The following is a 72,089-nucleotide window of genomic DNA, read 5'->3' on the forward strand; positions in this document are numbered from 1 at the left end:
TGTGATCATTGCTTGTACAGCCCTCTCGCAGTGTCCGGAGCAAGTATGGTGGGTCTGACACACCGGTGTCAATGTGTTCTTTTTTCCATTTCTAGGAGTGTAGTCGCGAGCGCTGAAGAGGGGCTGCAGCTGATGTCTTGATTCCTGTGGTTATTTCGCGCGACGTTGCCTGTCTGTTAGCACTGACATCTGTACGCAAACGCCGCTGCTCTCGTACGTTAAGTCAAGGCCGTCGGCCACTGCATTGCCCGTGGAGAGAGATAATACCTGGAATTTGCTATTCACGACACACTCTTGTCAGTTTTCGTAATATTGACTCCATAAACTACATTACTAGCCATTGAAATTGCCACACCAAGAAGAAATGCAGATGATAAACGGCTATTCATTGGATAAATATATTATACTAGAACTGACAAGTGAATACATTTTCTCGTAATTTGGATGCATAGATCCTCAGAAATCATTACTCACAACAATCACCTCTGGCCTTAATACGCCTGGGCATTGAGTCAAACAGAGCTTGAATGGCGTGTACAGGTACAGCTGCCCTTGCAGCTTCAATACGATACTGCAGTTCATCAAGAGTAGTGACTGGCGTATTGTGACGAGCCAGTTGCTCGGCCACCATTGACCAGACGTGAGAGATCTGGAGAATGAGCTGGCCAGGGCAGCAGTCTAACATTATCCAGAAAGGCCCATACAGGACCTGCGACATGCGGTCGTGCATTATCCTGCTGAAATGTAGGGTTTTCTGAGGGATCTAATGAAGGGTAGAGCCACGGGTCGTAACACATCTGAAATGTAACGTCCACTGTTCAAAGTGCCGTCAATGCGAACAAGAGGTGACCAAGACGTGTAAGCAATGGCACCCCATACCACCACGCCGGCTGATACGACAGTATGGCGATGACGAATAAGCGATTCTTATGTGCGTTCACCGCCATGTGCCAATCACGGATGCGACCATCATGATGCTGTGAACAGAACCTGGATTCATCTAAAAAAATGACGTTTTGCCATTCGTGCACTCAGGTTCGTCGTTGAGTAGTCCGTCACAGGCATTCCTATCTGGGAAGTAGCGTCAAGGGTAACCGCAGCCATGGTCTCCAAGCTGATAGTCCATGCTGCTGCAAACGTCGTCGAACTGTTCGTGCAGATGGTGGTTGTCTTGCAAACGTCCCCATCTGTTGACTCAAGGATCGAGACATGGCTGCACGATCCGTTACAGCCGTGCGGATAAGATGCCTGTCATCTCGACTCCTAGTGATACGATGCCGTTGGGATCCAGCACAGCGTTCCGTATTACCCTCCTGAACCCACCGACTCCATATTCTGCTAACAGTCATTGGTACTCGATCAACGGGAGCAGCAATGTCACGATACGATAAACCGCAATCGTGATAGGCTACAATCAGACCTTTATCAAAGTCGGAAACGTGATGGTACGCATTTCTCCTCCACACACGAGGCATCGCAACAACGTTTCATCAGCTAACGCCGGTCAACTGCTGTCGGTTGGAGACTTTCGTCATGTCAGCATGTTGCAGGTGTTGCTACCGGCGCCAACCTTGTGTGAATGCTCTGAAAAGCTAATCATTTGTATATCACAGCATCTTCTTCCTGTCGGTTAAATTGCGCGTCTGTAGCACGTCATCTTTGTGGCGTAGCAATTTTAATGGCAAGTAGTGTAATTTAAAAGCCTTAAGAAATATTTTCTCACTAACATCCCCCACAAAATAACAAAAAGAAAATAATGTTATTGCCCACTATACATTCATTGTTCGTGCACTAAAATATCAGCATCAAGCATGTCGTTTTAATTTTTACTAATTCTACTCGGAAGAAAATTTTCGGAGAGTATCCATACTGTATGCACCCACACAGTTATACCACTGTGCTACACATAGTCCTGAAGATATGATGCCATAAGTGTTGAGATGCGCGATAAGCCAGCTTATCATTAAACGGTGCTATTTCATACATGGCAGTTCGAGTCTTTAAAGAAAGTGAGGAGGTGGGATGGTCTTTCCGATACTCACCTAGGGAATCATACCTCCGGTTGATGCTCGAGCAGTGATGGTGAAAATTGTGTATCCCCCACCTTTCGATCGGCCTATTTACGGTATGGGAATAAAGGTTTTCTGGACAAATTTCTCAGACGAAATTTTTTGAAATTTGTGGTAAGATCCTACGGGACCAAACTGCTTAGGTCATCGGTCCCTAAGCATACTCCGTCTTCAGGCCGAAAAATGGCAACAGCGAATGGCGGCCTGGATGGTCACCCATCCAAGGGCCTACCATGCCCGACAGTACTTAACTTCGGTGATCTCAAAGGGAGGGGTATATCCACTGCGGCAAGGCCGTTGCCCCCTAAGCTTACACACTACTTCACGTTAATCTAACTTACGCTAAGGACAAAACACACACACACACACACACACACACACACACTAGGACTAGAAGATCCGACGGGGGAAGCCGCGCGGACCGTGACAAGAGCCGTCAGACCGCTCGGCTACCCCGCACTGCAGGGTTTGTGAGCCGAGTAACAGTGTCGTCCTGAGGTAACGTTTGAAGAAATTTCCAATCCGGTTTCGTCAGAAGTGTCAGACAACTGTGGGGCGTGATTATTTGTAGCTATTGTACTGAAGCCGGGCACGCGACTACCTCACTCGAAGTTCTTTCGACCATATCCGAACACTGCACCACGCAAGCTGCTCGTAGTCAAATTGTGTGCTTATGGAATATCGTCTCCGTTATGTGACTGGATTTGTCGTTTCCTGTCAGAGAGGTCACAGTTTGTAGTAACTGACGGAAAGCCATCGAGTAAAACATAAGTGATTTCTGGCGTTCCGCAAGGTAGTGTTATAGGGATCTTGCTGTTCCTTATCTTCGGTTGTTTGCAGATGACGCTGTCGTTTATCGACTAATAAAGTCATCATAAAATCAAAACAAACTGCAAAACGATTTAGAAAAAATATCGGAATGGTGCGAAAAGGGGCAGTTGACCCTAAATAACGACAAGTGTTAGGTCATCCACGTGAGTGCTAAAAGGAACTTGTTAAATTTCGGTTACACGATAAATCAGTCTAATCTAAAAGCCGTAAATTCAACTAAATACCTAGGTATTACAATTACGAACAACTTAAATTGGAAGAAACACACAGAAAATGTTGTGGGGAAGGCTAACCAAAAACAGCGTTTTATTGGCATGACACTTAGAAAATGTAACAGACCTACTAAGGAGACTGCCTACACTACGCTTGTCCGTCCTCTTTTAGAATACTGCTGCGCGATGTGGGATCCTTACCATATAGGAATGATGGAGTACATCGAAAAAGTTCAAAGAAAGGCAGTACGTTTTGTATTATTGCGAAATATTGCGCAGAAATGATACAGGATTTGGGGCTGGAAATAATTAAAAGAAAGGCGTTTTTCGTTGCGACGGAATCTTCTCACGAAATTCCAGTCACCAACTTTCTCCTCCGAATGCGAAAATATTTTGGTGACACCGACTTACATGGGGAGGCGCTACAGTCTGGAGCCGAGCGACAGCTACGGTCGCAAATTGGAATCCTGCCTCGGGCATGGATGTTTGTTATGTCGTTAGGTTAGTTAGGTTTAAGTAGTTCCAAGTTCTAGGCGACTGATGACCTCAGAAGTGAAGTCGCATAGTGCTCAGAGCCATTTGAACCATTTTTGAACCAAGATAAAATAAGGGGAAGCAGAGCTCGTACGGAAAGATATAGGTGTTCATTCTTTCTGCGCGTTATAGGAGATTGGAATAATGGAGAACTGCGAAGGTGGTTCGATGAACCCTCCGGCAGGCACTCAAATGTGATTCGCACAGTATCCATGTAAATGTGGATGAACCTGACACTTTGCCTGAAGACAGCGAGTGCGAAACTCACTGAAACGTTGCTTCAATACAAGACAGACGCTCGGCTGATAACCAGAGAGATTTCTTTGTACTTCGGCGTCTGGCGCTGCAAACAACGGAAAAGGAGGCGAGACACCAAGTTACAGTGCGGGAGCCAATGAACTACTGGAAGATATTTCGAGCGCACTATTTCGACAGACTGTTCGTGTCCTGCGCGAAGACTGTTCTGCTGACAACAGCGGTTAGTGTGTGCGCTGCTCTAGTGGAGGCAGAGTATTGTGACGCCTCCGGTGCGCGCTGGTCTGGAAACGTCTCGAGCAGTGCCGTGGACCCTCGCAGGACATGGGGCGAGGGGAGGTGTCTGTGTGTGGGAGAGAGAGGACAGCGGGGGAGGGGACGACGTCTCGGCCACGCCTCGCGATAAATAACCACCTAGCGGGGCGGTTCTTTGTCTCTGCGCTGCCCGATCGAGATAAGGGGTGGCGCCGGCCCAGAGGCGCCGCGGCGCGGGGGTGCGTCCTCCAGCATCGGGGGCGGTCACCCCTCCCCCGCAGCGAGCACTGCCGTGGGCGGACCGCGTCAACTTCTGTTCCTCATCCACGTCCAGTGGCTAATCCTTTGCGGTGTAATACCAAGTCTTTACGAAACAATAAAACAACCATAATGCTTGAAATGTGTATTCTTATAGGACGACTATCCAACGAGTTCCACCCAATAATACGAGGGCTATCCACAAAGTACATTACGTTTTGGAATTAAAAATAAATAAAGTATTGGAACTTTTTGAATTATATACAGATGAAAGCCACACTTACATCTTACTTTTCTACATAGTTGCCATTTAAATTAAGGCACTTATCGTACGATGGACGAGCTTGGAAATTCCTTCGTCGTAAAATTCGGCCGCCTGCGTCTTCAACCACGTGGTTACCTCTTCTTGAAGCTGTGCGTCGTCATCAAAACGCTGCATAGTCAACCACTTCTTCATTGCTGGGAATAAGTGGAAGTCGCTCGGTGCCAGGTCGGGACTGTACGGCGGATGAGGGAACAACTCCCACTTAAAAGATTCGAGAACTGCACGAGTGGCATTTGCCGTGTGGGCCCGGGCGTTGTCGCGAATCAGCAAGATCTTTGAGCCCAACTTTCCCCTCCGCTTGTTTTGTATTGCTCTTCTGAGGTTGTGCAGAGTTTGGTAATACCTTTGAGAGTTTATTGTAGTGCCTCCTTCCAGGATATCCACAAAAAGCACACCTTTTCTGTCCCAAAAGAGGTAACCACGTGGTTGAAGGCGCAGACGGCAGAATTTTACGACGAAGGAATTTCCAAGCTTGTCCATCGCTACGATAAGTTCCTTAATTTAAATGGCAACTATGTAGAAAAGTAGTATTTAAGTGTGGCTTTCATCTGTATATAATAAAAATAATTTCCAATACTTTATTTATTTTTAATTCCAAAACGAAATGTACTTTGTGGATAGCTGTCGTATATACTGTACAAAACCGCCCTTCTTAGGCAGACTTTACCTAACACATCGACTGCCAAATGTACCATACATGAACGTAACTGCGGGCAGGACTCCAGTCGAGCAAATAAATTAGTACCAACAAATATCGTAACGAGCCACACACACAGCAAAAAGTTCCAACAACGCCGTCCCACATCAGAAAAATTCAGATTTCCACTGGAGCTTCCAGTGGAAAATCTGGAGAGCCAACCGGGCCCACACCCTAACCTGGCAAACGACTCCAAAATTCAGCAAATAGTTGTCTCCGGGACCCCACCGTACCTCCACATCAGACACGTAGGAAGAACAATTACGCCGACTCCAATTAATCACCACCGCATGGCCAACACAGCGGCGAGTCGCCTCCGCCCCAGACCACTCTGCTCATATTGCGAGGCACAACAACCTTAGCACTAGTCGCCAGCAGGTCAGGCAGAGCGAACTTCACGTTCCGTGCAATACCTGGAAAACCAACTACCCTCTCGCTTTCCGCCGGCCACCGCAAACACACGGCAGCGACGTCATAGCAAATCGCCACTGGAGTGCCACCCGCACCAGGACAGCGAACTATAATCAATTACAGTGCAGTGCGTGCTCTGAACAAGACCACAGGTTAGCGGCGAGCGCCATATCAATGCTGTTTCGCCCATCTTTGCTGCGATCCTCTTCAGGGCGCTGAACTGTTTAGTTGCGCAGAAGAAGATACCTGCAGAAAAGTTTGAAACGTCGGCAGTATAGTTCATTTACTGTTTCATGTTGATGTGGTTTGTCGCCAAAAGAATATTATCCAAACTGACGCAGGCCATGGATCGCTACGCAGTAACATCGTCTGATAAAAAATGAAAGAAAAAACGTCCGCACAAACACTCTCTGACGTTTCCAGAAGGAGATTTTCACTTTGCAGCGGAATGTGGTCTGATATGAAACTTCCTAGCAGATTAAAACTGTTTGCCGGACCCAGACTCGAACTCGGGACCTTTGCCTTTCGCGGGCAGATGCTCTACCATCTGAGCTACCCGTCCTCACAGCTTTACTTCTACCAGTACTTCGTCTCCTACCTTCCAAACTTTACAGAAGCTCTCCTGCGAACCTTGCATAACTAGCACTCCTGGAAGAAAGGATATTGCGGTGACTTGGCTTAGCCACAGCCTGGGGGATGTTCCAGAATGAGATTTTCACTCTGCAGCGGAGTGTGCGCTGATATGAAACTATAGAGGACAAACCCGCAAAAGGCAAGGGTCTCGAGTTCCAGTCTCGGTCCGGCATACAGTTTTAATGTGCTAGGAAGTTTCACTCTCTGACGTTTTCTACAGGTAGATATATGAGAGTCAGCTGGGAATCCCTGGTATTATACCAACGCTTACCACAAGAAACACACTCCCTCGTCCTCGCCCCCCCCCCCCCCCCACCTCGCCCAAAAGAAGAGTATATTAATTCCAATACACAATTATGAGAATGTTCGATGCGAATGTTTACAAAACACACAGATAGCTCGACTTCCTCCGACGGAAGCGACTTTTCTGAGACAGTCTTCCTTTTTTCCATGGGCTTGTTCTGTGTCTTCACGGGGTTGGCCTGTTGTTTTGGATTTGGCGATGCTATCCGTAGATGGTGGCAGGATGACCTTCCTGTTCCCATTCCTGCCCGCCTCCATCCTTTCCCCACCCTGCGACGGAATTTGTGTAGCCCAGCCGTCTGCTTCTGGTGTTTTCCAGTATGGAAGTGTGAGGACATCTTCGAAAAATCTGTGAATCGTGTAACTGAGCCGGGACGTGGATACCAGCAGATATTAACATAACTGGATATGGGAAACCGCCTAGAAACCACATCCAGGCTAGCTCCTAATGCATCGAACGGATTTTATCCAGGGCCAGCGTGCTTCACCGTATCGTGGAAGCGGCTATACGGGCTTTCCGCAAATTTTTTGAGAATAATGAAATTGAAAAAAGTAACATACAATACATTAGCTAAACGGAAAGGACAGCGGCACTTTGACTGACAGAGCATGAACGTAGTTGGTGGCTACACAAGTCAGGTTCCACTTTTACTGAAGATGTGCTGAATGGAGGCCAAAGTCAAGGCATAAGTGCTACATATTGTCAAGAAAGGAGAAAAGGTGAAAGAACTTAAGCAGTTAGAAGCACTTGAGATAAATCAGAATTTAGCACAATCCCCCACCTGGTTCAAAATGACAACTTGCAGCTGAGCACATTCCCACTCTTGATCTTTACATGACCATCAACACAGCCATACACTCGCAGACCTCAATCTCAGTACCACATTCATATACGCAAACTTGTTCCGCAACTTAATTGCCACCATACCTTACTTTTTATTTATTTAGTATTACTAATATACTTCAACGTGTCTTTGTTATGTACAGCATTTGATACTATTCATCTCGTAAATCGTAATTTAACACGTCTGGAGCATAACGCAATTAATTACAGCGCTATTTGACGTTTTCCACGTAATTTCATGACCAAAGATTCTGTGTATGTTGACAATATGTTTCCTTGAAACGTTTGCTTCGTATACACAAGTTTCTCTTGTGGACCTTAGTCATTTATTTCCTGCTGTTGGCATAATAAGCCCAAAACCAGTCTCAAAATAAGTACATATTAGTAGAACAGAAACCCAGTGAGCATGTTATTGAGCTGTAAATATGAAATTGTTCTCCCAAGAAGTTAGAGATGCACCCACAGATATTATTAGTGGATAATTTACTACAGTGTGGCTCATCTGTCAACACATATGAAGGGAGCCGTTATTTACAGTACCAGTCAGGTGTTTCTGTATCAGAACCACCAAGAAACAGTACTGAAGTATGGATCCAGGAGCATGCCGGGACTGTGGGAAATATGGATAACAAACTTGCAAAGAAAGCAACAGACAGTGCAATGTTGAAGAAATACATTCTAACGGCTAATCTGAAATTTAAGCACAGCTGCTACCAACAACATATCCATAGAATTCTCATCGTCTCATCGTCATACTGCTACTGTAGCGAGTTTCAGGATGTCAGCCGTATGTACTTTGGCTGCCCTAGACACAGAAAGCAACCGAATTGCCGACTTTCGAGGCTGGTCAAAGTTAAATCAAAACTTCACTCCACTGTGTTGAAACTTCTAAAACAATAGCTATAATTACATTAAAAGAGACTAAAACATCTCCAGCTCTTCGAGTAGGTTGAGCCTGTGATCTTTCTTTTTCTAATTTTTCTTCAACATTTTTTGGTTTATGACCAGAAATTAACAAATGATCACCAAAAAGGGAATTATTCTACTTTAGTGCCTCTTTTTCATAACAAATGGTTCTTACATCTGACACTGAAAGATCTTCCAGTTTGTCCTGCATAATAAACAGGACACGTATCACAAGTGATTTTATAAACTCCTGATCTATGTACAGGAGCTACCCAAGCTTGGGTAACTCAGTTGATTGAGCACTTGCCCGTGAAAGGCAAGGGTCCCGAGTTCGAGTCTCGGTCCGGCAGACAGTTTTAATCTGCCAGGAAGTTTCATAGGTTTAAGTAGTTCTAAGTCTAGGGGACTGAGGACCTCAGATGTTGTACCATAGTGCTGAGAGCCATTTGAATCCTGTAGATGTAGATATATTGGATATCAGTATGGTACATGTACGGTCAAGGTGTCCATGGTATATCAATTTCCTCTACGGTCTGGTTATATTTATAGCGCGCGCACGGTCATATTGCATACAAAAAGGTAAACCCAATTTCATCAAGAAATTCCTTTAGTCGAGCTGCAGGTCGCTCTGGCAGTCCAGACAGTACAGACTCATCCGTAGGCGTGTACCTGTAGAGCGAAGAGCGTGCCCCCGCTGTGCAGGCGCGTCGGTCACATGTAGGCCCGAAGTATACCAGGACAGCCGACCGGGCGGGCCTCGCGTTCACCGGCCAGACAATCGGCAGTATATCGTACGGCGACCTGCCTGTGTCGTGACTCCCATTGTCAGCTCGGCGCGTCTCCATTACGTCGCGGGCGTCTTCGGCGCCGCGTTAATAACGTGGCCGGTTGGCTGCTGTCTGCTGTAGGCGGAGCGAGGGGTACACCCTCATCCCTGCCAGATGACTCAGTGCTGCATCGTGGGCTGGAACCCCTGAGAGAGGCGACTTCTACAGATGGGTAGTTCGCGAACGAACAGGGGCAAAGGCACGGTTCACCTAGATGAACGAAAGGACCGAGGAACTAATTCCAAGGAACTATCGGTTCATAGTTCACTTCGGTCACGGCGGTCTACTTTTAGTTCCGGGTAACGAGGAAAGGTCGATTCATAGTTCACTAGTTCACTTCGGTAGCGGCGGTCACTTCGACAGTCCTCGTTCCAGCCTCGGTCTCCCTCGGCCGCACTCGTCGTTCTTCGCATGACCACCTGTCTCAGTTCCACTGCCGACTGCTCCTAGTTAGTTCAGTATCCAGTTGCTCGTTTCTGTCACTGCGCTCGTCTATTTTACACGTGTTCCAAACTGTTCTTGCACTTGGGTCTAGCTATTCAGCGCCCATGACCGGTAATCAAAAGGTATTTTATAGTTACGTAAAATATATAAAAATACGTTGTATGTAACACGTATGTCTTTTCAGGTAACAACAGGGCGTATCGGCTCACTTCATTATATCGATGAACAGCAGAAGACATACTTGTAACAAGCCAAGTTTTTTTGTTATTCATATATTTTTTGGTTTCGTCGACTTGATTTAGCAGCTAACTTTCAATAATTTGTTTAATTTTTAGTGTAAGAAAACCCATATAAAACGATTTTCGCGTATCTTTCATTGGTTGTTCCCAACTTGCATTACCTGTTAGTATGGTTTCTTTGAAAAAAAAATGGGTGTGGGTCATTTTGGCTCAGTAGGAAAAGAGGTGCCTCTCCATTTGAAAAGACATAGATTGCCATAAAATCGTATTTTCGTATTAACTTCTTATGTCAAAAACATTTCTTCAGTAGGAGCTTTCAAACCAATAACTTTATTACTGCGAACTTAATATTATTATTGCTGCATTAACTTTAATAATGCAACGTAAAAACATAATTTTTGACTAAGCGTGTATGAGAAAATCACATTTTATTTTATGCTTCCATAAAGTCTCTACTTCGCCTACGAACTCAGAGACAACGTGAAGTATATATAGGGTGTAAACGATTATTGTTTACAACGGAGCTATGTAGTGGAAGTCGAAACGAAGAATTTTATACAAGACACTTGTGGTCTATTAAGTTGGGAAACAGCCACCAACAGGTTTATAGGAGTACATGAGCCATAGCCCATGCGCGTCGCGTGAGATTTTCATCTTCTCTTCTCCAGCTCTCTACACATCGTCATCGATTGTTTCGCATTTGTTGCTTGCATTCGCTTGTTATTTCTTCACTGCCTAATTATTACATGTTTGTCTGTTGTATCTGCTCGTAACGGGTAACACATCGTCCGTAATTGGGGGGAGCACATAACGCTATGGCTGGCTAAACGAGAGGTTCTGCAGAATCACAGAAATTGCTTCTAAAAGTGTGTAAGAATTCTGTAATGAATAAAAACTCTATACCCCAGGGGGGAGGCAAGTGCCCCCTCTTGGTGCCCTCCATCCTTCAGTCACCTACACTACTAGTTTTAAGTTTTTCATAAGAACCATATACAAAGCACAAATGAACGGTGAACGAGTAAAAATGAACGGTTCCCAAAAAAGAACGATCAGCAGTGAACTAGTACCCAAGGATGAACGAGTTTTCCCATCTCTAGCGCCTTCAGCATGCCTCAGGACATGCCGACGTCTCAGTTTAGATGGCACATCTTGTCAGGAAAAGGCTTAAACCGTGGTCGCCTTCTAAGTCTGCACAAACGGCCACACCATTGCCCAGGTGATATTTTATACTGTCAAATGCAGGACTTAGGCAAGTCTGGCGTGGAGAAGCAACTGAAAGAGTTGAAATAATACGCCAGCTCCGGATTAGATCCCATTACCGTTTAACAAAGAATACTCTTCTCACTTAGCCCACATATACCTCGAATCTCTCGCCCAGCGCCTAGTCCCAAACTATTGGAAAAAACTGCTTTCGTCTCCTGCGTATAAGAAAGGTAAAAGAATGTACCTGTAAAACTGCATACCTATATCCTTAACAACGGTCCGCCGCAAGATTCTTGAGCATATTCTAGTTTCGAATGCAATAAATTTCCTTGAAACAAAGAAATGGAAGTCCATGTTTCTAGATTTCCGAAAATGATTTGACTCGGTGGCCCATTCTCTCTCTGTTTCCAAGCATTAATACCGACTTGCGGGGTCTGCTGTTTTACGACACCTCCTCCATTTCTCCCTGTCGTCGACATCTTCTGCTCTTAAGCCAACAACGTGTATGTCTCCCCTGACTCCCCCTCCTCACGGTCTCTCTGGTGGCCCACTGCAGACTGATGCCAATCCTGAGCGGTCTATTCGGCATGTTATTGGGCCCATCTGTACCGCGTTGATTGCCAAATATGGACCTCGCCGTGGACGTCGGGAGTGAAGTTGCGCATCATGCAGCCTACTGCGCACAGTTTCAATCGTAACACGATATGCTGTGGCTGCACGAAAAGTACTATTGAACGTAGTGGCTTTGCTGTCAGGGTTCCTCCGAACCATAATCATTAGGTATGGGTTATTCAATGCAGTAGCAGCCCTTGGGCAGTCTGAGCGAGGCATGTCATCGACGGTTCCTGTCTCCCTGTATCTCCTCCATGTCCGAACAACATCCCTTTGGTTCACTCCGAGACGGCTAGACACTTCCCTTGTTGAGAGCCCTTCCTGGAACAAAGCAATAATGCGGACGCCATCGAGCCGCGGTATTGAGCGGCTAGGCATGGTTGAACTACAGACAATGTGGCTCCTTCCTGGTGGAATGACTGGAACTGATCGGCTGTCGGACCCCCTCCCTCTAATAGGCGCTGCTCACCCATGGTGGCCGGCCGGAGTGGCCGTGCGGTTCTAGGCGCTACAGTCTGGAACCGACCGACCGCTACGGTTGCAGGTTCGAATCCTGACTCGGGCTTGGATGTGTGTGATGTCCATAGGTTACTTAGATTTAATTAGTTCTAAGCTCTAGGCGACTGATAACCTCAGAAGTTAAGTCGCATAGTGCTCAGAGCCATTTGAACCATGCATGGTTTAGTGACATCTCTAAACAGTCAGAGAGACTGAGTGTGTGATACAATATTCACAGCCAACGTCTATCTTCAGGAGTTCTGAGAACTCGGTTGATGCAAAACTTTTTTGATGTCTGTACAATGATTTGAAGAACCCATCGAACATGCAGATCCAGTCGGTACTGGACGACGGGCGAGAACTGGTGGATGAAGAAACTGAGGCCATAGCCACATTTTGAAAAGGAAGAGTTAACATTTAAAATGGAAGATCGTGTCTGAGAATAACTCATTTGTTGCACACTGTCCACAAAGGAATCCGAAAACGAACGACTTCGCTTTCTATCGTAGCTGGTAAATCCACCAGTAAGGACCATTAATGAGAGTGGTAGGCGTATCCTCCCACAATTAAATGTAACTATGTATATCAGAAGCGAGAGGTTCTGATGTTTGATTCGGACGGTGTGATCCATCCGCCAGTCGTGATACATTTGTAATGCTAACATGCCAGCTCAAATACTGTACTTATACTATCTGAAGAAACGTGCTGATCAAAATTTTGCCGCAAGCCGAAAACCTTTAAGCAACGTATGTAGTCCCTTGTAACTAGGGGGCAAGCTTAATGAAATTACAGAGATCTTAGCAGCCAGTTGTGTTAATAATGTAAGGGGACGAGATGGCAACGTTTTGCAAGAAAACTACAGTCTCGAGTTGTTTTTTCAGCAGAAACAGCTTGCGTGTCGCCTTGCAAGGGGGGGCAGGTTCTCTGTCGATGGAAAGCAACACGCCTCTGCAAGCAAGTTCCAGCAACGACGAGGTGTTTTTTTCTTCGAGGGTCCGTTATGGAACGTGCATCGCTCTGAATCCCCGCTCCCCCCCACCCCCCCCCCCCCCCCTCTCCAAAAAAAATGTCCCAGAAAGGAAGGATATTTTGAACGAACAGAGAAACCATGGGAACAGACTGGTGTGAAATAGAGAATCTGAAGTTACAAAGTATTACTGCAGTCAGCAAAAGAAGATCTCTCTGGGGCAATTCTCATTTATTTTGAGTCTCGGTTGCTCATTTTTAATTACGTGACACTTTAGACCGCCTTGGATTATCTTTAGATCTAAGTAGTGGCGTCAGTAGCACGACGTGTCTACTTATAATCTCGTATCAGATTACTCTGAGCGTGCTTTTATATGATATGAAGTTCTGGACAGACAAGACTTGTTGCTGACACTCTTGCTTGGATCTGAATATTATCCAAGGAGTTCGATATGTGTCATATAATTAAAAATGTGTAACTAAGTGTGAAGAAGGAATTAGAATTACTGTAGATATCTACACAATTGTTGATTCTCTCGAGACGAAAACATTGGGCCTAGTGAAAATGATTATTATTAAAGGGAGACGTATTTGTTGAATAATACATGATAGTCAGCATTTGCTACAAGGAGAGATGGTCTAACTTGTGGTGGGGAATCTAACTAACGCCGACTGCTCAAATTCAAAATCGTGCAGTGTAGTGTGACACGGACATCAGCTTTCGGCAGGGCTCTCTCTCTTGGCTGCAGCTCCTCCAGATTGGCCGAGTAAAGGTTGTAAACAAGTGCCGTAGCACCCATTGAGGAGCAACTAGGTTTATGTGTGTGCGCATTCTGCTACTGTATATTTACTTTGTTTATTTTGCGGCCCCCTGGAACATGCGATGTACAACGAGTGGCATTTTCTGAGTTTTATTTCAGTTTTCCTTTGTGCCCACATTGCTTTCATCCTCTCAGAATTGCCTCCTTTCCGAACGGCAGACCAAGCTGTTTCTGTCTTGTTAGGTTTATCTGCCAGGTCGACTGCCCACTCGAGAATTTTCCGTCTAAAATTTATTCTGTCTGGTATATCAACTTGTGTTATTTCTGCTTGCTTTAGGTCTTTTTTCGCTGCACCGATCGATTTTACTGTTTCAGTTTTAGCTTAACTGTGAGTTTCACTGAATTTCACGACCTGTCCAATTAACCTGTTTGGTCACATGTTTTTATATCCACAGACAATTTTAGTATGCGTTTTCTACATCCGAATAAACGATGGTATACTTTTCAATTTGTTGATTTATTCTGAGTCTGCTTGTTCCTCCTTCAGTATAGTTTGCACATAAAATTTTCCAGATTACTTTTTGTCATCTCTTTCGGATGTCTTTAATCTTATACTTTCTGTTTAAAATGAGTTTTTCAGCCTCATAAACACAATGATTTGATGGCTATCCTGTAGTGACTCAGTTTCGTGTATTTGGAGATGCATTTTTTTTTGGTAATAGATATCTACTGCAAGCCTAAAAGCTGTTTTCATTTTGCGACAACGAATTTCGTAACCAGTCAGTTCCTGTCCAGTTTCCTGAATTGTTTCGCCCTGACATTTAAAATAAGAAACGATGTTGATTTTCACGTATTTAGTTTTTTTTTTAAATTTACTTTTGTTGTCAAGTAGTTGCTAGATATGTATTTTAATGTTTCGCATTATATGTGGGGCCCTACTCCTTCTTCTCTGTCTGTGAGGCCCGCTGCGGTGGCCGAGCGGTTCTAGGCGCTTCAGTCCGGAACCGCGCTGCTGCTACGGTCGCAGGTTCGAATCCTGCCTCGGGCATGGATGTGTGTGATGCCTGTAGGTTAGCTAGGTTTAAGTAGTTCTAAGTTCTAGGGGACTGATGACCTCAGATGTTAAGTTCCATAGAGCTCAGAGCCATCTGAACCATTTTTTTCTTGGTCTGTGACAGTTTCTATGCACTGTTGCAGTGTCCTGATACAGAATCGTCAGGTTGACAGGAAAAGTCAAGAAGTCAATCGTAATTTTGGTCCTTCCTAATTCGATTGGTTCGTCAGTTTCAGGCTCTGATTTCAGTTTTCGCTACTGTTGAATTACTTTTTCTGGGAGACAGATGATAGATACTGAAGAGAGAGACCCTCCTCTCGCCTCGTTCCTGTTTTAACTTCAAAATGGTACGAAAATTTTCCCCTTCATTTTACCTTACATTCCATAATATTTAGTTTTTCGCTAATAACTGCATTGGTTTTGAGGTCCACACCTTGTTCTTTCTGAACGTGGTGGAGATCCTTACTGTCTAATGAGTCATAAGTTTTTTTTTAATGTAAGAAAGTATGAACTACTTTAACCTTACCAATATTTTGGTACTTAAGAATTAGTTTCAGAACTGTAGTTTTTCTGTGCAAGGTCGACGTGGTGTGATAATAGCTTGGTATTAACTAATTTTGTATTCAAGTTGTTGTGTACGGCTAAGAAATGGTAGAATTTTGCATGGAATCAGAAGAAGGGAATCCCTCTACAATTATTTATGCATGCTGACTCTCTTTCTATTTATAATATCAATGCAGGTTTTCAACCAACCCGAATTTTATCAGTTTGCCAAATGTTTTGCATGATATGCGTAATTTTTATAAAAAGTTTCTTAGCCAGTTGATTTCAGGAGATCTACAACAATTCCGTTTTCACCAGGCACTTTTTATATTCTAATGTTATATTTTCCCTAGAAATTTCGTCATTTGATGTTTTCAATCTGGATTGGTTTTTATGGAAATGACTGCTAAAAACATGGGTGTGGTTTCGGAGCAATTTAGTTGCTTTAAACATTTATCATGTTCTCTACACGTTTCCTGGTTGTTAAGCACCAGTTATCCATTTTACTTTTTGAAGTAGAGACATTGGCACTAGTATCCATTTAGCTTTGTTTTATAAAATACTCCTAGTTGTGCTTTTTGAAAGTTTTTCGGTTTTATTACTTCTAAGATGTTTTTGGCAGTACAGGCTAATACATTTAATTAAATAACTAAATTTTGATGACTTTTTACTGTGACTCATTGTACGAACGATTAATCATAACCTGAGAGTTACCAGTTGAAAACATATGCCTCGAAAATTAATTCTCTGTTATGACGTAAATATGAAGAGCAACGCAATTTATTTTTTTCTTTTGTAGATAGGCGGTATTTCTTTTCGTCGTATTATAAACTTATCTGTTCACTTGCAGCAGGACGTTACTTAAATTGAATGTATGAAACTGTCGACCAGTTTGGAAACGAAACGGTGCTTAAGCAACAGCGAAGCTGAAACTTCAACAGCCAATACATACACAACTGCAGACTAGTCAAGTAACTGCACCGTATGCAGTTCATATTTGTTAGCAATTGCTGTTATTATGATCATCAGAGAATTAGATGGGTGAAGTTATCTCTGTGTAAATATTTGTTAAATATAAATATTGTAATAATAAGAAAAAAACCGCCTTCGTCACAAATCACTCTTTTTATTTCAATATACGAAGCGTTCAAAGGTTGAGCGCTGATTTTCAGGTGCCTCATCAGTCTACATCATTTTTTAAATTTAGTTTACTAACGATCTGTTCCCGGAAAGAGTTGAGTAGTTTTTAAGCACGATATGAGTGGACATACGTAACCACTGCTGGAAACTGACTAGTAGTAACCTAAATTCAAAAAATGATGTAGACTGGTCTACGAGGGTAATCCCAAAAGTAAGGTCTCCTATTTCTCTGTAAGTACCTAGACCTGTTTATTTCTACAATGGTTTACATCAGTTTACAGCTTGAACATATAGCTATTTTTTGACATAATTACCATTTATGTCGAAGCATGTTTGTAGACGCTGTGGCATTTCTGTATGCCCGTGTCATACCAGTTCGCTGCCATGCTGTTCAGAAAGTTATGAACATTTTCTTTCGCCTCGTCGAAACTGAATCTCTTTCCGGCCAAATGTTCTTTTACCCTAGGGAACAGGTGATAGTCACTGGGCTCCAAGTAAGGACTATAGGGTGGGTGGGTGATTATGTTCCACTGAAACTGCTGCAGATGAGCAAAGGTTTGCAGAGCGATGTGTGGGCGAGCGTTGTCGTGGAGAATGTGTACGCCGTTGCTCAACATTCCTCTTCTCCGGTTCTGAATGGACCGTTTGAGTTTTTTCAGAGTCTCACAGTACCTGTCAGCGTTAATTGTGGTCCCAACGATTTAGATCCGACGACGAGGTGAAAGAAGAGGTTCATAACTTTCTAAACAGCATGGCGGCGAGCTGGTATGACATGGGCATAAAAAACAGCCACAGGCTCTACAAACGTGCATCGATAGAAATGGTGATTATGTCGAAAAATCGCGAACTATTCAAGCTGTAAACATATGTAAAGCACTGCAGAAATAAGCAGTTCTATGTAGTTATAAAAAAAATAGGACACGTTACTTTCGGGATTACCCTCGTAGCATCAGAAAATGAGTCACCACGACTCGAAATGCATCGTGCACTCAAATAAAATCGTTATTTGTGAGTAAACAAACTGAGACAGTCACGGCTGCAACATTGACCGCAATGAAGCAACTTACCATCATTAATGATGAAGTGTTACGGTCTGCTGAACATTATAGACGACAAACCTATAAGATTAGCGGTAATAAATGTATTTGACGTATCTTCTCAGTATATGTACCGCTTGAAAATGACTAACGGCCGTAACTTCTGAGAAACTTCCATAAGTGAAGGCTGGTATAAGACAGCCAAGGTGTGTATCACACACTTTTAGTCGAATGTAGCCGATCGATAGCACTGCTGATGCCTCATGGTGTCTCATCCTCCCTGCGGCCCTACTCTAGTCTCTGCGGAGGAAACAGAAGGCCACGGGAGGGAAATAATGGTTGTGGAGCAGCAAGCAGAGAGAGAAAGATGGAGGGGGGAGGGGGGAGGGAGGGAGGCCGGCCCTCCCGAGCGGAATTCGGTGGCGGCGCACCTGGCCAGGCGATTTATCTGTGGCTGAGCCGGCACGGGGGCGCTGGGGGCGGCGCAAGATGACGGACGCCGCCCCCGCTGCCGCCGCCGGCGCCGGTGGCAGACGGATGACCCGAGCCAAGCAGCCCATTCCGGCCGCCGAGCACGTCCGCGGGGGCCGCCGCCCCCACCCCAGCAGCACCGCCGCCGGGGGCGGCAAGAAAAGTGGAGGCCGCTTTAATTAATCGGGAGTCCTCGGGCGGGACGCGGGGGCGGTGGCGGTGGCGGGGGCGGCGTGGTGACGGCTGCAATAAGACGGGGGCGGCAGGTGGCGCGCGCGGTCTGGGTGCTCGCCGCCCTCTGCACCCCCAGGGAGGCGCCTGGTCTTCCGATATTACGGCTCTGGTACATACCGCTGCGTAGATACCGTAGTTCCGTGAGGTTGTCAGATGTCATTTCGGAGTAAGAACTACTGGGTATCGACAGGTATAGAAATAACATTTGTGTAGACATATTACTGCTTTAGCTACTGTTGCTGCTGCTGAATAAGGGTCGGAAGAGACTAAACATCGATGGCCATTACCCTTTTAATACTCATCAGGAGGTGATATCTGCGTCCCATCTCTCTGTACCTGCTAGGCCGGTCGGAGTGGCAGAGCGGTTCTAGCCGCTTCAGTCTGGAACTGCGCGACCGCCATGGTAGCAGGTTCGAATCCTGCAATGGGGATGAATGTGTCTGATGGCCTTAGGTTAGTTAGGTTTAAGTTCTAGGGGACTGATGACCTCCGCTGTTAAGTCCCATAGTGCTCCGAGCCATTTGAACCATTTGTACCTTCTAGGCTGGCGCATAAGCTCGTATCATTTCTGTTTTGTATGTTGGTATTCCAGTTGATAATGGATTATTTATCGACTGTCATTTTCAACTTATAGTTCACTGTTGCTATTTGAGTTCAGATATTGTCATTCTGAGGTAGTGAGTGGCGCGGAGAGCGCTAGTAAGTGGACTGCCGAGTGCAGAAACCGGAACATTTCCAACATGTTCTTCTGTTTCAGTTCAATAGAGGGGTGACAGCAGCAGTGGCAGCAAGAAGCATTTGGGACACTGGACAGAGGACGGCAGCAAATGGTTTTCTCGTTTTCAGGAGGATCGTTTTGATAGTAGTGACTCTCCAAGTTCAGAAAGGCCTTCGAGGTTTCACGATGCTCGTTGAAACGCGGTAATGCTCAGTGATCCACTTTATTTTACTCGAGCAGTGGCAAATTTGACGAACTGTGACCATTTCACCATCGTGCGACATTTGCATGCTATGAGGAAAATTCAAAACTCGAGTATACGGATACTGGATGCTCTAAATCAAAATTAAGGCAACGGCCTTGCCGCAGTGGATACACCGGTTCCGGTGAGATCACCGGATTTAAGCGCTGTCGGGCGTGGTCGGCACTTGGATGGGTGACCGTCCAGGTCACCATGCGCTGTTGCCATTTTTCGGGGTGCACTCAGCCTAATCATGCCAGTTGTGGAGCTACTCGACCGAATAGTAGCGGATCTGGTCAAGAATACCACCATAACGAGTGGGAGAGCAGTATGCTGACCCCACGCCCCTCCTATCCACATGCTCGACTGAGGATGACACGGCGGTCGGATGGTCCCGGTAGGCCACTCGTGGCCTGAAGATGGAGTGCTAAACCAAAACTACAAAAATCAACGGGTGGCCATATGTGCATCTCTACTTGCTCACCATCAATACATTCGTGAACAACATCATCCATTCCTGTCCTATATCGTTAGTAATGACGAGAAATGGTGTCTTTATTCCAACACAAGGAAAAGAAAGCCACAAATAAAGCAGGAACTCCCGGTACAAAGACCTGCAAATACCTACAGAAGATAATGTTATGCATCTGGTGGAACAGCAAGAGTTTGGGTGTACTACTAATTGCTTTCTGGATGTGTAACCATCAGTTGTCAACAACTGAGACGTCTTGCAGACGCTATCCAAGGACAGCGACCAGGAAGACCGCGTGAAGTGACGCTGTTAAACGGTAACGCCCGCCCGCATTTTGTTAGATTGACCAAAAGCGCTATACGGGAGTTGGGTTGGGAAGTCTTTCCGCAGCCATCTTCTTCACGTGATCTTCGGCCCTCTTGCTATCTCCTTTTCAGTTCTCTATCGAACAGCCTTTAAGAAACTTCCTTTCCGGCTGACTTGTTTGCCTCACGTCCACACAGTTTCTACAGTCGTGGAATCAAGAAGTTGGCCAAATGTTGTAAAAGTTGAAGAAGAATTTATTATTGGTGACTAAAGTCTCTGTTACATGTATCTATTGTGTTCATTGAAGTTATGAGAATCCGCTGCGAATTTATGCACTTAACTAATAGAATCAATCCTATGTTCAAGTGTCAGAACGTTTTTGAACGTTTCAGCAGCTTGTAAATGAGGACGTGTGTATCAGCAAGCTGTTCACCTAGTGGGACGTGGGAAACCGTCTAAAAACAACATCCAGACTAGCCAGATTACCAGCTCTCGTTGTTAATCAGCGAAGCGGATTCCATCCCAGCCAGGTGCATCTCCCAGTGACCCGGGAGCTGCTATCCGAGCGGGCAGACAGTTTGCTGTCATCCTTCTACCCTGTAGTACCTTACTAACGTTTCATTACTGTTTAGCTTCATCCTATTTTGGCATATTCTCCATCTCCATGTGTCAGTAAGTTCAGTCACTCACTGCAAAGCAGCAGTAAAGTGAAAGTATCTCGTTCGTGCGTTTCAGTCTCGATTAGGGGCAGCAGTTATAAGGATCACGACGGCCGTTGTGACCGAGCGGTTCTAGGTGCTTCAGTCCGAAACCGCACTGCTGCTACGGTCGCAGGTTCGAATCCTGCCTCGGGCATAGATTTGTGTGACGTCCATAGATTAGTTAGGTTTAAGTAGTTCTAAGTCTACGGGACTGATGACCTCAGATGTAAAGTCCCATAGTGCTTAGAGCCATTTCTTTGTAAGGATCACGAAGGTTACCGCAGGCTCTCTTTCGTCATTCAATCGTTAGGCTTGAGGTGATTACCAAACCTTTCTTGTTCCTAACAGCTAATACAATTTTTGCGACAGACTTAAAGAATATGGTCTCTGGAGTTTGCTGGGCTTGTGTGATTACCTGTGTGTTCTCGACATGGCGATTACTACGATCTTCTCAGCCATTTCAGCAATCGAACTTTGAGTACGCTCATACAACGTGCGTTTTACGGAGTTACGATGTGGGCATCGAAGAACAAGTGAGCAACAAAAGACGTAGCGGGCGCCGAGAGTCGAGCTCGTTCATCTGTAGTTGCACAACACCGAAAGCACTTCACAGTCTGGTTGGAGTCCATATATCGAATACATATAACACAGACCGCAGCAGCTGAAGACGATGACCTGATTAGGCTTCGAAGTATTGTGTATAGAACTGGAATCACCAGCTCCGCTGGCACACCTTACTTCCTACCTGTATTTGACCTCATGCTCACATCCTATTTAGTCATCACAATTAAGGACGTTCCACTAATGCGACGTAGAAACGTTTGTTTATAAAACTTCCTGGCAGATTAAAACTGTGTGCCCGACCGAGACTCGAACTCGGGACCTTTGCCTTTCGCGGGCAAGTGCTCTACCATCTGAGCTACCGAAGCACGACTCACTCCCGGTCGTCACAGCTTTACTTCTGCCAGTATCTCGTCTCCTACCTTCCAAACTTTACAGAAGCTCTCCTGCGAACCTTGCAGAACTAGCACTCCTGAAAGAAAGGATACTGCAGAGACATGGCTTAGCCACAACCTGGGGGATGTTTCCAGAATGAGATTTTCACTCTGCAGCGGAGTGTGCGCTGGTATGAAACTTCCTGGCAGATTAAAACTGTGCGCCCGACCGAGACTCGATCCGATGGTAGAGCACTTGCCCACGAAAGGAAAAGGTCCCGAGTTCGAGTCTCGGTCCGGCACACAGTTTTAATCTGCCAGGAAGTTTCATATCAGCGCACACTCCGCTGCAGTGTGAAAATTTCATTCTGAAAACATTTGTTTATTTTGTTGCATTAGTATTAATAAGAGTTTACGATATTTAACGTAACATCATATATTACACGGTCGAGCCACAATGTGAGCACTGCCTATGTTCGACGTTAATGTGCAATAAACACTCACAGACAGCACTGACAGTAGAGGGCAAATGAAGTGTGTCGAGGGGACGTGAGAAACAGTGCAGTCGTCGTCGTGATGCCTGAATGGAGCGAATTGTCTGACGTCCAACACGGCACGAGCATTGGCTTTTGGGGCCAAGGATGGAAGCATTTCCGAAACAGCTAAGTTTGTAAAATGTTCACGTGCCGCAGTGATTAAGGGGAGGATTACCATCTTTTGGTTCAAAAAAACGATTTTTTTAAAATTGCATTTTTGGATCTAATAAAGTGTATAGAGTCCACCCCTGAAACGGTTCTTCCGAATATGGAACGGAAATGTTTGTTATTCGCAGTTGAAAAAAAATGCCCCTGCCTGAAATCGGCCTTTTTCATGCACCAGTTTTGTTCTTTCGGAGGACGAGTTATTGTACCGGTGCCTGGGAATTCATATGAAAGTTTGAACGCGTGTGTTTGGAAGTTAGCCCACAAGGATTTGCATTCTGGCTCGAAGACTGTGGAGACTGCGACTTTCCCGGCAGTGAGCAGCTTCAGCGAAGGGTATTCAGCAATTCTGAAAACCATGACAACGGTGGGAGCCAATCATTCGGTCGCCCACCGGATTCAAGCGACCGAAAACAGCTTGTCACCAGCTATGGAGAAGCGCAGAATGGCCCAGATCGAGCAGAACGCCCTCTATGAGGAAGAGGAAGGACTAGTTTATGGACCCGGAAAAGCAGATTGAAACCAAGTTGCATGATATAGCATTTATACGTAGTCATAGCTTCAAACGCATTTTTCTCGAAATGACTTTTTTTATCGCGCGGTATGGTAACTTCAAATCTACTGAACGCACTGGCATGGTTCTTTGTGTCTAACGAAGCTAACTAAACTGTTTAGGAGTTGCACCACTTTAATTCCGATCAATCAACTATAAAATCCGGCCGGTGTGGCCGTGCGGTTCTAGGCGCTACAGTCAGGAACTACGTGACCGCTACGGTCGGAGGCTCGAATCCTGCCTCGGGCATGGATGTTTGTGATGTCCTTAGGTTAGTTACGTTTAAGTAGTTCTAAGTTCTAGGGGACTGATGACCACAGATGTTAAGTCCCATAGTGCTCAGAACCTGAACCACTTTTTTTTTTAAATATAAATATTTTTACTTGGCCGACGAAGTCGAGAAATCGAGGAAAAAAACCCTATTTTTATTCTAATGGCCGCCATTTTTTTCGTATGGTCCAAATAACTTAAGCGAGGTACTACTCCAAAACAATCTTATATACTTCACTAACGTCAATTCAATTTCGATTTCAGTCGAGCCGGCTGACCTGTGACATACCGCGCGTGGAGGTCTACATCAATGTTTTTTTCGTTCCGACGGCACTTCCGCCTTTGCTCTTCGACATTTCCGGTCTAAAAAAATTCCAGTTTGTAGACGAAATATCAACAAACATTTTGACTGAATTTGACATTGATATCTATAACACATTCCGAGAAATAATTCTCAAAGATCATGCTTTTTTCGGGCGAAAGATAGTAAACCTCCGCTTAAAGTGTACCATGCTTGGCAAAGCCCAAAGCTGGCGCCTAGTCAAGTGTGGTGTAACACGGGCCATAGATCACAGGTGTGAGCGACGGGCGAATAGACGCGCAACTGTTGTGAAACTGACCGCCCAGATGAACCGAGGGGCACCAAAAGTGTCTCATCAACTACCGTTCAACAGACGTCGCTGCAAATGGGCATCAGCAGCAACCGGCAGGTTCGTGTGCCAATGCTGACTGTTGTTCATCGGCGACGAAGGCTGAAATTTGCACACTGATTCCGCAAACGGACATCCACCTATTCTTGGCGGTCAAGTCTCCCTGCTACGTACAGTTTGTTTTTCCTCGGCACGACGACATCTACCAGCAGGACAATGCAACGTGTCACGCAGTTCGCAGTGTACGTGCGTGGTTCGAAGAGCACTAGAATGAGTTCACCTTACTTCTTCGGCCAGCAAACTCCTCAGATTTAAGGCCAGTCGAGCATGTGTGGGACCACTTCGATCGGGCTGTTTGCGGCATGGATCCCGAACGGAGAAACTGGCGCAGCTCGTCACGGCACTGGAGTCGGTATGGCACCACATCCCTGTCGGTACCTCCCACAACCTCACTCACTCTTCTTCTGCATGTCTGAAATCGGTGGTTATTGACATTTTTGACTGCACAGTGTACCTAGTGATTTACATGCTATTGTTAACAAATTTAAGTAAATCCAAACAGAAACAAATTATACGAGGGTCACTCCAAAAGAAATGCACACTATTTTTGTAAAAATACATTTTTAATTCTGCATCTGTGAAAATTTTACGGTGTGTAGATACACCCTTCTTACTTGTTTCCAAATTTAGTTCAACCTGTTCCCGTGAGTGGCGCCGTCACAGCATGTCTTCAAGGTGGCTGCTACACTTGACGTTCGTCAGATGCAACGTGCTGTCGTAGAATTCCTGTGCTGTGAAAACGACACAGTGGGAGACATCCACAAGAGGTTGAAAAGGTGTGTGGAGATGCCGCTTCCGATTTCAATAGAGTTAGTCGGTGAGCAAGCAGGTTACGTGATGAAAGCGGGCACTGCAATATTGAGGAGTGTCCTCTCAGCGTCAGGCCTCGTACTGCACACACTCCAGACAATGTGCAGAGAGTTAACGAACTGGTGACTGCTGACAGACGCATCACAGTGAACGAATTGTTACGCTACGTTGGGATGGGAGAAGGAAGTGTTTGCAGAATAATGAAAGTGTTGGCGTTTAAAAAGGATTGTGCCAGGTGTGTTCCCAGGAAGTTGACAGTGGCTCACAAAGAAACAAGAAAAGCGGTATGCAGTGAACTTTTGGAACAGTACGAGAATGGTGGAGATGAATTTCTTGCAAGAAATGTGACAGGTGATGAAACATGGCTGCATCATTTTTCACCAGAGACGAAGAGGCAATCAATGGAGAGGCATCATGCAAATTCAGCCAAGAAAAAAAAATTCAAAACCACACCTTCTGCTTGAAAACTTATGGCTACGGTATTTTTAGATTCCGAAGGACTCTTGCTTGTGGACATCATGCCAAGTGGATCCACCATAAATTCTGATGGATAAGTAACGACACTGAAGAAACTTCAAGCTCGACTGAGTCGTGTTCGACCACATCGGCAAAAGCAGGATGTTTTGATGTTGCACGACAATGCACGGCCACATGTCAGTCAAAAAACCAAGGAAGCGATCACAAAACTCGGATGGACAACACTGAAACACCCGCCTTACAGTCCTGACCTGACTCCATGTGACTATCATCTCTTTGGGGAACTGAAAGACTCTCTTCGTGGAACAAGGTTTGAAGATGATGACTCCCTTGTGCACGCTGCCAAACAGTGGCTCCAACAGGTTGGTGCAGAATTTTACCGTGCGGGTATACAGGCGCTGGTTCCAAGATGCGTAAGGCAGTTGATAGGGTTGGAAATGATGTGGAGAAATGAAAATATAGTTCCTGAAGGATGTATCTACACACTGTAAAACTTTCGAACGTATAGAATAAAAGATGGATTTAAAAAAAAAATAGTGTGCATTTCTTTTGGAGTGATCCTTGTATATACGAAACGTTCAAAATAATACAGAAATATGATTTTACTACTAAACACACGTGGGTAGTCCAAAAAGTCGTTACACGCTAAGACCACTGCACAACAAGAAAAACGCTTTGTTGGAACAGAAACCATGCTCCGGTTTTCCTGCACACACAGTTCTGCTACGGTACGGGTAACATCTGCCCCACAGCGTGCGATTGAAATGGCTCGACAACTACAAAGTTTCTACAAAACTGAAGTACGCTAGATCATACGGGAAAAACGACTAAACTGGCCACAGGTTCACCGTGAAATTATGGTGGCATATGAACTAAAATCCATGTCCCCTCCAGGAGTAGTTAAGTGGTGCCAACAATTTTACCAAGACGATATACTCACAGATGCGAATATGAACCGCCTTTGGCTGTATACTGGAATGGCGATAATGAAAATTTGTGCCTCACCGGGACTCGAACCTGGATTTCCCACTTCACGCGAGCGGCTGCCCTAACTGCTTGGGCCATCCGAGCACGAATCACGGTCAGATTCGAACTTTTATACCTCATCGTCCCTGTGTCACAACCTGCAGCCGTGCGTTACGCATATTCCCGTCTAAGAAGGACGTATTTATTTAGGGTCGAGAAACTGACATTGGCGAATACATAATGAATAGCACTGCCTGTCTTAGTAAGACATAATATGATATACTAACACAGACACTGCTATTTCAAATTTCACCGAGGTCGCACAGATGTGTGCGATACTGATCGCAGCTGGCTCTTGTGGCCGAGCGGTTCTAGGCGCTTCAGTCTGGAACCGCGCTACCACAATCGCTCGCAGGTTCGAATCCTGCCTCGGGCAAGGATGTGTGTGCTGTCCTTTAGTTAGTTAAGTTTAAGCAGTTCTAAGCTCTAGGGGACTGATGACCTCAGATGTTAAGTCCCATAGTGCTCAGTGCCATATGAACCATTTGATGCAGATCGTGAAGCCCAGATCTTGCAGTATGCGGTTTCCATGTTTGTGGCAAGATGAAAGAACAGTTAGTGTGAAAGAGATTTTCCAACGAGGTGGACGTTTACACAGTCGTTGTCGAACGGCAGTGTAATCAACGAGCGAATACTGAACGTTTGGCAGAATGCTCCGACTGTTATTTGAAGAGTTTCGGAAATCATGTCGAAAACGAGTGTCAAATATGTATTTCACTTTGAAGTACAGTATGGCACTCATTAAAAGTTATTTGGCCTGCCATAACAAGGCTTAACTTTCTTTTTGAAGTCACCTGCTAGTATAGTGGCCGTAACATATTTACATATTGTTGTAAACATAAGTCACTTAACGTGACATCTTATTATGTGTATTAACTTACATGGCGTTGTAAACAAATGTAAGCAAATCTAATCAGAAACGATTTGAAAATATGATTTATTAAATAAGATCTGCCAAACATTTAACTTATTACAGAAATACGATTACATAGCTAGACATTTTCCTAGCGTTTATTTTGCATTTAAAATACTTATTTCGTGTCTTTCTTGAAACTGCTTTGGTATGACCATGACTCTGACATCTATACTGCGCAAGTCACGTCACGATGTGTAGCGCAGATCTCTTCCGGTACCAAAATATTTCTCCTGCTTTCGATGTTTCGTTCCCTAATGATGACTAGTCGGAAGAAAAACACGTAAGTATAAACAAAGGCTTCCGTGGCCTTTGTCACTGTCAGTTAAACTTGTCTGGGTATGTGATACCGTTGTCTACAATTACACTTCTTCACCATTTTTCGGCAAGTGTTGCAAATGGCCGCACTAAGAGTTCTACACGTTGACAGTGCAGTCACATACCCAGAATTTTATTGACAGCTATCTACAGTCTTTCATGTTACCTCTAATTTCTCTAATATTCTCGTCTACATCTACATCTACATGACTACTCTGCAATTCACATTTAAGTGCTTGGCAGAGGGTTCATCGAACCACAATCATACTATCTCTCTACTATTCCACTCCCGAACAGCGAGCGGGAAAAACGAACACCTAAACCTTTCTGTTCGAGCTCTGATTTCTCTTATTTTATTTTGATGATCTTTCCTACCTATGTAGGTTGGGCTCAACAAAATATTTTCGCATTCAGAAGAGAAAGTTGGTGACTGAAATTTCGTAAAAAGGTCTCGCCGCGACGAAAAACGTCTATGCTGTAATGACTTCCATCCCAACTCGTGTATCATATCTGCCACACTCTATCCCCTATAACGCGATAATACAAAACGAGCTGCCCTTTTTTGCACCCTTTCGATGTCCTCCGTAAATCCCACCTGGTAAGGATCCCACACCGCGCAGCAATATTCTAACAGAGGACGAACGAGTGTAGTGTAAGCTGTCTCTTTAGTGGACTTGTTGCATCTTCTAAGTGTCCTGCCAATGAAACGCAACCTTTGGCTCGCCTTCCCGACAATATTATCTATGTGGTCCTTCCAACTGAAGTTGTTCGTAATTTTAACACCCAGGTACTTAGTTGAATTGACAGCCTTGAGAATTATACTATTTATCGAGTAATCGAATTCCAACGGATTTCTTTTGGAACTCATGTGGATCAGCTCACACTTTTCGTTATTTAGCGTCAACTGCCACCTGACACACCATACAGCAATCTTTTCTAAATCGCTTTGCAGCTGATACTGGTCTTCGGATGACCTTACTAGACGGTAAATTACAGCATCATCTGCGAACAGTCTAAGAGAACTGCTCAGATTGTCACCCAGGTCATTTATATAGATCAGGAACAGTAGAGGTCCCAGGACGCTTCCCTGGGGAACACCTGATATCACTTCAGTTTTACTCGATGATTTGTCGTCTATTACTACGAACTGCGACCTTCCTGACAGGAAATCACGAATCCAGTCGCACAACTGAGACGATACCCCATAGCTCCGCAGCTTGATTAGAAGTCGCTTGTGAGGAACGGTGTCAAAAGCTTTCCGGAAATCTAGAAATGCGGAATCAACTTGAGATCCCCTGTCGATAGCGGCCATTACTTCGTGCGAATTAAGAGCTAGCTGCGTTGCACAAGAGCGATGTTTTCTGAAGCCATGCTGATTACGTGTCAATAGATCGTTCCCTTCGAGGTGATTCATAATGTTTGAATGCAGTATATGCTCCAAAACCCTACTGCAAACCGACGTCAATGATATAGGTCTGTAGTAAAATGGATTACTCCTACTACCCTTCTTGAACATGGTGCGACCTGCGCAATTTTCCAATCTGTAGGTACAGATCTATCGGTGAGCGAGCGGTTGTATATGAGTGCTAAGTAGGGAGCTATAGTATCAGCGTAATCTGAAAGGAACCTAATCCGTATACAATCTGGACCTGGAGACTTGCCCGTATCAAGCGATTTGAGTTGCTTCGCAACCCCTAAGGTATCCACTTCTAAGAAACTCATGCTAGCAGATGTTCGTGTTTCAAATTCTGGAATATTCCATTCGTCTTCCCTGGTGAAGGAATTTCGGAAAGCTGCGTTCAATAACTCCGCTTTAGTGGCACAGTCGTCGATAACAGTACCATCGGCACTGCGCAGCGAAGGTATTGACTGCGTCTTGCCGCTTGTGTACTTTACATACGACCAGAATTTCTTCGGATTTTCTACCAAATTTCGAGACAATGTTTCGTTGTGGAACCTATTAAAGGCATCTCGCATCGAAGTACGTGCCAAATTTCGCGCGTCTGTAAATTTTAGCCCATCTTCGGGTCATTTCGCGAGACGTATGTAGGAGGAAGTAATATAGGTACCTCATTCTTCTCAGAAGGTACTCTGTCAGAATGTAAACATAAAATCTCTGTGTGCTACATAAGGGTTCTCTTCTTTCATCGTCTCATACTGGACTTAGCTGAATACCTCTGCAACCCTATCGCGCTTACTTAGGAAGTTACTCTTCGTTGCATCTTCTCTGTCTCTTCTGCCAATCCAACCTGGTTCATCTTCCAGATTCATCTTAAAAGCTGTTTTCAGTATCCATTTCCATCAACTGATCACTCATGTCCCTAACCGTCTACGACAGAATTACACTGAAGAGCAAAAGAAACTGGTCCTCCTGCCTAATATCGTGTATGGCCTCCGCGAGCACGCAGAAGCGCCGCAACACGACGTGCCATGGACTCGACTAATTTCTGAAGCAATGCTGGGGGGAACTGACACCATGAATCCTGCAGGGCTCTCCATAAATCCGTATGAGTACGACGGGGTGGAGATCTCTTCTGAACAGCACGTTTGCAAGGCATTCCAGATATGCTCAATAATATTCGTGTCTGGGCAGTTTGGTGGCTAGCGGAAGTGTCGAAACTCAGAAAAGGGTTCCTGGAGCCAGTGTGTAGCAATTCTGGTCGCCTGGGGTGTCGCATTGCCCAGCTGGAAATGGCCAAGTCTGTCGGAATGCTCAATGGACATGAATGGATGAAGATGATCAGACAGGATGCTTACGTACGTGTCACCTGTCAGGGACGTATCTAGACATATCAGGGGTCCCAAATCACTCCAACTGCGCACGCTCCACACCATTACAGCGGGACCACGAGCTCAACAGTCTCTTGTTGACATGCAGGGTTCATGGTTTCATGAGGATGTGTCCATAAATGTACGCATCCATCCGCTCGATACAATTTGGAACGAGATTCGTTCGACCAGGCAACATATTTCCAGTCATCAATAGGCCAATGTCGGTGTTGACGGGCCCAGGCGAAGTGTAATGGTTTGTGTAGTGCAAGCAAGGGTACAAGAGTGGGCCTTCGGCTCCGAAATCCCATATCGATGATGTTTTACTGAATGGTTCACACGCTGACACTTGTTGATGGCGCCGCATTGACATCTGCTGCAAGCTGCGGAAGAGTTGCACTTCCGTCACGTTGAACGATTCTCTTCAGTCGCCTTTAGTCGCGTTCTTGCAGGATGTCTGAAATTTGATGTTTTACCCGATTCCTGATATTGATGGTACACTTGTCAAATGTTCGTACGGGGAAATTCCCCACTTCATCGCTACCTCGCTACATAGCCCGTGCGCCGACAATAACACCACGTTTAAACTCACTTAAATCTTGATAACGTACCAGTGTAGCAGGAGTAACCGATCTAAGAACTCCACCAGAATCTTGTCGTGTTACACAGGCACTGCCTGCCGCAGCGCCGTATTTTCCTGTTTACAAAATGGTTCAAATCGCTCTGAGCATTAAGGGACTTAAATTCTGAGGTCATTAGTCCCCTAGAACTTAGAACCACTTAAATCTAAGGATTCTAACCTGCGACCGTAGCCGTCGCGCGGTTCCAGACTGTAGCGCCTAGAAACGCTCGGCCACTCTGGCCGGCGCCTTTTTACATATTTCGGTATTTGAATACGCATGCCTATACCAGTTTCCTTGGCGCTTCAGTGTACAATGTCGTTAACAAACGTGACAGTTTTATTTATTCTCTCTGAATACTAAAGTATTAAGAATGTCTTAAAAGGCACGACTATCATTTGTATTCCCTTCACAGCCGCAGCTGTCGCGCCTAGTATTCCGTGCCCCTCTTGCATGCAAAACGGTATATGGCAGGGGGTGCTTCCCACATAGCTCGCGTCTCTAATTATTCTGGACCCGTCCGAAATTTGTCTCCGGAATTCTGAAGGGATCTTCAGCGTGCGTCCCTGCTTGCCTGCCGAGAGACAGTCGAGGCGAGTGGGAGGTGGTCCTTCACTGTTTTCAGTACACCAGGCGTACGTAAGGTACATACTTATGTCGTCCCATGCTAATACTATTACACGACACCAATGGTCCATTGTGAGAAGAGAGTACATGTTCCGGGTTTCATGCAGACACAGTTTTGCTGCATACAAATGATAGGTGCGTCGGAAGTGTGCGAGTGAAATGGTTCGGCAACTGAGAACGTACTCCACAGTTGAAGTACGCGGAACAATATGATTCTTGTAGACAAAACGTCTAAAGTGGACGTAGATTCACCTTGAAATGCTGGCAGTATACGTCGCGTCCGTTCTTAGTAAAACTGTACCAACAATTTGACCAAGGCCACTCGGACGTTCGATGGAGTACCCAAATAAACCAGAATTACTTTTTCAAAAGCTACGTGTTTTCAAACTGTTTACAAAACAACCTTGTCTCGAATGAGGTTTTCACTCTGCAGCGGAGTGTGCGCTGATATGAAACTTCCTGGCAGGTTAAAACAGTGTGCCGGACCGATACTCGAAGTAAAGCTGTGAGGACGGCGCGCGAGTCGTGCTTAGGAAGCTCAGTTGGTAGAGCTCATGCCCGCGAAAGGCAAAGGTCCCGAGTTCGAGTCTCGGTCCGGCACACGGTTTAAATCTACCAGGAAGTTTCAACCTTATTTCCTTCAAAATATTATCAGTTACAACTAGTACATTTGTCCTACCGGTGCTTCGGCTGTTCGAAACAGCTCCCCCCTCTTTTTATTTACACTTATTCACTGTTATCAAATCGGCGTTCGTGTCTCTGTACATGCGTGGAAATAAGAAGAAGGTCCCACAGAGTCAGGTCAGGCGAAAAAGCTACGCGGGTCAGCGGAGCAATGCCATTTTTAACCAAAAAAAACTGTGTAACTCAGATGGCTGTGTGTGCAGGTGCGTTGTCATGTTGGAAGAACCAGTCTCCTGTCTGCCGCAAATCGGGTCGTTTTTGACGAACACTGTTGAGCAGTCTTCTCAAAACACCCAAATAAAAGGTTTGATCGACGTTCTCACCTGGGGAAACGAACTCTGAGTGAACTACGCCCATGACATCAAAAGAGCAAAACAGCATTGGTTAAACGATTGATTTGACCTGACGACGTTTTTTTTGGACGAGGTGACGATGATGTCTGTCTTTGGCTTGCCTGTTGCTTTATTTCTGGGTCGTGACAGAAAATTTGGATCAGTTTCAAGCTGTTGTTTCAAAGCGTGACATGTTTCAACTCGACGTTCCTTTTGATTGTCAGTCAGAACCCGAGGAACAAACTTGACATCAATCCTTTAGATCCCCAAATCTTCCGTTAAAATGCGCGAAATCGAGCTCCAAGATGAACCACTACGTTAATATCATGTAACTATGAAGTCCACTGGTTCCCTTCAGTGCCAGGGTATATGCCATTATGTTTACACGTCTAGAAGAGCAGTGCGTATTGGTTTCGTAGTTGTTATTTAATACATAGTTATGTGTAATGTTCTATTTTTGAATCATTATCTGATGATGGAATACGCCGAAATGCATCATTTTGGTTCAATGAAGTCATTTTGTACTGAGTTAATGACTTGCCACCTTGCGACCTATTCACCTTTCTACAGGCGACGTACATGACTTGAAATGAGACCAGTTTAAACCGTTTGGATGTGAAAGATCTATGCAAAACTTCTGTAGCAGTTGCGAAGGTCTATCAGTATAATATTCTGTGGCCGGGAATCACATATTCATGTAATTTGAATTTCTGCTCTACATTTATGAGCAAGCAAGCAAGAATGCCGTTTAGGACTTCTGGGATTTCATTGAGTGTTCAGAAGATGGCGGGGAACATGGAGAAGGGGAATGGGGGTGGAGGGAGCGGAACCTGGAAAATCACACGGAACAGCGAACTCATAAAAACAACTTCCTCTGCCCTCCAGCGACGCCAGAGCAATCCACGTGGTTTATTTTACCTTCTAACACACTAGGCGCTCACCTACTTGTGTCACTACGATGTTATCTTCATTTCCTTCTCTTTTCATGGACTAGGTGATTTCACATTTACCGGCAAACAACGTCCAGCAATCTCTATCATGGTATGCCCTCTGTTTTATCCGTCTATGTTTGTAGTCAGAAAATTGTTTTCGAAGTCTATTTTCATTCAGTCTTCCTACTTATTCCTACCATCTGTTTCTGTTGAGACCTATTTTCTTGTGCATTTAATCACCTAGTAATTCATTTCTGACGTCTTTATTTCTTAATCGATGTTCTATGGTTTACCAGTTAACGCTACGAGGAAATTCATTTCCGTAGCCTGGAACTTTTTGTATCCTTTTGCGTGGGAAAGTAGGTTTCAGATCCATAGAGCATAATATATACTGCCACAACACTACATCTGTGAGTCTTTCGAGGCCTCTTTTTTCGTTTTTCAGCGTATTATGTAGCTGTTACAGAGACACTGTCAAATCTTAAGATCCCATTTTCGGTTTCATAGTTGTAATTCCCTCCTATGTCATCTACATCGAAATTAGAACTATCTAACCAGAGGCACGGTTGTCAGGTAATATTCTCTTGAAAATCATCTAAATTGCTTATAAAGTCTGTTTCCCATTCACTGATGTGACAGCAACGACCTGCTTAAGAAGTCTTTTTCCCCATTACATTCGTTCACGGATGTACAGGTCGATAGAAAACATACAGGCTGCTTTTCATACCCTTCCACTCCCCTCGAACATTTCCTGCTAAACACAGTTCTTCTAGCTATGAAAAAAAAGCAAACAAACAAGAAAACAAATAAAAGAACCTCACCACCGTTACTGCTCCATGCAGCAATATATTTTTTAACCGGTCTTCTTTGCTTTTTATGCATATAATATGAAACTGCAGGTTTATCCGAGAGGTTTTACACTTAAAGAACCGAGTTATGATCGGAGACATTAATTTTGTTCTCGTTGGCTAACGAAAATTCATTCGTGGACATTTTTCTTACTTTAACCGCTACCGCTACTTGCCTCTCTTGTCCTTTTTTGCCCTCCCCCGTTTCCACCCCCACGCACCCCGACCCTGCCCGGTTCTGCCGGGCTTCGGCTCGCGGCAATCCATTTGTCTCGGCCCTTCCGCATCTACAAATATCGCGCTGTAGCCAGCACGACTTCCGCCTGCGGCTGACCGCACCCACACCGATGGGATTCTTATTGGGAGTGCGAGGTTCAGACTCCTAGTTCATAGGTCCCCACGTACACTTCGCGGAGATCAGTTCCTGTCCAAGCCATTTCTCACGATGGAACGAGCGTTTAACAGAGTTTAAGAATCGTTCTCCGCTGGAATTTTGCTATGTCGCTGACGCCTGGCACGCAGCCGCTCACACACTTTTCACATCTAACGGCCAGTTACTCCGCTTGCGAGCCAGTACTGCTGTTTGAATATTCAAGAACTATCCTGTTACGGCTCAAAAGGTTGAGTGTGCCCCTTCCGATATCCTGTCGAGCATGAATATTCTGAGGGGCTTCCTGACAGTAGAGCACGGATCTCCAAAAACTTTAGCGTAAGGGCCAACCTGCCCTTCCCATTAAGTCCCAAAGGCTCTAGACCTAGCTATACTTTTCTTGACGCTTGATGCCCTAGTACTGCTCGGAACTCATCGGTACAATTCGGATCTTCTCGTAACGTCTACTACTGCTACGAGCTGACACTAGCCTGCACTGCAGTAATCATTACGCAGTGAACTGGTCATTGTTTGACCTTCATCTTAAGGCCTTGCTTGATTTAAAGACACGTGGTCAGGTCCATGTTTTACACTCCTACAAACTGTATGTAACGGTAAAACGTAAATTTCGCTAAACACATTTGCGGTTTTGCTTTTAACCATTTATTATAACGCGGACTGTTCTGTTAGGTAATCCCTTCTTTTCAAATCTTAAGTTATTTTTAGACATCTTGAAACGTCCCCCTAGAAAAATTAAACAAGACTGTGCTTAAACTGACACACAATATTTTTTTAGCGCAATGCAATCTGACTTTCAAAAATCCCTACAAAAGAATGCCCCAGACTAACATTAACCTATACAGTTCAAAAATCACTTACCTCACAAAAAAATCTTCGTTACTCGAACTACTGCAATACAGCGAGCGCCACTACTGCCAGCTAAATAAAAGATTCGAACTACTGAAGCCACTAACTACTGATAGGCATAGTTAGCAAATGAAAGATTTTGATACAGAACAAACAATGTATTTACCTCAATAGTCATAATATATATATAGCAGTTCATGACATCCAGTCTCACAAATTTCAAAACTCCGCCATCTCTCTCCCCACGTCCACCACCGCTGGCGGCTCACCTCCAACTGCCCAACACTACGCGCTGTTAACATCCAGCTGCCGCTGCCCAACACTACAATGGCAGACAACAATGCAAACCAGCCTCCGACTGCACACGGCACAGCCAGTGATTTTCATACAGAGCGCTACGTGGCGTTACCAATATGAAAACCCGAACAGCCTACTTACAATTTTACACAGAGACTTCTTAACAGGTTAATTAGTAATAATAATAATTGTAATAGTAGTGGTAGTAATACATTACTTGCCATTAAAATTGCTACACCACGAAGATGACGTGCTATAGACGCGAAATTTAACCGACAGGAAGAAGATGCTGTGATATGCAAATGGTTATCTTCTCAGAGCATTCACACAAGGTTGGCGACGGTGGCGACACCTATAACTTGCTGACATGAGGAAAGTTTCCAACCGATTTCTCATAAACAAACAGCGGTTGACCGGCGTTGCCTGGTGAAACGATGTTCTGATGCCTCGTGTAAGGAGGAGAAATGCATACCATCAAGTTTCCGACCCTTATAACCGCCGGTCGCCATTTACATCTGTCTAAAGCTCAACACTGTACTTTTAGTGTTTGACGCACCTACTTGAGAAGCAAGCCAGACTGCTGCGTGCCAAGGATATGAGACTACCAATGCAGTTTGAGGTTACACAACATATACTGTACCACGCATTAGCTCTTGTAATTGCTCTAGCACGATTGTTCAAGGGTAATCGAAATTTTGAGAATGGTACTGTGTCCAAAAACCGGGAGCGAGTACGCAAAATAAGGAAATTGCGACTGCATGCACGGATATATCGGTTTCCAGCACTGTGCTGGTCGCTGCTCCAACAATACACCAGGAATATGTAAAGTATGTTGTTAGAAACCCATAAAAAATCTGATAAAGAAGAGGGAAAAACAAAAAAGCAGGTATTCTTTAACATATTTGGCTTCCTTCCCATTCTTTCCTAATCCGATGCGAGTGATGACATTGCTGATTGGTCCCTCTCCCCCCCCCCCCCCCCCATGCTTCCCCCCCTCAACCAGCAAACCAACCAACCTTAAACATATTTAAAAGAATCTTCTTAGCAAATAATTCGACATTAGCGCGACGAATCTCTATGGAGGTACAGAGTCCCTGGATTACTGATACGTATTGATAAGAAAGGGAGGATTCATTCCGTAAATATCTGCTTTCGTGAGGTTCTTTCACCGGTATTGAAAAACACTATTGACAAGTCGTACGGTAAATAGAAATCCTTTTAACTGGCAAGACAAAGCCTGTATCTTAAATACACATAGCTTTTCCGTTCTTTTGCTATACAGCTTAAGACAAACTACGGAGTGATTCTTTTGAGAAGGAGACGGGTGGTGACGTTCCACTCGTCCCGAATCCCAAGCGGGAGCCGGCCGCGTTGGCCGAGCGGTTGTAGACGCATCAGTCCGGAACCGAGCGACTTTTCGGTCGCAGGTTCGAATCCTGTCTCGGGCATAGACGTGTGTGATGTCCTTAGGTCGGTTAGGTTTAATTAGCTCTAAGTTCTACGGGACTGATGACCTCAAATGTTTAAGTCCCATAGCGCTCAGAGTCATTTGAACCATTTGAACCTAAGCGGGACGAGACATTTAGCCCTACTGTAGTTTCCTCCCTTTCCTCGTCAGCTACTTGGTATGTGTTTATCGTCGACTCGCACTCCACGTTTTTTTCGATGTTTTCTTCTGTGGCTGCTCTTTGGATATCATTTAGATGTGAATCATCTTCTAAATGAAAACGATCAAGTTTGTATTTGGTGGCACAGCTATGAACTATTGAATATAAAGCAGCAGATAAAGGTCCATCAACTTTCGATGAATCGGCTTTTTTTTAAAGATTTTGTGGCGGAATAACGTTTCACTCTGTTCACTCGACCGGAATACACAGGGCGCGATAGTTTAAAAATGAAACTGATCTTCTTATTGACACTTGATTCATCTTTTTGCGCAGAATACATTAACCAACCAAAACAAAATTTCATTCATTTCATTTCAAAATTACTCCTGCCCCAAATCGAGAACCTGCTGCCCAGACCTCACATCTCCAAGCACAAGGCGCTGTCGAGTCATTCTACGAGTCTCGACCGTCTACAAAGACCCGAAAGTACGAGTGGCGATCATTAAGTAATGCTAACCACTCTTTTTCTCGGCCATTTTCGGTTTAAAAAAAGGCGGAATTTGTTGTAGGAAATAGTGGAATAATCAAGCTTCAGCTCCTTCACATTCATTTAGTTCCGATAGCTGGCGGCGCTATACTTCAAAATGGCGTCTGTAACGGAGGTGCATTCCAAGCTGATAGCTGTCACTGAGTTAATTTTGGCAAAAAACCATAGCATCGCAGACATTCACAGACGCTTGCAGAATGTCTGCACAGACATGGCACGGGCAGTCGCTGGGTCACGCGTCTGTCACCGTCTGGAGTGGCCGAGCGGTTCTAGGCGCTACAGTCTGGAACCGCGAGACCGCTACGGTCGCAGGTTCGAATTCTGCCTCGGGCATGGATGTGTGATGTCCGTAGGTTAGTTAGGTTTAAGTAGTTCTAAGTTCTAGGGCACGGATGACCTCAGATGTTAAGTCCCATAGTGCTCAGTGCCATTTGAACCAATTTTTTCACGTGTCTGTCAACATCGCGACAAGGTTGCGCAAGCCCGCCCCATCTTTCGCGTACCACCCTGCCGCACACAGCTGGGACTCCTGTAATTCTGCTGGTGTGGACTCTCTCATTCAAGGTGATCAACGATTCACAAACACCTCGCTGCACAACTGGTCGTCTCTGTTGGTATGCTGACACTCTCGTCCACACCAGTCGAGGCTCTCAAAGGTGTTCATCCGTTAAGTTCCTCGGCGCCTAACAGAAGACAATAAAGGGCAAAGAAGGACCATCTGTGCGGAATTGCTTGCACGTAACACGGCTCATGCTGACAATTTCTTGTCGAACATCACTCAGAATCGGTAACAAGACGGCAATCCCTGGAGTGATGCCAAGCCGCCTCTCTTCCTAAGAAAAGGTCAAAGCCGCACGTTCAGCTGCTGATACCACGACGACTGTCTTCTCCGACAGTGGCGAGGTTATTCTGCTTGATGTCCTCCAGCAACTTGGAAGGGTTTTGTGCTACCCTCAGGAAAGTGAAAAAACGATATCAGAATATTGGTGGTGCCAAAAGGTAGAATCCAAATTTTCCATCTTTATGACAACGCAAGGCCTTAAAGTAGTCTGCGCAGCCGAGAGTATCTCACAGAACTATATTCGACTTTTCTTCCTCCTCTACCCTACAGCCTGCATCTCGCACCTTCCTATTTTCATCTGTTGGGCCCAGTGGAGGATGCACCGCACGGGAAGCAGTGTGTGGACGACGGGGAGGTTATTGATGCAGCAAGACATCGCTACGACATCGACCAGTAGAGTTGTAAGGTGTCAGGCAAATCCAACACCTTCCATGAAAACCCTGACATGATAAGCAAATCCAGTAGTATGTCACACAGCTCCGAATAAATCGTGACATTAAATTAACCAAAGTAATACGAGTAGCGAGTGAGCAAATGGAATACCACAGACTAACACAAGAGTGCCTAAATGAATGTCGTACCTTCCCACCGTGAGATCGACGCAGTTCCGAGGGGAGAAACGAGAACAGAAGCCGAGAGCAGAATCGTGTTAAGCTAGAAGGCCCTATGACAAGGGACGGACTGGACACCCACGTCGCCTGCTAACCACTAGGACTCACCACCCGCACGTTTTAGTGTGAGACTTTTTCGCGTCTCTGTTACGTCAAGGACCACCCCCCAGCCCATGTTAAAAGATAGAGCCCTCCAGAAGAACAGTATAGATCTTACGATAACACAAAAACGGCCACTACCACCCGCAAGTTTTAGCGTGAGACTTTTTAGCGTCTCTGTTACGTTGCAAACTTTAAAAACATTGCCCCACCACGAAAAGTATAAAGTTTCTCATTGGATAGACAGAATTTTTGTAGGCGGAGCTTAAGGTTAACATTGAGACCCTGATTGGTCAGATGAAAACACAGCCAGATAGTTTTTTTTAAACCAACTTCGGTAAATTGTAGTAAGGAGAAGTTAGGTGAGAGTTGCTTCCGAGATGGCGAGGTGAGCGGAGCTGTGCTGCCCGCTGCCGCCCCGACGCTGCCTAAACACCGACAAGGTAATGAACGCACGCGATGCCGCATTTTTGAGCGCATAACGCTTCACTCAGAACTGCAGAAGACTCATCTGTTACACCCCCTTTTTTTGCGTAATACTAGTGTCGATCGTTAATTAAAACTCATGGTGTTCACATTTGCCACTTGAAGAACAGATCTGAAACGCGATGATTTCTCTTTTATATAGTTATTGAGAAGCCACATCAGCCACTGTAATTTACGACAAGTTAGATAAGTAATTAAAGGTAATTGAGGGTCACTGTAGACCATTTTGATAGTTTTCTCTTTTGTGAAACTTAAATTAAACCTAGATTATAGATGTGATATGGCATAGGTCATCCTTCGATCGATTGTAGAACTTGGAAACCCATTCAGGGAATATTTGTTCACATTTTTGTTGAACGCAGTTGGTTTTTACCATCCTGTATTAAAACATTTCCTTTTATCAATAGTGCAATTTATAAACGATGTTTTGTGAGTAGAATAAAATTTCCAATGGTAAACTTAACTGCTTTTTCGACGTTATTTTACCAGCTAACGATATAGAACAAACAGACACCACCATGAATGTTTAGAGAGTGATACCATGCGGATGTATGTCTTCCCAGGAACATGGCGTAAGGCCGTCGCACTGAACGGAGATTTGATGAAAAGTAAGGTTTTGTATGCAAAAGATTGGGGAATAATATGGTGTATCGGAATTCTGAATTAAATCAGTCTGCATTTTACAAAAATTATATACTGAATTACTTATTAAACTCCTCTAGTAGGTCAGTTTGAAAAGACGTTCACTCGTGTACGAAAGATCATTTCCAGTTCAAAAGATTTGTACTTCTCGCCAAAAAATAAATAAATTTTTAAATTACGGAGTGTGATGCAGAGTATTAGGCACTGTGTAATCTCGTCAAGTTGAGTAATAGTGGAAAACAGTATACCAGGAGAGCACAGGTGGTCTGAGAGGTGTGGGGTCGGTCAGTAATGACAGGTGTCGATCTGAATGCTAGTGCACGCTCTTGTAGCGCACGTCACGCCGTTGTAAGGCCCGGCACCTCCCGGATGAGACCGCTTGTCTTCGCGCCGCCGTGTTAGGATGAGCAGCTCTGAAAGCGGAGCCCACTTCTGCGGCACCTGACCAATCGGCGGGCGTGAGGGTGCTTCATGCCCGCTCCGAGACCAGGAAGCTGCAATCACGCGACTCTGCGTGTCGACCTGGGCGCGTGCAGCGCCTGATTACGATCGCCCGCCAGCCAGCGCGGGACGACGACGACTCACTCCGGTAAGGCACCGGGGATTCCCCGTGTCCAATCGCTGATTAGTCGCCAGGCGCCGCCGTCTCCAGTGATTGGCGCCTGCACCCCCCTCTGACCGCTGTGCGCATCAGGCACGCGTCATGCAGCGTCTTGCATCGCGCTTGGAGGCCACTGGCCCCTTACTGATGGGCGGGTTGGGAACTGACGGTGGTAGCTACCACCAACAGGTTATCGAGCTAGCCTTGGGCGTACCGCCTGCAGTTTCGAACACGACGTTCTAAAAATTTTATTTAGTACACTACTGGCCATTAAAATTGCTGCACCACGAAGATGACGTGATACAGATGCGAAATTTAATCGACTAGAAGAAGATGCTGTGATATGCAAATCAGGTTGGCGCCGGTGGCGACACCTACAACGTGCTGACATGAGGAAAGATTCCAGCCGATTTCTCATACACATACAGCAGTTTATAGGCCTTGCCTGGTGAAACGTTGTTGTGATGCCTCGTGTAGGGAGGAGAAATGCGTACCATCACGTTTCCGACTTTGATAAAGATCGGATTGTAGCCTATCGCGATTGCGGTTTATGTATCGCGACATTGCTGCTCGATATCCAATGACTGTTAGCAGAACATGGAATCGGTGGGTTCAGGAGGGTAATACGGAACGCCGTGCTGGATCTCAACGGCTTCGTATCACTAGCAGTCGAGATGACAGGCATCTTACCCGCATGGCTGTAACGGATCGTGCAGCTACGTCTCGATCCCTGAGTCAACAGATGGGGACGTTTGCAAGACAACCACCATCTGCACGAACAGTTCGACGACGTTTGCAGCAGCATGGACTATCAGCTCGGAGACCATGGCTAGGGTTACCCTTGACGCTGCATCAGACACAGGAGCGCCTACGACAGTGTACTCGACGACGAACCTGGGTGCACAAATGGCAAAACGTCATTTTTTTGGATGAATTCAGGTTCTGTTTACAGCATCGTGGTGGTCGCATCTGTGTTTGGTGACATCGCTGTGAACGCACATCGGAAGCGTGTATTTGTCATCGTCATACTGGCGTATCACCCGGCGTGGTGGTATGGGGTGCCATTGGTTACACGCCTCGGTAACCTCTTGTTGGCATTGATGGCACTTTGAACAGTGGACGTTACATTTCAGATGTGTTACGACCCGTGGATAATGGAATGTAGTCGAATTAAGTCGGGTGATGCTAAGGGAATTACATTAGGAAATGAGACACTTAAAGTAGTGAAGGAGTTTTGCTATTTGGGGAGCAAAATAACTGATGATCGTCGAAGTAGAAAGGATATAAAATGTAGACTGGCAATGGTAAGGAAAATGTTTCTGAAGAAGAAAAATTTGTTAACATCGAGTATAGATTTAAGTGTCAGGAAGTCGTTTTTGAAAGTATTTGTCTGGAGTGAAGCCATGTATCGAAGTGAAATATGGACGATAAATAGTTTATACAAGAAGAGAATAGAAGCTTTTGAAATGTGGTGCTACAGAAGAATGCTGAAGGTTAGATGGGTAGATCACAACTAATGAGGAGGTATTGAACACAACTGAAGAGAAAAGAAATTTGTGACAACTTGACTAGAAGAAGGGATCTGTTGGTAGGACATGTTCTGAGGCGTCAAGGGATCACCAATTTAGTATTGGAGGGCAGCGTGGAAGGTAAAAATCGTAGAGGGAGACCAAGAGATGAATACACTAAGCAGATTCAGAAGGATGTAGGTTACAGTAGGTACTGGGAGACGAAGAAGCTTGCACAGGATAGAGTAGCATGGAGAACTGCATCAAACCAGTCTCAGGACTGAAGACCACAACAACAACGACCCGTGGCTCTACCCTTCATTCGATCCATGCGAAACCATACGTTTCAGCAGAATAATGCACGACCGCATGTTGCAGGTCCTGTACCGGCCTTTCTGTACACAGAAAATGTTTGACTGCAGCTTTGGCCAGCACATTTCCAGATGTCTTACCAACTGAAAACGTCTGGTCAATAGTGGCTGTCAACTGGCTCGTCACAATTCGCCAGTCACTTCTCTTGATGAACTGTGGTATCGTGTTGAAGCTGCGTGGACAGCTGTACCTGTACACGCCATCCAAGCTCTGTTTGACTCAATGCCCAGGCTTATCAAGGCCGTTATTACGGCCAGAGATGGTTGTTTTGGGTGTTGATTTCTCAGGATCTATGCACCCAAATTGCGTGAAAATGTAATCAGATGTCAGTTCTAGTATAATATATTTGTCGAATGAATACCCGTTTATCATCTGCATTTCTTCTTGGTGTAGCAATTTTAATGGGCAGTAGTGTATCTGTTTGGTAGGCGAAAGTGAAAATGGTTTCATGATATTCAGTCAATCACGCCGCGATGTACGAGGTGTGTTCAATAAGCAATGCAATATTTTTTTAAAATTTTACTCACAATTCCAGTACGCCAGATTATTCCATACACATTTGGATGCGAAACCTATTCTTCAACATAACCTTCATTCAATGCTACGGCCTACGTCACCCTGCTGAGAGGTCCTATATGCCCGCATGATACCACTCTACTGCTCGACAGCAGAGCCAACATCTCGCGCATCAGTAACCTTCCGAAGCAGTTCGTCCTTCACTGAGCCGATCAGAAGAGAGATTGAAGGTGCGAGATCCTGGCTGTAGGGTGCAAGAGGAAGAACAGTCCAGTGAAGTTTCGTGAGCTCCTCTCGGGTGAGCGAACGTGTGCGTGGCCTTGCGTTGTCATGCAGGAGAGGTTCGTTTGCATTTTTGTGGAAACGAACACGCTGAAGCCGTTCCCTCAAGCTGCCTGAGGGTAGCACAGTACACTTTACAGTTGACCGTTGCACCATGAGAGACGATATCAAACGGAATAACACCTTCAAAGTCCCACAGAATCGGAGCCGTTGTTTTACAGGTTGAGGGTCCGGTTCTGAACTCTTTCATCATAGGAGGGGTGGTGCGGCGGCACTCAGAGGATTGCCGTTTTGTTTCTGTTCCGAAGCGATGGATCAATGCTTCAGCAAAAAAAAAAAAAAAAAAAAAAAAAAAAAAATGTGTCACGATCAACCACGTAACGCGCAAGTAATTCCTCACAGATCGTCCTTCGTGACTCTTTAACATCTTCTGTTATGCGTCGAGGATCCCATGAGCACACACCTTCGAGTAACTGGTGAACGAGTGTGTTAGGACTACCAACACAGACGTCGAGTTGAACAGTGAAATATTTGGTTGGGATTCGTCCATCACGAGTGAGTGTCCGCACGTTCCAACACTGCACGACTCGCAGCTGCGTGCGTTGGTCGGCCGGCAAGCGGGAGATTGGAAAAGTACGCGCGATCTTATTGCGGTGATGACATACGCCTCGCCCAACGACTCACCTTGTTCTTCTTCACTACCAGGCCTCCCTAGACATTCCGCAAGCGCCTATGAATATCAGAGGTCCTCTGGTTTTGCGCCAAAAGAAACTCACTGACAGCACAGCTCCCTGCTTGGAACGCACCTCCTTTACAAAGGGGCAGCTTGAAAGTTACATATAGCACCGCCACTTATCAGAACTTCATGAAACAATACGGGCTGAAGCGGCAATGTTCCACGATGTCCCACGAAAAACATCCCATTTTTCACCAGAAATTCAAAGAGAAAAAAGTTGTCGCCTTTCGTATTCAACAGCTCTCGTAAATTTCATCTTCTGAGGTCTATTGTTGCGTAGAAGAATAGTAATTAGGCTCCATTTCTTCTTTCCACTCTGTCCTTGACGATACTCTCCTCAATATAATTCTATCCTGGGCCCCTGTGAAAGCCTGTTGTAAATCTTTGGTTCTTGCATTCCCCATTTCTTATACCATTTGGGTCCAGCGTACTTCGGCTCTCTCACTTACAGGAAACCATATGAGACGTGTCCAGGAAGCAAGTACCGTTTCGTTCTACCGCCACCGCATCACCAGTGCTGTAGTTCTACACATTCTCACTCATCTCTCTGGTTCACTGTATTTCCTCTCACGCCATTTCAGCCGGACTGTAATGTGTTTACATTGGTTAGTGTTCGTTCAAAATGTTTAAGACAGTCTCTGAGCTGGGCGACTATGAAGTGCGTTGTGTAATACGGTTTTTGAGCGCAAAGAATGTTAAGACACCCGAAATTCATCATGAAGAGATTTATGACGAAAATGTAATGACTGACGGAATGGTGGGACAGTGGATGAGACAGTTCAATTATAGGCGAACCAATGTTCATGACGAAGCACGCAGTGGGTGACTTTCTGTTAACAATGATTGTTTGCTTGAAAAAATGATTGAGGAAATTCGTCAAAGAAGTGGTTCACAGTAAGAATGCTTTGTGATGAGTTTCCACATATTTCAAAATCTGGTTTGCGTGAGATGACCACAAATCGTTTAAATTTTCGCAGACTGTGTTCCCGTTGGGTTCAAATGGTTCAAGTGGCTCTAAGCACTATGGGACTTAACATCTGACGTCATCAGTCCCTTAGACTACCCGAGGCAGGATTCGAACCTGCAACCGTAGCGGTCGCGCGGCTCCACACTGAAGCGCGTAGAACCGCTCGGTTACAGCGGTCGGCTATCTAAATCATTTTGTGATTTGTTTTGGTCACCTGATGACCTTACAAGACGTTTAATGACAGTATCATCTGCAAATAATCTAAGACGGCTACTGAGATTGCCTCCTATGTCGTTAATATACATGGTGTCCCAACTATCTTGTCCACCCAAAATATCTCTGGAACAATAACAGCTATTGGAAAACGACTTTCACCGGTATCAATGTAGGGCTGGCGCCCATGACTGTACATATTTGGAAACATTCTAAAATGAAAGCAAATGTGTTTTTCAACACAAACTTACGTTTTTTTTTTTTAATGGACCTCCTATATTTTTTCTTCAGCAATCCATAGCATGACAAAGCACATACACAATGGCGTTGATTGCATCGCAATATTTCCATTACATCCCGAGCCTGAGGCTCAGGCGTGAACCCCATGCTGACCGTAATCGCGATGTGATTGAGATGTGTAATCACACCTCCATACTTATCAAGAGGTCCGAAACGAATAATACGGTCTGCTGCGATTACGGGCAGCATGGGGTTCACGCCTGAGCCTCAGGCTCGGGATGTAATGGGAATATTGCGATGCAATCAATGCCATTGTGTATGTGCTTTGTCATGCTATGGATTGCTGAAGAAAAAATATAGGAGGTCCATTTAAAAAAAAAACGTAAGTATGTGTTAAAAAACACATTTGCTTTCGTTTTAGAATGTTTCCAAATATGTACAGTCATGGGCCCCAGCCCTACATTGATACCGGTGAAAGTCGTTTTCCAGTAGCTGTTATTGTTCCAGAGATATTTTGGGTGGACAAGACAGCTGGGACACCCTGTACATCAGGAGCAATAGAGGGCCTATAACACTCATTTGAGAAGTCTGTTGTTCAAGAATGGCCTCTGAACGGTGTGCCCCGAAACACTTGTGTCTGCATCAGCATTTCACTCTGTCATCAGATTCGCCAGTGATCGCTGCCTGTCCTGTAACACAGAGCCGGGGATACTCCGACCTCTACGTTTTGTGACGAGGCTAAGCTGTCCACGGCCTACTCGTAATTTCACCATCCTTCAACCACATTCCACAGGTACTCACGACACTACTACGCTAACAGGCAACAAGCTTCGCCGTTTCGGATATTCTCTTTTGCAGCTTCAGCATCGCAACAATGTTCCCTTTGTTCAGGATATGATAGTCGATTTCCGCATTTGCGGCGCATATCTTCGCTGTAATGACTACCCATTCGTCTCTCTTCACTTAAATATTGCCGTGCGGGATTAGCCGAGAGGTCTAAGGCAGTCAGGGACTGCGCGGCTGGTCCCGGCGGAGGTTCGAGTCCTTCCAAGGGCATGGATGTGTGTGTTTGTCCTAGGATAATTTAGTTTAAGTAGTGTGTAAGCTTAGGGACTGATTACCTTAGCATTTAAGTCCCATAAGATTTCACACACATTTGAACATCTGAACTTAAATTATTTCCTTACTTCATTTCTCGCAACACCACCAGGAGCCATTCAACCTCGCGGTGGGCATTGTTTTCTTTTATCAATGTCGTTATCTTCCCACCGCTCTAAGTACCCGCAGTCTACGCTAGTTCTGTCACTTATCATTTATTTTATCCCTGGCAATGTTTCTTGGTGTGACAAATGTTGAGTTGCGTCGTGGTTCGTGGTCTACTGCCCGTTCGTCTACAACACTCTAGGTAGGTCAGTTCACAGGTCTGATGAATGTGAGGACATGCCACATCCAGTAGCACCATACCTATTAAAGCACTGTGTTGCTGAAACAAATGTTCGGGCTCTCGACAGTTTTGCATGACATTAGCTTTTCGATCTTGAACGCAAATATGTGCAGTAATACCCTCTTTTATGTTAATAGAATCAGAAAGTTAGTATCTGTTTGTGACCAAGGGAGGTGAAACGTTGTACTCAACAATTTGTCCTTCAATTGAAACAGGTAATTTTCCTGTAATTATTGTCTCCGCCGACTGTTGTGATGCCGGCTGCGCTGGTCTCGCGGTTCTAGGCGCGCAGTCTGGAACCGTGCGACTGCTACGGTCGCAGGGTTCGAATCCTGCCTCGGGCATGGATGTGTGTGTTGTCCTTAGGTTAGTTAGGTTTAAGTAGTTCTAAGTCTAGGGGACTGATGACCTCAGAAGTTAAGTCCCATAGTGCTCAGAGCCATTTGACTGTTGTGATCACTGTCGATCCACAGCAAGTTGAAATCTCCCTTTATTATTGTGTGCTATCCTTCAGAAGAAAGGTTTCTGAAGTGAGTAGTAATATTTTCAAAACAAAATTCTTTTGATGCCTGTATATTCTTAGCACTTTCCTACTATCGATTTATTTTTCTGAAGACGTGTACTCCAAAACCCAATGAACGGTGCATTGCGGTGGCTACATGTGAATTGGTATCTTTAGTCATTTTCATTTAGTCATAGCCGTATACTGTGCTACTGCAGGAGGTAGGAGTGCTATCCTGGGTCCTCTTTCGTTGTTTATTCTAGGAATATGTCACAATTTTTGAGATTCCGCGCTGGAGTTTGTCGAGGCTGTCTGCGATGAATAAACGGAATCGTTAGTGTATCACTGCCCGTATTCTTTGCTAAACTGATTTCGCAAGGGCTGAGATTATGGACGTGAATCGTAAGAACAATAAGAGCAATGTAAAGCGTTGTAAGTAGGCTGTTTGGGTTTTTATGTTGGTAATGCAGCGTAGCGCTATGTATAAAAATCACTGACTATGCTGTGTGCAGTCTGGGGCTGGTTTGCATTGTTGGAATATTCGCCATTGTAGTGTTTGGCAGTTGAATGTGAACAGCGCGTCGCGTTGCGCAGTTGGAGGTGAGCCGCCAGCAGTGTTTGATGTGGGGAGAGAGATGACGGAGTTTTGAGAGCGGATGATCTGGACGTGTGTCCATCAGAAAGAGTAAATTTGTAAGACTGGATGTCATGAACTGATATATATATTATGACTTTTGAACCCTATTGAGGTAAATACATTGTTGGTTCTTTATCAAAATCTTTCATTTGCTAACTATGCCTATCAGTAGTTAGTGCCTTCAGTAGTTTGAATCTTTTATTTAGCTGGCAGTATTGGCGCTCGCTGTATTGCAGTAGTTCGAGTAACGAAGATTTTTGTGAGGTAAGTGATACATGAAAGGTATAGGTTATTGTTAGTCAGAGCCATTCTTTTGTAGGGATTATTGAAAGTCAGATTGCGTTGCGCAAAAAATATTGTGTGTCAGTTTAGTGATAATCAGAATAGGTAAAGAGAGAAATATCTGAGTTCGTTCAGTTCTGCTCAGCTGTTTGAAAATCACATAATGTAAGAGGTTTATCAGCACAGTCATTTATAAATTCTTGCAAGGGGACGTTACACAGCGTTAATAAATGGGCAACTGAAAACTGTACTTCATCAACGGTACTCATCAATACGGCCTCTCCTATCTCATCCGCAGAACAGGACGGCCATCGTAGATATATGTACAGTTCACTCATCTTCTGTTTTAGCACGTCGTAATTTTCCTACAAGCTGACCTGGCCGGGATCATTAGTTTTTTTCCTGCTCTTCTCTCTCTCTCTCTCTCTCTCTCTCTCTCTCTCTCTCTCTCCTCTCGTGACAAATTACACCACTTCGCCGCCTCCACGCTCGCAGCAAGAGAGGCGAGGAACGACATGCTTCCCATTCAAACACCGTAACTCAGACCCCCATGCGATCCATTCACCCCGTACGTGTGGCGTCACATTGCAGACGAACACTCAGTCAATGTTGCAGTGTGGCTGTGTGTGCGTATGTGAACGCCCACGAACACACACACACACACACACACACACACACACACACACACACACACACACACACACACAGAAAGAGGCAACACGCGTGGTCAAATAGGGCAGGCCGGCAGTCCATTATTCCGCTGTTATTTATAACGTGTGCGAAGAAGAGGCAGCCACGCTTTAATTTAAGGCCCAGCCACCAGCGGGCAGGGGTTCCCGCGTGCTGCGCTGCAGACTGCGACAAATATTTTCAATTGAACTTTTAATAATAAAATACTTCAATAAATAAAATTAGGCGTAATTAAAATACTTTCGTACCCCCCGCTTCGCGTGTGAGCCTGCGCGGGCGTGCTAGAATATCTGTGTACGTTTGTGTGTTTAGGAAACGTGGATGGTGAGGGTTGGGGTGGGGTAGTGGAATAGCACTGGCGGGGTTTTGCGGCGCCAGAATATGTGTGCCGGGAATTAATTTAATCCGCCATTAATCGCCGAGTCGCGGGACACGGGTACAGGCCGGCGTGCGACCTGCCACTATATTACCGCTTTTAAATGCACTGTCCGTCAGGCGGTGTGTTTGTGCTCGGGCGCCATCTATCTGTCGCGCAGTTCGTTCTTTCCCGCGGATTTATCGCTCGCGATCATTAGTGTCAGTGTCCCATTAAACGGCCGCCACGGGGTATTGGTCGCAGAGGCGGGGGGTGACTTCCGATGACGCCTCTGTCTGCGCGCGACGGAGGTGGACAAACACTTTGCACGGTTTCTGCTCTGACACATTTACGCTAGGCTCGTCTAACAAACTTTGACTCTACGCCCCCTTTACTGCACAGATAATGCACTGCTTACCATTAAAACTGCATAGCCAGGAAGCAAAATTTAACTTACACTCCCGGAAAATGAAACTCAACACCCTCAAGACCAAGGTCATTTTACTGGCAAATGATGTGGCACGTAGTTAATCACTGTACGAATATATCAGAACAGATTAAGGAAAGGCAAGCCTACGTTTCGAGCGTCTGTAGACTTAGACAAAGCTTTTGACAAGGTTGATTGGAATACTCTCTTTCATATTCTGAAGGTGGCAGGGGTAGAATACAGGCAACGAAAGGCTATTTACTGTCTGTACAGAAACCAGATGGCAGTTATAAGAGTCGAGGGGCATGAAAGGGAAGCAGTGGTTGGGGAAGGAGTGAGACAGGGTTGTAGCCTCTCTCCGATGTTATTCAATCTGTATATTGAGCAAGCAGTAAAGGAAACAAAAGAAAAATTCGGAGTAGGTATTAAAAATCCACGGAGAAGAAATAAAAACATTGAGGTTCGGTGATGACATTGTAATTCTGTCAGAGACAGCAAAGGACTTGGAAGAACAGTTGAACGGAATGGATATAAGATGAACATCAACAAAAGCAAAACGAGGATAATGGAATGTAGTCGAGTTAACTCAGGTGATGCTGAGGGAATTAGATTAGGAAATGAGACACTTAAAGTAGTAAAGGAGTTTTGCTATTTGGGGAGCAAAATAACTGATTATGGTCGAAGTAGAGAGGACATAAAATGTAGATTGGCAATGGTAAGGAAAATGTTTCTGAAGAAGAGAAATTTGTTAACATCGAGTATAGATTTAAGTGTCAGGAAGTCGTTTCTGAAAGTATTTGTATGGAGTGAAGCCATGTATGGAAGTGAAACATGGACGATAAATAGGTTGAACAAGAAGAGAATAGAAGCTTTCGAAATGTGGTGCTACAGAAGAATGCTGAAGATTAGATGGGATGATCACATAACTAATGAGGAGGAACTGAACACAATTGAAGAGAAAAGAAATTTGTGACACAACTTGACTAGAAGAAGGGATCGGTTGGTAGGACATGTTATGAGGCATCAAGGGATCACAAATTTAGTATCGGAGGGCAAATATCGTAGAGGGAGACCAAGAGAAGAATACACCAAACAGATTCAGAAGGATATAGGTTGCAGTAGGTACTGGGAGGTGAAGAAGCTTGTACAGCATAGAGTAACATGGAGAGCTGCATCAAACCAGTCTCTGGACTGAAGACCACAACAAAAACATGAGAACAAATTCAGACTAAATTAAATATACCTGTTATAACAAGGGTTGCCCAGTCAGTCACATCAGTACACGGTTTATTCCTCTCTGGCGGCAACGCAGCTGTGTTTACTCACATGTTCGAATTGTACCATTTGTTGCAATTAGGCATTGGTTGTTGCAATCTCTGGAGAACAAGTACGTTCCTCCTGCATGTTGTCCCATACGTGTTCAACTGGCGAGAGATCTGATGACCTCACTCACCGTGACAGTTGTTGTACAGCATGAAGGGCACGTTGCTTCGTAGCAGCCGTATGTGAACATGCCTTGTTCTGCGGGAAAAGCCCGTAACCTTCCTGCCGAAGAAATGACAGTAGTGTAGTGTCGCGGAATACTAAAGAGTTGGAACGTGGAATATTGTCTAAGTTTCGTTGCCTATGCCGAGAGCCAGAGGCAGTAGGTTAGCCAAGAGCAACAGGATTGCACATGTATCAGAATGTGTCGTCATGCATGGGGAGTGACCTGGTTACACACAACAGGCGAGAGAGAATTGCTTAGCACGCGGGTTTGTGTTAGACGGAGACTTTCGTAGAGTGCAAGACAGAGGTATAGCGTCAGCTGTACTGCATTTTACAACTTCGCGTAAGTCTGTCGTAACGACACGTAACTCTGTCGCAAGTACACCTAAGGGGCGAGTACGACAGATGAATCAGCAGTATAAGTGGAACGAATGTATTCATTACAAACGAGCTTGACGTCAGGACGTTGCCCGTGCTTCCTTTAAATACGCCAGCTTTGATAGCAACAGCACACTCGCAGTTAGCAATTAGATGTGTACTGGATCGCTGCGTAGCGCTCAGCTCGGTGATCGACATGTTAATCTTTATTGAGGAGATGTTACATTAAGGGCGGCCCATCCAGCAGCAGACATGAGGGGACAGTACCAGCTCTGGTCCTCTCTGCTGCCGCTTTGAATCGTCAACCCAGGATTAGCAGACATCGCAGCAGACTCGCTCGCCGCCAATGCTGACCACATCAGTGAGCCGTCGTCGAGATCATGCGGGGCCTAGGCCCTGTGCATCCGCCGTCACAACCGGGTGAGCCGACGACGCTGGCGGACTGCAGCCCGTTCCGCCCGTCCATCGCGGACGAGCCACCAGGAGGAGCAGGGAAGATGACGGGGTGGGACAGAGTACACTCCGCACTACCAGAACGCTTCTCGTGCCGACAGCGCCGGGACTCCAACCCGGAGCCTCTTGCTGTCCACAGCTGAGCCGGCTGGCCAGCTGGGCGCCACCACCCACGCGCAGCCGAAGTACCAAGTAACGACATTCCTTCGCTACGTCGCAGCACGCCGCGCTGCCCTAGCGAGACTGCGCGGCCCAGAGCTGGTGTCATCGCTACGAGTCAGCGAGGACTCGGGGAAGGTCGTTGATATCACCAAGCTCAGCCAGCCTGTGCTACGCTGGCCACATTGTACTCGGCAGGAATAAAGGTGTTATGATTTAATAATGTTTCTTTTGCGTTTCTGACGCTTCTACAGCCATTTCCTGGCATCCTGACAAACTGGACAGGTCACCGCTAGGCCATCCAGTCCACCATAGGTGACCGGAACCACCGGGGCGCCTACAGTAGCACGGAGACAACAACATGTACAGTGTAGCGGACCCTGGTTACTTCACGCTGCATAAACTCCAAATGTGACCGTAAGCTGTAATTGATAGCCCTCCACACTATGAAGCCTGGGATGGGGCCCGAGTGTCGTGCGCGAATGGACTCTGCAAGAAGCAGCTCACATGTCTACGCCACACAGGTGTAAATCCATCATCACCCGCATACATAGAGAACCTGCTCTCATCACTGACGACAGACCGCCATTCCACTCTCTCGTCAACTCTTTCACGACACCGGGGAAGCCTGCTGGGCGGTGTCATGATGTCAAACGTAGTCTGTGATCTGAGTCCTGCTGCAGACAGACAGTTCACAATGGCACCTGACGCTACAGCATGTGCTACGCGTATCCGGATTCTGGCCTTGAATTATGCTCCGTCGGCCACCACTGCTCGCAAAAAAATGGTTCAAATGACTCTGAGCACTATGTCACTTAACTTCTGAGGCCATCAGTCGCCTAGAACAGAACTAATTAAACCTGACTAACCTAAGGACATAACACACATCCATGCCCGAGGCAGGATTCGAACCTGCGACCGGAGCGGTCGCTCGGCTGCAGACTGTAGCGCCTAGAACCACTGCCGCAAATTGCGTGGATCTTGACGTGTGTCTGCACTTCCCGGCCGTCCAGAACCTGGTCTACAGGTGTGGGAAGGTTCCACATACCACTGTTGGAAACAAGGCACACCGCCTATACACTGAGCCCAACATGCAGAACAGTCCGTTGACATTTCCATCCAGTTTCCTACACGCCCACAAAGGCTGAAGCTGTTCAGCAGGAGTACATGCTCTTCGGTGGGGCACGGTTGTATCCTAGAATGAATGCTGCAAACACCACTCACTTCTAAACTCAGCACAGTTGCTATCTGGAGAGTTCAAAGAGAGGGCGCACAGATAGTCATCGTGGGGCCCATCTGAACGCAGATGACTGCGAGAGATTAATGACTAGTGCTACACTCCCTCGTACGCACATATTATACCCAGGTGCCTATGAACACAGTCCTTGGTGGCCGGCCGGGGAGGACGAGCGGTTGTAGGCGCTACAGTCTGGAACCGCGCGACCACTACGGTCGCAGGTTCGAATCCTGCCTCGGGCATGGATGTGTGTGATGTCTTAGTTAGGTTTAAATAGTTCTAAGTTCGAGAGGTCTGGTGACCACAGAAGTTAAGTTCCTTAAATGTGTAGGTGATATGGGGACATTAGATGCTAAATTTACTAAACATAGCTCTCAGCCCTGGTAGCAACATAGTTCTGATCCGGCTCAGAACAGTATTTGGACTGAGTTTGGTTGACAGCTACGTGTACGTCGTCTCATGCTTCGTCAACTGTACTATATTCGTGCCAGCAACAAAGTGTCGGCAACTAGTCAAGAAAGCGCTGACCGCGACAGCCAAGGGACCTTCCTATGTACTGGGGTCAGTGAAACAAGCAAATAATACTAACAAACATAGGTCTGAAAACCAATACAGCACAGTACGACTGATTACATGAGCACCTTGCAATAGGTTCTTTTTTTTAAAAATAAAAACAGCTCATGGGGCTTAACTACTAAGGTCATCAGTCCCTAAGCTTACACACTACTTAACCTAAATTATCCTAAGGACAAACACACACACCCATGCCCGAGGGAGGACTCGAACCTCCGCCGGGACCAGCCGCACAGTCCACGACTGCAGCGCCTCAGAGCGATCCTTTAATGCCGGGCGGTGTTACATTTTTCCAAAGTCACATGATGGTATGGCAGTGCACCGTGAGGCGTGTGCCACGTCCTTTCACCATATGGAATGTCATCCAAACGGACGTGAACGGTGTTGTTACATTGGTGTTACTGCACTTACGCATACGTCGTATCGGCAAAATCATTACTTTCTGGATCCATGTTTATTATGATCATAAGCATGTTTCATGGTCCGCTATTAATCAGTTTCATGTGTAGCTATAATAGCCAGACACCTCTACTTTCTAAACTCAGCTGTCTTAATCAACGACACGAGCTGCCCGTCTCTCTAATGGTGGTCCTGTCGAAAGTGAGAGTCATCTTCGTCTTTGGCGAAGCTCGAGGCTCTCTGCAGAGTAGCTGAGCCTCTACAGAGGAGGCATATGGATGGGGGCGAGGCGATGGGGGTTTTGGGGGGGCCGGGCAGGAAAATGCACCGTTAAAAATTTCACCCGCGGGCGCGCTATCCGTCTTTGCGAAGCCCACCACTAAATCTGTCGCACACAGCGCGGGTGTGGTGGGAGGATGGGATGGGATGGGGTGGGGAGGGAGGGAGGGAGGGAGGGAGGGAGGGGTGGTAGCGGCTGAGGGAGAGGAGGTAACGGCTCAGGAGCGGGGCGTGAGCTGGGTGGGTGCAGCGATGCCCTTCCAAGCAAGCAGAGAGGTCAGTGACTTATCTGAAGTTTAAACACGGGCTGATTGTTGAGAATGAGTGTACTGAAAAATAGTTAATCAGAGCTAACGGAAATGGTGTCTTTTTTTTTACCAAATTCGCATTATATTGGTTCATGTCTTCAGTCTATCACCTGCTTGAAAATCACATGCAATATCTTGTTCTTTTCATACTCGCACGTTCATCTTGTCAAATATCCTCGATGGTAAACTTCCTCTGTTTATCTGTATTGTTCCTCATATGTCAGATAAGAAAACTGGACATAAGTTTATTCGGGGCGCCCACCCCCTCGCACCCTTCGCACGTGGCCCCAGAGTCGTGTGCGTAGATACTGGCCTGAGTCCGACGACTCATAGTGTACACAGGTTTCTTCAGATATATCATGTCCAGTTGAGGCCACGCATTAGTGATTAGATCCAGCTGAGCTACAATTTGCGGGGATGTACTTCGTTACGTTTCACCAGCTGTTCAGTGTAGTCCCGTTCGTCTACGGGGCCGGCCGCTGTGGCCCAGCGTTTCTAGGCGCTTCAGTCTGGAACTGCGCTGGTGCTACGGTCGCAGGTTCGAATCCTGCCTCGGGTATGGATGTATGTGTTGTCCTTAGGTTAGTTAGGTTTAAGTAGTCTAGGGGACTGATGACCTCAGATGTTAAGTCCCATAGTCTTTATAGGCATTTTGAACCATTTTCTTTTCGTCTACGGGACTGCAGTCGTACTTAACTGGGCAGTCTAGATTTTATAAGGGGCCTGAGTGTTCGACAAACGAAGAACACTTGCGTGCAGCCCTACGATTCCAGCTGTTATTATATTGCAGAAATGAAATGTCCCCTTAGAAAAATTAATGAATAACTGTGCTGATAAACCTTTTACGTTATTTGCTTTACAAACAGCTGAGCAAAACTGAACGTTCTTAGACATTACTCTCTTTACTTATTCTGATCAAAACTAAACTGACACACAATATTTTTAGCGCAACGCAATCTGACTTTCAATAATCCCTACAAAAGAATGGCCCTAACTAACTTTAACTTATACCTTTCACAAATCACTTACCTCACAAAAATCTTGGTTACTCGAACTACCGCAATACAGCGAGCGCCACTACTGCCAGCTGAATAAGAGATTCAAACTACGGAAGGCACTAACTACTGATAGGCATAGTTAGCAAATGAAAGATTTTAATAGAGAACAAACAATGTAATTACCTTAATAGTCATAATATATATAGCAGTTCATGACATTCATTCTTACTAATGTACTGTTTCTGATGGACACACGTCCAGATTATCCATTCTCAAAAATCCGTCATCTCACTTCCCCACATGCACCACTGCTGGCGGCTCACCTCCAATCGCACAACGCTACGCGCTGTTAACATCCAGCCGCCCAACACTACAATGGCGAATATTCCAACAATGGCACCCAGCCACAGACTGCACAAAGGACAGCCAGTGATTTTCATACAGAGCGCCACGTCGCAGTGGCGTTACCAATATAAGAACCTAATCAGCCTACTTACACACTTTATACTCATCATGAAGATTTAGAAGACACGTCAGTACAGAGAATGTAGAAATAAACATTTTGCTTCGTGTTCTCGGTAACCTGAATGAGTAGCTCAACAGAGGAGAGGAGAAACGTCACGAAACCCCCTCGGGCCTGAACTACCACCTCCACACATTGCCAGTTACACTGATGACCAAAACATTTTGACCGCTGCGACCGCGACGTTGAATGCCTTATGGTGAAGCTGCGAGAGCGTGACGCAGTAAGGAAAGAATGTAAGCGAAAGAGAGACGAATGGCCAGGCACAGTAGCGAAGAAAAAGGGCGCAAATGTGGAAATCCACTTGCGTAAGCAGCTTTGATGAATCGCGTATTGTTATGACAGGGAACGAGAATCTCTGAAACGGTGAAGCTGGTCGCCTGTTGGGGGTTGTGTTGAGTTGTTTCGGGGGAAGAGGCCAGTCTACGAGGTCATCTGTCTCAACTGATTAGGGAAGGACGGGGAAGGAATTCGGCCGTGCCCTTTCAAAGGAACCATCCTGGCGTTTGCCTGGAGCGATTTAGGGAAATCACGGAAAACCTAAATCCGGATGGCCGGACGGATGATTGAACCATCGTCCTACCGAATGCGAGTCCAATGTGCTAACCACTGCACCACCTCACTCGGTCGCCTGTTGGCACATTACTGTCGTCAACACCTACGGAAACTGGTTGAAGGCTGTTGGAATAACGCGTAGGCCGTATGGTACTAAACATCCACGTCCCATCACAAAACACTGAGGTCGCATGAATAATGCAGGATAGACAGCGACCTGTGGCAGTTCTGGCGGCAGGGTACAATGCGGGTGGAGGCACAAGTGTTCCGGAGCACACCGTTCAAAGGCCATTGTTGAGCACAGAGCTCCACATCACACGACCCTGTGTCGATCTAACGTCATCGTCAGTTGGATTGCAGTAGGCACATCATCACTGAGCTTTCACCGTGGATTATTAGAAACGTGTCGCCCATCGAACGGATCGTATTTCTTGGCACATCAGGTATATGGTTGGGCCCTTACACGCCGTCATCCAGGCAAATGGCTGCCTGAAGCGCGCATGGCGTCACAGGTGCAGCCAGGTGAGGGCAAAATTTTGCAGTGGGTCATATTGAGTTGGACTTCTATGGGAGCTGTAGCAGTACTTGAAGACTCCATGACAACAGTGAGCCCGCATCTAGTGGTCGTGCGGTAGCGTTCTCGCTTCCCACGCCCGGGTTCCCGGGTTCGACTCCCGGTGGGGTCAGGGATTTACTCTGCCTCGTGATGGCTGTGTTTTGTGTGCTGTCCTTAGGTTGGTTAGGTTTAAGTAGTTCTAAGTTCTAGGGGACTGATGACCATAGACGTTAAGCCCCATAGTGCTCAGAGCCATTTGAACAACAGTGAACTACGAGGACATTATTGCGGATCACCTGCATCGCTTCATGCTTTAAGTCTCCCGTACAGCAGTGGTGACTCTCCGGGACACAAGGCCAGAATCGTGCTGCAGTGGTTTGAGGAGCATGACAGTGGACTCAAACTGATGTTTTAGCCAGAAAATGTGTCTGTTCTGTAACCCTGGAACACACACCGGGCGCGAGGTGTGTGCCCTTGGAATATTATCCTGTAACTGGCAGGAATATAGTGACCTGTGGGGAGACATCTGGTGCCACATATTAAGGACTTGTAGAATCCATAACCTGCAGAATCGCTGATGTAATGTGTTTGAAAAGTGGAGTAGAGACAGGTGGTCATAATGAATATATGTCTCGTTTGACCGTCGGTGCATTAGACGTCCCTCATCATTTCAAACGAGGCCAAGCTTTCATCGAGTCACACTACACGTGTCCCCAGTCAGCTATTGTCCAATTTACTTGTTGCTTTTTGGTCCCCTGAAGACACGCAGCTTTATGTGGAATTTTGAGAAGTCGCGTTCTTTGATATATCTCCAAAAGTCCAATGCATGCAATGTTTGCTCGGAAACAGGTTGAGATGAACCTGTATCCACTGATAGTAGCAATTCGTGTCGGGTGTGAATTGTATTGACAATACGTGGCAGTTGTCTTCTGTCCCTGTCAGCTACGATCTTTTTACGCCAACTCTTCCCATTGTGTGTTACACGACTGTCAGTTCTATACAACTCTTTATTGAACATGTTGCGCAGTCGGCGTTGATACATCAAAAAATGTGGCAAAGTCATAGGAACGTCCAGACGCGGTGGCTACTTTCTGAGATTTGGTCAAGTGTCCACGTTAACCAGCCTCATTGCGCTGATTCCGCACGTACGACTGCTACGTACATACCACGCGATTGCCCTGACGAGGGGTCCACATATACGACAGTTCTACATCATGTACAGTGCTCCAGAACCACCAGTGATTTGTTTTGATGGCGTAACTAACGTCTGATTCTCTGAGAGTAATACTCAGTCTCTTAGCCAATCTCCCAATAAACTATTCCATTTTGTTAGTAAGGGTTTTGTACCCTCATGCTTACATATCCCTTTTTTCCTGTATCTCTTAATTTCTCACTGTAGCTGACCTTTTACCTACTGACTTTCCGGTTACCACAGGGTGAATAGAAAGCTACTTACCATTTCCCACTAATACACTGATTATGGACAATAACCAACAAAAGCGTTGGACAATAGCGACTGCAGTACACTCTTTGAAATTTTGAAGATAGCAGGGGGTAAAAGACAGGGAGCAAAAGACACAGACAACTTGTACAGAAACTAGACGGCAGTTATAAGAGTCGAAAGCATGAAAGCGAGAAGGGAGTCAGACGGACGTTGTTCAATTTGTGCACTGAGCAAACAGTAAAGGAAAACAAAGACAGTTTCGAGAAGGAATAAAAATTCAGGGAGAGAAATAAAAAAATTGTCGTTTGCCGATAAGGCTGTTATTCCGTCACAGACAGCAAAGGACCCAGAAGACAGATGAACGTACTAGATTTGAAAGGAGGATTTGCTATTTGAGCAGTAAAATAAAGTAAATTAACTGATGATGACTGAAGGTGAGAGGATATAAAATAGATTGAAATGGAAAGAGAAGCGTTTCTGAAGAAGGGAAATTTGTTAACATCGAATATAAATTTCAGTGTTAGGAAGTCTTCACTGAAGGCATTTATCTGGAGTGTAGTCTTGTATGGAAGTGAGATATGGACGATAAACAGTTTAAACAAGACGAGAATAGAAGCTTTTGAAATGTGGTGCTTCGCAAGTATGCTGAAGTTCAGAAGAATAGATCATGTAAACAATGAGAAGGTACTAAGTAAAACTGCGTAGAAAAGGAATTTGTGGCATAACTTGACTAAAAGAAGGGTTAGGTGTTTATGACATATTCTGAGGCTAAAGGATTCACCAAATTGCTGGCGGTAGAAATTGTAGAGGAATACCAAGAGATTAATATTGAAGTAGGTTCAAATATTTGTAGGCTACAGTAGTTGTTCGTATATAAAGAGACTTGCACAGGTTACAGTAGCGTGGAGCCCTGCATCAAACCAGTCTTCGGAATGAAGACCAAAACCACAACAAATTATATTAACTACACTGACATATTTATTAATACAAATGTGGTGTACTGAACTGTGATCGAGCTGCGAATGAAAGCACAAATCCCACCGTTCCCGTGCAGTCCTAAATACTCTTACTAACATAGCTGTCGTTATACGTTCCGCAGTTCGTAAAGTGAGGTTCTTCTGTTGTGTAAGATAATTGTCTTTCAGCTGGTACCCCTCGTAATAGGTAAATCCCCCGAGTGAAAAGTTATAGGGGTCAGACGGGCGAGCAGGAATCAAAAATCTCGACGGAACACAACTAGTCCGCCTGCCACATAAAGTAACATTCAGGCGGTCCCAGACAATTACGGAAAATGTCATGTTTCATCTTGTTAGTAGACATTAATACCCAAAATATCATTCGCAGTCCACTTGATTTCCAAGAACTATTCCAGTAATTCTGAATACAGTTTACTCTGCTAACGCATTCTGTCCACACACTTTTGAACTTTTAATTCCTATCGACACACTTCTGAATGTCCGTCAGTGCAGATCGTACAGTTATGTGTGTTCACACATTGAAAGATATGAAATGCTATGTCATCCTCGAACAGAGAGTGCTCCGTTAAATGTACATTTTTAATGCATACAATAAGTCACAACAAATTACTTGTTTGGCGGCATAGCCCTCCTCTTCTACTTTTCGACAGTTTGAATGTAGTAGATACACGTTTCTTCTATTTGAATCGCCATGTTTTCCATATAGTGGTTGTGTGTGTGTGTGTGTGCGCGCGCGATACCAAGTTCCCTGCTGAGTCTCTTGCTCGATGGTGAGGGACTACGAGACATGGCTTCTTGAATCATTTCCCCAGTTTCATCTGCAACACAACCAGTTCGCATAAATTTGTTGGTCATTTGCTTAATAGCGTGTCTGGTGGGAGCTGGTTTGTGAACACTAAGCGTGAAATATTATTAAGCCCTTCCCTACGCGACATTCCACTCAGTCAGTCAGCAACAATAGCTGATCTTTCTTCTATTCTCTACATTCCTTTAGACCACCTGCAAAAAATCGGTATTTTCAAGGTTAACACACAAACGGAAAGAGGCTTTATAAAGATGCTGTACTTTCAGTTCTACATCTACATTTACAGTATACTTCACGCGCCATGCTGAATGCAAGATTGAGAGAATTTAGCACCGACGTTTGCTGTCCGCAATAATGTTTCACTCATGCATGGAGCGGAGGAAAATGCCACTCTACATGTCTCTGTAGCAGTTTATTCACTGCGGTCTCTTTTCCGAGGCCGTTAAGGGAGGCACGCTATGGAAGCAGTAGATCTATGACACGCTTTACCTCGAATACCGGCGCTCTGTACATAACCAGCAAGGTTTCGCAAGCAAGAATGTCACCTTTCATCCAAAGAATTCTTTCAAAGTGTACTGAGAATTCTCTGTGTTACACTTTTGTGAAGGCTGTACTGACCACGTCCCAGGACTCTTTCGGTGTCTGTTGTCATATGAATAAGGGCAGTCCGCTCTTTGGTCAAATCGCAACAATTCCCTGTGGTCTGCTAAAAATGTGAACCTGGGACACAGTCATCAGCGGCCGGCCGCGGTGGTCTCGCGGTTCTAGGCGCACAGTCCGGAACCGTGCGACTGCTACGGTCGCAGGTTCGAATCCTGCCTCGGGCATGGATGTGTGTGATGTCCTTAGGTTAGTTAGGTTGAAGTAGTTCTAAGTTCTAGGGGACTGATGACCACAGCAGTTGAGTCCCATAGTGCTCAGAGCCATTTGAACAATCATCAGCTCCCGTGTCCTATTGGAAGCGTAAGACTACGCTCAGACTCTTCGCTTTATTACAAATGACATGACTGACAATAGATTTAGAAACATAGATCAAGAGGGCTGCTTCAGCGTTACTCAGATAGAAGTCGTACACAGATGTATTGTGATCTTTAAAGTACTGCAAATAAGGCACAGGTGACACGGACTGCACTGAAATGTGTAGTACGGACTGCCTACCTCATAGAATTTCGGAGAAAGAATACATCCGATAGTGTTGCTCGGGTAGTTTTATTATGCAAATCACATGTAACTGAATTTTTTATGTTATTTGAGAGCACGAGAAAGGGATCGTGAAGTAATGGCGCAACGGTTCCCTACGTTACACGAATCGCAGCTAGAATGAAATCGTGATTTGGTAATTATCATTCTTTCGGGCTGCCATTGCCGATTTTTTTCTGTGTGTGTGTGTGTGTGTGTGTGTGTGTGTGTGTTTGTTTGTGTATGGGGAAGGGGAGGGGGACGGGTGTCACTAGTCTTCTGACTGCTTTGATGCGGTCCACCGTTAATTACCGTCCTGTACCACCCTTCTCATCTCAGTGTAACACTTGCAACTTACGTTCTCGATTGTTTGTTGGGTGTATTCCATCATCTGTCTTCCTCTACAATTTTTACCTTCTACTGCTGTCTCTAGTACCATGAAAGTTACTGCCTTATGTCTTAACAGATGTCCGATCATCCTGTCCCTTTTCTGTGTCAGTGTTTTCAGTATATTCCTTACCTCCCGGATTCCGTGGAGAAACTCCTCATACCTTACCTTATCAATCCACCTAACTTTCAAAATTCGTCTGTAGGACCACATCTCAAATGCTTCGATTGTCTTCTTTTACGGTTTTTCCACAATCCATGCTTCAATACCATACAATGCTGTGCTGCAAACGTACAGTCTCAGCAATTCCTTAGTCAATTTACGGTCTTTGTTTGATATCAGTAGACTTCTCTTGGAATACCCTTTCGCCAGTGTTAGTAAGGTTTTGTTATCCCCCTTGCTCCCTACGTCAGTGGGTATTTTCCTGCTACGTGGCAGAATGCCGTGACTCCGTCTATTTCGTGGTCTCCAATGCTGTCGTTTCTCACTGTTCTCATTTCTGCTGCTTCTCATTACTTTCGTCTTTCATTTACTCTCAATCCATATTCTGTGCTCATCAGATAGTTCGTTCCATTCAAAGGGTCATGTAATTCTTCATCACTTTCACTGAAGATAGTAATGTCACCAGCGAATCTTATCATTGATATCGTTTCACCCTCAACTTTAATTCCACTCTTGAACCTTTCTTTTATTTCCGTCGTTGCTTCTTCGATGTGTAGATTAAACACTAGGACCGAAAGACAACTTCCCTGTTTTACACTCATTTGAATCCATGCACTTCGTTCTTGGTCTTCCAGTCTTATTGTTCCCTCTTCTTGGTCTTCCAGTCCTGTTGTTGCCTCTTAGATTTTGTTCATATTGTACATTATTCGTGTTTCCCTATTTTTCTTATAATTTTTAACATCTTGCACGAGTGTCTTGCTTCCATTATCAACAGCAACGGCACAATTGCCCAGCCTGTACTTTTATCTTTCTTAAAGGCAAGCTGACAGTCATCCAACAAATTCTAAATTTCCTTTTCCATTCTTATCCATATTATTTTTGTCAGCAACCTGCCTTCATGACCAGTTAAGCTGATTGTGCTATAATTGCGCACTTGTCGGTTCTCACTACCTTCGGGATTGCGGGGATGATGTTTTTCCAAAAGTCAGACGGTATATCGCCAGTCTCATACATTCTACACAACAATGTGAATAGTCGCTTTGTTGCCGCTTCCCCATAATGATTTTAGAAATTCCGAGAAATATTATCTATTCCTTGTTCCTTACACGGTCTTAAGTCGTTCTAAGTTCTTTTAAATTCTGATTCTAATACTGGAACCCTATCTCTTGCCTCTCGATTCCTGCTTCTTCTTCTATCAAGTCATCAGTTTTATTTTTTTCCATCTATTCGCTCTCTCCTCTGCATTTAGCAGTGAAACACACAGCTCTTTTAATGTTCTAATTCCATCGAAAGATGTTTTGACTTTTCTTTATGCCGAGATTGTCCGTTACACGATCATTTCTTTAAAAGATTTCTTCCCATTTCTCATGCTGCATGAACATACTACTGTATGCATTACACGAACCACCATTGTTTATTACGTGATACTTTGGGCTAATGTCACTTCTTGTTACTTGCATTAAATAAGGCTGTGTAGTAGCTGAAATCTAGACCTGCTGTAATAAAGCGACAGATATCGCGATCTACTGATGTTCTTTTCTCCATTGTTTTGGTATGCGTTTGTTGTTCTATGAAGAAACGAAAAAGTAAGTGATAGAATATTTTATTTCAAATTAAGGTATAGTTGAATATTTAACTGTACCTGAGAATATTTCTGAACATTTAACATAATTTTGGAGTGTGAAATTCTAACATTCTTACTTTATTTTTGAATTCCGTTTTTACGATATTTTCGAATGATCTGAAACGTTCCCAGGAAACAAATGAAATTAAACTCAAAATGTATCTTTTTGAGCTAATAGTAACAATAACCCTCTATGTTGTAAGGAAATTATGAAATCGGTAGCCGCATCCTTCTTGTACAGAACGAAAGAGAATTTTATTTATTGTTATTATTACTTCTTTCTTATTTCAGACGTTATGTCTGGTCAGAAGCAGAAAGTGACGCAGACCTTGATCAAGCGTGACTTCCTTTTAACTGTACGGTATATGTCATATTTTTGCATTTAGGAACTTTTGGGTAATTGAACATGTATCAATAATTACAGATTTCTGTAGTTGTATATATAAGTTTGGATGTAGCTGTATTGCATTGATGTACTGGTGGATATTGTGTGGTATGACTCCTGTAGTTGATACTGTTGTTGTTGTCATCAGTCCTGAGTCTGGTTTGATGCAGCTCTCCATGCTACTCTATCCTGTGCAAGCTGCTTCATCTCCCAGTACCTACTGCAACCTAAATCCTTCTGAATCTGCTTCGTGTACTCATCTCTCGGTCTCCCTCTACGATTTTTACCCTCCACGCTGCCCTCCAATGCTAAATTTGTGATACTATAATTGGTATAATGTCAACTTTATCCTGATGCCACATATCCTTGACTTCCTCAGCCAGTTGGATGTATTTTTCAATTTTTTCTCCTGTTTTCTTTTGTATATTTGTTGTATTGTGTATGGATATTTCGATTAGTTGTGTTAATTTCTTCTTTTTATTGCTGAGTATGATGTCAGGTTTGTTATGTGGTGTTGTTTTAACTGCTCCAGTATAATTTGTATTCATCATTCTCCAGTACATTTTGTGGTGCATACTTGTATGTGGGAACGTGTTGTTTTATAAGTTTATATTGTAAGGCAAGCTGTTGATGTATTATTTTTGCTACATTGTCATGTCTTCTGGGGTATTCTGTATTTGCTAGTAGTGTACATCCGCTTGTGATGTGATCTACTGTTTCTATTTGTTGTTTGCAAAGTCTGCATTTATCTGTTGTGGTATTGGGATCTTTAATAATATGCTTGCTGTAATATCTGGTGTTTCTTGTTTGATCCTGTATTGCAATCATGAATCCTTCCATCTCACTGTATATACTGCCTTTTCTTAGCCATGTGTTGGATGCGTCTTGATCGATGTGTGGCTGTTTTAGATGATACGGGTGCTTGCCATCTAGCGTTTTCTCTATCCAATATACTTTCTTCGTATCTGGTGATGTTATGTGATCTAAAGGTTTATAGAAGTGGTTATGAAATTGCAGTGGTGTAGCCGATGTATTTATATGAGTGATTGCTTTGTGTATTTTGCTAGTTTGTGCTCGTTCTAGAAAGAATTTTATTAAATTGTCTACCTGTCCGTAATGCAGATTTTTCATGGCGATAAATCCCCTTCCTCCTTCCTTTCTGCTTAATGTGAATCTTTCTGTTGCTGAATGTATGTGATGTATTCTATATTAGTGGCATTGTGATCGTGCAAGTGTATTTAGTGCTTCTAGGTCTGTGTTACTCCATTTCACTACTCCAAATGAGTAGGTCAATATTGGTATAGCATAAGTATTTATAGCTTTTGTCTTGCTGTTAATTCTGTTTTCAGTATTTTTGTTAGTCTTTGTCTATATTTGTCTTTTAGTTCTTCTTTAATATTTGTATTATCTATTCCTATTTTTGTCTGTATCCTAGATATTTATAGGCATCTGTTTTTTCCATTGCTTCTATGCAGTCACTGTGGTTGTCCAATATGTAATCTTCTTGTTTAGTGTGTTTTCCCTTGACTGTGCTATTTTTCTTACATTTGCGTGTTCTAGCAGTAGTGGACAGCGAAACATTCTGAAGTAGACCCAGCAGAGGAGTCGAAACGTCGATTATTTTGGAGGAAATAGTGTTCTAGCAATAGTGGATACCGAAGCATCCTGCACAAGTTCCCTGCAGAGATGTCGAATCGTCGATCACTTGAGAGGAAATATGACGCGCCAGTGACAACGGCTACCAAAGCATGCACACTTACATGAAGTGCAATATCGTCTTTATCCGCCAATACCGGGCAAGCGACTTTCAGGTTAAATGTCACACCTACGGGACTATAGCAGCAGATGTACGAGTATAGGTTGTGTAAGTAGGCTGTTTAGGTTTTTGTGTTGGAAACGATACGTAGCGCTCTGTATGAAAATCACTGACTGTGCAGTGTGCAATGTGCAGTTGGTTTGCATTGTTGGAATATTTGCTATTGTAGTGGGCAGTTGGCTGTTAACAGCGCGTAGCGTTGCGCAGTTGGAGGTGTGCCGCCAACAGTGGTGGATGTGGGGAGAGAGATGGCAGAATTTTGAGAGACGGCGATATGGGCGTATATATATATATATGAAGACTTTTGAACATTATTAAGGTAAATGCATTGTTTGTTCTCTATCAAAATCTTTCATTTGCTTACTATGCCTATCAGTAGTTAGTGCCTTCAGCAGTTAGAATTTTTTATTCAACTGGCAGTATTGGTTCTCGCTGTGTTGCCGTAGTTCGAGTAACGAAGATTTTTGTGAGGTAAGTGATTCATTAAAGGTATAGGTTATTGTTAGTCAGGGCCATTCTTTTGTAGGGCTTATTCAAAGTCAGAATACTTTGCGCTTGAATATTGTGTGTCAGTTTAATGTTGATCAGAAAAGGTAAAGAGCGAAATGTCTGAGTTCGTTCAGTTCTGCTCAGCTGTTTGAAAATCGCATAATGTAAGAGGTTTATCAGCACAGTAATTTATAAATTTTTCTAAGGGGACGTTTCAGTTGTAGTCGCATATGTTACGACGTATGAAGTTTGGGCCTAATAGTGAGTCGTACACGGATAGCCAAATTGTGAGGCGACTACTAGCGATAAGAGGGCATTCGGGTTCGATTCCCGGTCAGACCCAAATTTTTATTGTCGTCATTCTATTCTACAGGTGATGCAATTGCGAATCCATGTAATGTATTTCAGAACAGCTTTAGTCGCAGCAGTGCCTGTTTCTTTGAACATGCACATATGTCCAAAGGAACTTTGCATAGTAATTGAGAATAGCACAAGTACTGCAATATCGTTCATATGGAGGTGCATCCATACATATCTTTGAGAGTTAAGCTACCATTTTCAGCAAACCAGATAGCGGCATCTATCGTAGTTCTTAAAAAAAAAAACGTTTTATAAGCAGGGAAAAATTTATGCTTAACCCGTCTTTCGCTTCGTCTACATCTACGTGACTACCCTGCTATTCACAATAAAGAGCCTGGCAAAGGGTTCAATGAACCACCTTCAGGCTCTCTCAACCGTTCCACTCTCGAATGGCCCACGGGAAAAACGAGCACTTAAATTTTTGTGTGCGAGCCCTGATTTCTCTTATTTTATCGTGATGATCATTTCTCCGTATGTAGGTGGGTGCGAACAGAGTGTTTTCGCAATCAGATTGAAGTTTGATGAGAAGATCCCATCGCAAAGAGAAACGACTTTGTTTTAATGATTGCCCCTCCAATTCACGTATCATTTCTGTGACAATCTCCTCTATTTCGCAATAATACAATATGAGCTGCCAATCTTTGTACTTTTTCGATGTCATCCGTCAGTGCAACCTGATGCGGATCCAACACCGCACAGCAATACTCCAGAATAGGGCGGACAAGCGTTGTATAGGCAGTCTCTTTGGTAGACCTGTTGCACCTTCTAAGTGTTCTGCCAATGAATCGCACTTAAAAAAAAATGGTTCAAATGGCTCTGAGCACTATGAGGTCATCAGTCCCCTAGAACTTAGAACTACTTAAACCTAACTAACCTAAGGACATCGTACACATCCATGCCCGAGGCAGGATTCGAAGCTGCTACGGTAGCGGTCGCGGGGTTCCAGACTGAAGAGCCTAGAAGCGCTCGGCCACCTCGGCCGGCTGAATCGTAGTGTTTGGTTTGCTCTACCAACAATTTCATCTATGTGATCGTTCCAATTTAGGTTATTTGTAATTGTATTTAGTTGAATATACAGCCTTCAGATTTGTGTGACATATAGCGTTAACGAAATTTAGCTGATTTTTTCTAGTACTCATGTGAATAACTTCACACTTTTTCTAATTCAGGGTCAATTGCCACTTTCCGCACCACACAGATACAGTATCTAAATCATTTTGCAATTCGTTTTGATCATCTGATGACTTTACAAGACGGTAAATGTCAGCATCATCTGCAACAATCTAAGACGGCTACTGAGAATGTCTCCTATGTCGTTAACATACATTAGGAACAATAAAGGGGCTATAACACTTCCTTGGGGAACGCCAGATATTATTTCTGTTTTACTCGATGACTTCCTGTCTGTTACTACGTACTGTGACCTTTCCGACAGAAAATCACGAATCCAGTCGCCCAACTGAGTTTGGTTAGAAGACGCTTGTGAGGAACTGTGTCGAAATCCTTCTGGAAATCTAAATACTTGGCGATGTTGGGCAAGTGTGTCGAAGACTCCTTCCGCATCATCAGGAGGTACTGCTGTAGTTAGAGACTCTCATAGGGAATAGGTGCCCAAAGACTTTCTTTAAGCCTGAAAACCCGGCCGTAGTGGCCGAGTAGTTCTAGGCGCTACAGTCTGGTACCGAGAAACCGCTACGGTCGCAGGTTCGAATCCTGCCTCGGGCATGAATGTGTGTCATGTCCTTAGGTTAGTTAGATTTAATTAGTTGTAAGTTGTAGGCGACTGGTGACCTCAGAAGTTGAGTCGCACAGTGCTCAGAGCCATTTTTATGGCTGAAAATGCTGCAACAAGTGGTGGTCTCTGGTGTATTGGAGATGAGGAAACGAGAGAAACGCGAGTTCGCGCGGCTGTTGACATGAATCGCTCATCGGTATGCGCTCGGGCGGACGATCCGCCATTCCATTGCCGGCGGTCGCGGAATGCGCTGACCCCGCAAATGACCGCCGCTGACGACTCAATTAGGAGGCATCAGTGCAGCGGCGTCTGCGAGGACGGCATTCCGCCGATCGGCGTCCCAAGATGGAGAGCGAGGCGTCGGCAGGCGTTCGGGTTTCTCCCCGATTTGCTCAGCCCCGGCACGTCCGAGATGCTTCGCTCTTTTGACCTCGCCAGAAGTTGCTCTCTCTCTCTCTCTCTCTCTCTCTCTCTCTCTCTCTCTCTCTCTCTCTCTGTGTGTGTGTGTGTGTGTGTGTGTGTGTGTGTGTGTGTGTGTGTGTGTGTAGCAACAAACAAATAAGACAGCCCCGGAATTGGCAAAGGGAACTATAGAAAAAAATAAAGGAGTGCAAAGCTGGTGGGAGTAAAACCGAAGTCTAATTGCCTCGGACGTGTAATTAAGTTGTCAGCAACAGTGCAGCGAGAATACCGGGGCAGGTTTATGGACACAACGCCAACGCTGAGGTACGTAGCCTTCTCCCGGCGCGGCGTTGCAATATTCATGAACCCTCTGCCCGTCTTCTGATCGTTGCCGCTGTGTCTCGCAAGGAGCGCACATACTCTCTCCCTCTCTCTCTCTCGGTCTTTCTGCGAGTTGATGTCACCCCGTTGTTTATTGTGAGGCGGTTCCCAGTCCGGTAACGGCGCATAAAAGTGTCCGCCCCGTGTCGCTGCGAAAACACGGTCCGAGTATTGTGCCGGCTCCCTGCGCCGCCGCTCTCCGGACGAAGAAATTACCGACCGGCGAGGTAAGCGTGTGCGTCAGTCGCATAGCTTAAGGTACTGGGAGACAGAGAAACGCCCGCCTACGAGGTGGAGCGGTAAGGCGGCGAGTGTTTTACTAACGGGATTATTACAGAGTAATCGGCTTATTAGCGACAGTATTATGCGCACGTGATGCCGCGAGAGGTGATTCCTTACGCTGGCACGTCTCCAGTAGCCATTATCCTGTCTGTGTAAATCAAGGCGAATGACCGCAATTTGCGACTCACGCCAGTGGCCTGGTAGTCTGGAGGCATCATACGATGGGAACGTCTCAAGTGGGAGAGAGGTGGTTCTCTTTAGTTTTTGTCACAGTCGGCTAACTGTGACAGCTCCATTCTACAGTCTGTCTCTGTGTACTCTACAAACACAATTGAGTCGACGATTCATTAAATCACCTATTATACTCATGTTTCCGATTAGCAACGCTCTGTTGAAAAGTTGCAAGCGTAAAAGGTGTGTTATTACTGTTCTTGGCTTCTAGCTCTGCACTAACAGACCGTCCTCTTTATTACTTCTCGGTGAGAAAAAGGATCATGCAGTACTTATCACACATAAACCCCCACTCAAACTATCATTTTCAAAACAGCTTCAAACGTGTAATTATTTTAGAAAGAAATTAATCTATTAAATAATTGGCATTAACCCTTAAAAACTGCATGGGTAAGGACGATAAATCTTATTTTTTCACGTATCTACTGAACTGTTCTTTTTTTTTTTAAGATTTCTGATGGCTCCAGCTGCCATTATCTTTATTTCATGTACGATTGTACAGTTTCATCCTTAGGCCATTTTCAGGTATTTTATAGATACGTTTATAGTAGTATATTACGTCGTGTACGTCGTTGCTCCCATCACATCATGTTATGCTCATAAAATAAATCCGTGATGTTCGCGCTATTTTAGGAGCACCTAACTTTCGAGCACTTGTTGTAAAGCAACTAAAGAATCACCCATAAAAAATTGAAAACGGCCTAAGAGCGAAATTGTACAATCGTGCATGAAACAAAGAGAATAGCAACTCAAGGCATCAAGAGATTTTTCAAAAAATTCATTGCAGCTGCGGACCCTATCGCACTGAAAATGACTGAACTATGTGTTGTGGTACTATTTAATTTTGCAGGTAAATTCA

Source organism: Schistocerca gregaria, chromosome 10 (genome assembly GCF_023897955.1).
Source record: "Schistocerca gregaria isolate iqSchGreg1 chromosome 10, iqSchGreg1.2, whole genome shotgun sequence".
Taxonomy (NCBI): Eukaryota; Metazoa; Arthropoda; class Insecta; order Orthoptera; family Acrididae; genus Schistocerca; species Schistocerca gregaria.